This window comes from Nomascus leucogenys, chromosome 13 (genome assembly GCF_006542625.1).
Source record: "Nomascus leucogenys isolate Asia chromosome 13, Asia_NLE_v1, whole genome shotgun sequence".
NCBI classification, from domain to species: Eukaryota; Metazoa; Chordata; class Mammalia; order Primates; family Hylobatidae; genus Nomascus; species Nomascus leucogenys.
In genome coordinates this window covers 88,471,385-88,541,928 of record NC_044393.1, presented here as the reverse complement: position 1 = coordinate 88,541,928, position 70,544 = coordinate 88,471,385, and the positions used below count along the sequence as shown (strand labels likewise).

At 49.5% G+C, this 70,544-nt stretch overlaps 2 protein-coding genes and 1 pseudogene across 2 annotated transcripts in view; 1 reads left to right on the top strand and 2 right to left on the bottom strand.

Annotated features, from left to right (window-relative positions):
- The window catches only part of CLEC2L (C-type lectin domain family 2 member L), a 21,351-nt gene extending 16,468 nt beyond the window's left edge, over nt 1-4,883 (bottom strand). Inside the window, exon 1 of the mRNA XM_003261414.4 lies at nt 4,414-4,883. Coding sequence (XP_003261462.2) covers nt 4,414-4,606 — 193 coding nt within the window. The 5' untranslated portion in view covers nt 4,607-4,883. The remainder of the gene's footprint in view (nt 1-4,413) is intronic.
- Nucleotides 4,884-23,700: 18,817 nt separating this feature from the next.
- LOC100603400 lies at nt 23,701-25,055 on the bottom strand (annotated as a pseudogene).
- An 18,679-nt stretch (nt 25,056-43,734) lies between these two features.
- Nucleotides 43,735-67,905, top strand: KLRG2 (killer cell lectin like receptor G2). Its single transcript, XM_003261413.3, has 5 exons — nt 43,735-44,519; nt 47,191-47,292; nt 47,666-47,811; nt 66,383-66,486; nt 66,889-67,905. The coding sequence occupies exons 1-5, from the start codon at nt 43,763-43,765 to the stop codon at nt 67,007-67,009; spliced, it is 1,230 nt and encodes a 409-aa protein (XP_003261461.2). The 5' UTR covers nt 43,735-43,762; the 3' UTR covers nt 67,010-67,905.
- The last annotated feature ends 2,639 nt before the right edge of the window (nt 67,906-70,544 follow it).

Here is a 70,544-nt window from a genome sequence, read left to right as displayed (position 1 = left end):
TTGCCTGCCACCATGTAAGACGTGTCTTTGCTCCTCCTTCACCTTCCTTCATGATTGTGAGGCCTCCCCAGCCATGTGGAACTGTAAGTCCATTAAACCTCTTTCCTTTATAAATTACCCAGTCTTGGGTATGTCTTTATTAGCAGTGTGAGAACGGACTAATACAGTGCCCTTGTCTTCATGTGACCATCTTCTTATAAGGATGCCAGTTCATATGGGATTACGGCCCACCCTACTCCAGTCTGACCTCATCTTAACTACAAATAATCTGCCAGACTGTATTTCCATATGCGGTCACATTCAGAGGTACCAGAGATTAAGACTCCAATATCTCTTTTTTGGTGGGGACACAATTCAACTTCTAACAAATGTCTAACTCATTACTTGTTCCCCACTATGCCGTGGCCCATATTAGATGGCGTTTAAGGGTGTAGTTTATTTAGGTTTCTAAATGTGTGTGATTTCACCTAATATTAGAAGGAACAACTGAAAAAACCTGACTCCCAGGCCCAGACAAAGCTCCCATCATCCTCACACTCATATCCCAAAAAAGGCCCATGCTGCTGTCTCTAAGTCATCAGGGACACAGCCTGGCAAGCATAATCTTGGTAGTTAAAAACTACCAAATGTGAAGTTTGGTAATTTTTAAATTTTTAAGAGGCTAAAAGCATGTGTGTGGTTTTGATCAGGAAGTTGTGGGTTTATGCCTAATCAAGAAACTTTCAACATTAAAAATTTAGAATCGGTGAGCACTGAAAAATCTATAGGCTGAGGCATGCAGGCTCACTCTGTCCCCTCTCCCGTACCCCCAGGCCACTCTGCCCCACTGCCACTCTCAATGCCAGAAATATCCCCATCTTGAATCATCTCTCTTGTTCCCAGAACCCAGGCGGGCTCTCCGGGTCACCTTTTCTAGCCTTATACCCCAGGCTGGAAGGAAAGGTTCATATCTACAGTGAGAGAAAAGACTTGATTAAGGCAACTTCTGTTTGGCTTCCTGTTTATAAAGCTAGTTATTCATCTCAGAAAAGTCTTAAAGATCCGGGCTGTAATCCCAGCTTTCTGCTTTAAGAAGCGCTCTGACTCATTTAACCCATAAGGAGGGAAACGTCAATGCTGGAGGTGGCAGGGTTGTGTGGGGAGCAGAAGGAGGAGAACGTGTGTGTGGGAATTTGATGGTCCCCAGCTAGCCTCACCAAGGCTGATGTCCTTGGCCATGCAGGAAGGGGTCAGAGCCTTCACAACAGGGCTTTCATGTGTTAGCAACCAAGGATGTCCTTGGGCAAGACACTTAGGCTATCAGTCTCAGTCTTGGCTCCCTCATCTATGAAACAGAACACTCACCAGCCCCCTGCAAGGGGAGAGGTGAGGACTGAGATGATGACTATGAAAGCCCCAGCACGGCTCCAGCACGGCTCCAGCACGGCTCCAGCACGGCTCCAGCACGTAGCGGGTGCTTGATGTGCGTTGGGCACATGGTGATAAAGGAGCAGAGACTTCTTGGAGGGTTCAGCTCAGTCAAGTCAGAAAATGTCCCATTTCTCTCAAGACAAGTGCTTGGCTAAGCAGGGGCAGCATAACCCTGGGTCCCCAAAGGATAGATCCCTCCTCTCGTTGACAGTGTTTCATTACCTGAACTCTGGACTCAGGTTTGGGGTGGGAAGCAGAATCAAGGGAGGCTGACCAGAAGTCCAAGTGCTGCAGTTAGGCCTGGGCTCCCCCAGCAGGGGCTGCAGGAGGCCAAGCCAGACAGCTGGGAAGAGGAGTCACTGTACACACAGCCCACACTCCAGGGCCTCTGTCTACCTGAGAGGTAGAAATCCTGACCTGACTTAGCAGATGAGGAAGCAAATGGTCCAGGAAGTTGGAAAGCCCGCCAGCCTGTGGCAATGGAAGGCTCTGCCCCAGCTTTACCAGATGCTCTGCTCCCCGCACCTCCCCACACTGCCTCAGTCCCTGTCCTGGAACCTCTGAGAGAACACAAATGTGCCCAGGACCCAGAATGGTACCCGGATGTTGCAGAAAGAATGAATGTATGATGGAGACCAGTACGAAAGCCAGCACTGGGCCAGTGCAGCAGCACCCTGGAGAGGAGCAGCCGTGCTCCATGAGCTCCTTTCTTCTAGGTCCTCCAGAAGAGGACCTCTCCTTCCGTCTGGGTCCTCCAGACCTGTCTCTCTCTACCCTGCCCCACCCCAGTACTCCAGGGCTCAGTTCCTACATGGGACAGACTAGCTCTGGCCACCTGGCCCGGAACAGGTCGTGCTCTGGGTCTGGGACACCTTTCCCTCTGTCTCCTCTCAGGCTCCTTTCCCAGGCTCCTCTCAGAAGAGAGGAGCTTGGGGGCACCCAAGTAGACCTTCAGAGAACTGGCAGAAGGGAGACCCCTGGCCAGACTCAGACTCCAGATCCTAAAACTCCTACGGGAAAAGTCCGTAGGCCCGAGATGCTGAGCGCCCAAGGACCACAGGCCATCAGGAGTGGGACTGCTCCTGGGGAGACCAGGGGAAGGAGGGGGAGGGGACTGCAGGTGGCATGAGTCAGAGAGCAAGGCAAGGCAGGGGGCCATGGTGAGGCAAGGCTGGACCACACGAAGATGCTAAGCATGGGAGCCGGCTTGACTCAGGGCCCCAGGCAGCCTCTGGGTGACCTTCCAGCTTGGTGTGTGGTCTCTTCTGCAGCCTGACTGGCAGGTGGGTAGCCCAGCCACAGTGGGGAGGAGGAAGCACAAGGGGGTGGAAGTCAGGGCAGGAGGTGGACAGGAACAGCAAGCAGGAGGCATTAAAGGGCCACAGCAGCCCAGAAGCAGCCCTACCATGGGGGCTGGGGTTAAGGTTAGGGCAGACCCTTCAGAAATGCTGACGAATAAATGAATGAAGAAACACAGGCAAGAGGAGGGAACAACTTCAAGAAATAGCTTTGGCAGGAGTGAAGCGTGGGAACACAGGGCCACTCCAACAGTAAAGCCGGAGACAGCGTCACAGGGGGGTGTCTGACCACCTCCATCCATTCCACACAACTCTTCACAACCCACAGCTCTGCTACAGCTCTTCCCCTCGGTGACGCAACATCTTCGCCTCCTCTGTCCCTGCCACTGCCTGGTGGTCCAGCTTCAGAGTCTGCACAGCCCTTCCTCGGACAGTGCACGTCCCCTGCCCCACAGCCTTTGTGCAGAAGGCTGGCATTACCATCCCCACGTCGCCATCCTCAGCAGCCCCATGACCTGTCTTGGCCCAGGTGCTGGTCATGTCCCTCCTGGTCCACTGCCCCACCCCCTCCCTGACCTTGAGCCTCGGTCCCACCCCTCTGGGCCACCATCAGTCTTCCAAGGGCAAACCCACCGTCTCCACCCCTCAGTGGCCCCTTCAGAGCGAAGTCCAAGCTCCTGGGCAAGGCCTGGCTGACCCTTCACCGTCTGGGTCCTTCAGGCCCGTCTCTCTCCACCCTGCCCCATCCCAGTACTCCAGGGCTCAGTTCCCACATGGGACAGAGTAGCTCTGACCACCTGGCCCGGAATACGTCATGCGCTGGGTCTGGAACACCTTCCCCTCTGTCTCCATGCCCGCTAAGAGGTCACCTACTCCTGGGAAGCCCTCCTTTTCTGACACTGCCTCCCTAAGGATGGGTGATCCAGGCTCCGGGCTTCCCTAGATAATGCTGCCCAGGTCCTCCTTGTCCTTGGATTCAGGGTGCCAGGAGCACCCTGAGAAGCACCCAAAGGGCCAGCCACCCTCTCACCAACTCCTGCATCTTCCACACCATACGCCGCCGGCGGCAGCTAATACAAGTTTCCTAAAAGAGCTCATGAACTTGAAATCAATTCTCTACTTGGGTTACTGCCCCCGAGGCAGGCCAGGGGTCCCTCCATGAGGCAGTCTGATGGAGGAGTAGGTGTGACCCCTGATCTTGCAAGGAAGAGCCTCTCATGGATTCTCCACCCCTGCCCTGCCCTCCCCACATGCCCCACCACCACGGGGTCCCCGCGGCTCTCACAGGGGCGGGCACCACCTCTGGGGTCTCCAGCTTTCTTACTTTACTCGAAGCGTGTTCACGGCCACAGATTCTGCCACCCTCTCAACACGCCTGTCAGGTGGGTGTCAGGCAGTGGCTGTCCCCTTCATGCGTGAGGAGACGAAGGCTCAGAGCGTGAAGCCCGCTCCAAGGTCAGACAGGGAGTCGCAGCAGAGGCGGGGTCGAGGCTGTGACTCGCGGTGGCCCCCGGTTCCCTCCCACCCCACCCCACGAACCGGCGTCTGGCCACCCTGAAATGAATGACTCCGCCGCGTCCCGGCGCCGCGCTCCTAGCGCTCCCCTCCGGGACAGCGGCCAAGGTGACTCTGACCGCCTCCGGGTCCCGGGTCGGGCCTGAGCAGGGGTCCCTGGGCCAGGAGAGGGAGGCCGCTCCGCGCTTACCCTCCAAGGCCGCCTTCCAGCTGGTGCTGCCCTCGTAGCCCGACCCGGATCGCCGCAGTAGCCCCTCAGGGCCGCGGGCCTCAGCCTCTGCGGGCGAACGCGGCCTGGGGGCGGCGGGGGCGGGCACCGGGCGCGCGGCGAGGGGCGGCGGCGGCGGCCGGGCCCGCGAGGGGGGCTCCCGGGCCGGCTCCATGCGGGGCGCTCCGCCGCGCCGCACCCGCGCTCCTGCACCGGGGTGCGGGGCCCAGCCCGACGCGCACTCGGCGCTCCGCGCGCCCTGCGGGCCCCCCAGGCCGGCCTCGGGTGGGCTAAGACCGGCGCTCGCAGGCCGGGGCTAAGCCCGGCTCCCCGCGCCGGAGCCTCTGCGCCGGGTGCCGCCGCCGTGCGCTCAGCCCCTACCCCGCCGAGCCGCAGCCTCCACGCACAGCCGGGCTGGGGAGGAGCGCGAGGCGGCGCGCGGGAGCCGTGAGCTGTGGACCCGGGCGGGGCGGGGCGGGGGCGGAGAGGGAGGAGGAGCGGGGACAGCCGGGTCCCCGACCCCGCCACCTGGGCTGGAGGCCGGTTGCTGCCGGGCTGGGAGCGCAGTCTTGGAGCCGGGAGACCTGGTTCTAACTCAGCTCCACCTCCCCAGCCGCCTGCTCATCATCTGTGAAAATGAGAATAAAGTTCACGGGGACAGTTCAGAGAGGCTCAGGGAAGATGAGCGCATTTCTTCCAGGCTGCCGTGGAGCCAGAGCAGAGTGGTAGGGACTGTGACTTTTCCCCCAAATTCTGGATAAAGGAGAGAAGCGTCCGAACGATGAGCACAGAGAGAGTGGAGTCTAAAGGAGCGAGCGAAGCGACGTTGCAGATTCAGTTAACATTTATTGAGCACCTACTAAGCGCCAGGGACTTTCACATATATTAGCTGACAATGCCCCCAGGTGAGGCTGAGAAGTGGAATTTTGAGGTCAAGGACATTTCCGAAGGCGGCGTCAGGCAGGTGTGTGCTTGGCAGGTGTCTGACTCCCCGGCCAGGGCTCCCACCGGAGCCTTCACTGGCCCCTTGCCTCAGCTGACCTCGCGTCGCCTGAGGACCCACGCCTCCAGCCCTGATCCTCTTTCCTCCCCCACCATTCTCAGTCCCCCCTATGGTTCCTGTCTCAGTCTACAGTTCCTCATCCCCAGCTCCTCCTGCTCCCTCCCCCAAATCCAATAGGCCACTGACTCCTGTGAATTCTCCCTTTAAAAATATTTTTATTTTTATTTTTTGAGACAGGGTCTCGTTCTGTAGCCCAGGCTGGAGTGCAGTGTCGAAATCACGGCTCACTGCAGCCTCGGCCTCCTGGGCTCAAGCGATCCTCCCACCTGGGTCTCCCAAAGTTCTAGGATTGCAGGCGTGAGCTGCGGTGCCTGGCCCCTTTTAAACTCTTAGTCTGCCCATTGCACTCCATCCCTCTAGCCACTGGTCAAGTACAAGCCAACGCCTTCTCTTGCCCGACCACAGCAGCAGCCTTCTAAGGGGTCTCACAGCCTCCACTCTTGCTCCTTCCTATCCAGCCCCTCCCCATCTGCACCCACAGCATCTCCCTAAAGTGCAAACTCACCACTCCTTCAGGGGTCCCTTTACCTGTGGATTAAGGCCATCTTTTTACACGGCCTCAAGGTCCCTCATGGTCGAAGTCCTGCTCCTACCTAAGGCTTCCTCTCCTCCCACCCCTTCTCCGCCAGCCCCAGACACACCCAACTATTCTGACTCTTTCCTCTGGGCCTTTGAACACTGTCTTCCTTCTGCCTGGAACACATCTCCTCCTTGGTCCTTCTAACCCCTCCTTGTAGCCCCCATGCACCCTAGTTTGCCTACCAAATTTCTGCTAATGCTTCTGATTGCAGTCTCTAGGATACTGCATTCATTCAGAGTAGGTTCAGCAGACTACAACAGAAAACCCCAGTAAGAGTTTAACTAGAAAGAAGGTTTTTGGTTTTTGGTTTTTTTTTTTTTTTTATCTGAAAGAAGTCTAGAGGTGATCAGCCCAGGGCTGGATTGAGAGCTTTAAGATCATCAAGGACCCTAGCTCTTTCTCTCATTCTGCTCGCCATCATCCTTAGTATATAGCCTACATCTTCAGGATTCCCTCATGGTCACATTATGGCCACTGTGGTTCCAGCCATCACACCTGCACACCAGATTACAGAAAGTAGGAAGAACCAGGGGGAAAAGAGCATGCCTCTTGTTGAATCAGACTCCTTTAAAGAGTTTTTCTGGAACCCCCAATGATTTCCACTTACCTTCTGCTGGACACATCTATCTCAAGTAAGTCTGTGGAGTATAGTGGCAATTAGCTAAAGCCATTGCCACACTCAATAACGCAGAGATTCTGTTAGGAAGAAGGGGAGAATGGAATACGTGCATGACCAGCAATCCCTGCCTCCTAAGGCTCCTGTGATCCCAGACTGTGGCACCTGTCCTTTGGGCCTTTGGAACACTCTCCACCTCTCTTCCCATAGCACTTGCCACATCCTACTGTCATTGTTTGATCCCCAACCAGATGGCCAGCTGTGGGGCGAGGGTAGAGGCACTGCTATATCCCCCGTTCCTAGAGCAGTGCCCCATTGGAACATCAGGCCCAAAGCTTCAGACTTCATGTAAGCACAAGGAAGCATCAAAGATGCTTGAGCAAAGAAAGGTCAGGATCACACCATGCTTTAGGAAAATTAACTTTGGTACCAGGTACAAAGCAGTTTGGGAGCAGATCAGCAAAGAAACTCTTGAAATAAACCGTTGAGATAAAAAAGGAGTAAGGCCGGGCGCGGTGGCTCACGCTTGTAATCCCAGCACTTTGGGAGGCCGAGGCAGGTGGATCACGAGGTCAGGAGATCGAGACCACGGTGAAACCCCGTCTCTACTAAAAATATAAAAAAAAATTAGCCGGGAGTGGTGGCGGGCGCCTGTAGTCCCAGCTACTTGGAGAGGCTGAGGCAGGAGAATGGCGTGAACCCGGGAGGCGGAGCTTGCAGTGAGCCGAGATTGCGCCACTGAACTCCAGCCTGGGCGACAGAGCGAGACTCCGTCTCAAAAAAAAAAAAAAAAAAAAAAGGAGTAACAACGGTGTAATACCAACGCATCGGCAGTGGAGCTGACCTTAGGAGCCTTCCGAAAGTCAATCACAATACTTCAGGACCTATCAGAGGTAGGATCTAAGCCTCCCAGAGTCCCTGCATGCCCTTGTCAGCTTCCCTGCTCCTCTCCTGATGCTTCCTGGGATCACTTCCCAAATAAATTACTTGCACTTAAATCCTTGTGTCAGGGTCTGTTTTGGGGGGAGCCCAAAAGGCAATGACCCTTAGGGCTCTGAAAGGGTCCGCTTCCTCAAGAAGGAGGTGCTCATGAAAATGGACACCACAATTGAGATAAAGCCCATCAAGACTCCCCACCCTAGGCCGGGCGCAGTGGCTCACGCCTATAATCCGAGCATTTTGGGAGGTCGAGGCAGGCAGATCGCTTGAAGTCAGGAGTTCAAGACCAGCCTGGCTAACATTGTGAAACCCCGTCTGTACTAAAAATATAAAAAATTAGCCAGGCATCATGGTGGGTGCCTGTAGTCCTAGCTACTCGGCAGGCTGAAGCAGGAGAAGGACATGAACCCGGGAGGCAGATCTTGCAGTGAGCAGAGATCGTGCCACTGCACTCCAGCTTGGGCGATAGAGCCAGACTCCGTCAAAACAAAACAAAACAAAACAAAAACAAAAACAAACAAACAAAAAACCTGCCCTCTATCCCTGAGCGACTGTAGAGTTTCTAAGACGGCCCTCCTTGAGGAGCTCGGGTGACTAAGGCTGCACCAGCTATACTCCCAGGAGCAAGCAGGGGATGTACTACTTACCTCTCAGGACGCAGTTTTGTCCCATGAGGGTGTAGCAAGTAGTAAACCCTCTGCTTTCAAACCCCCTCAGATTCATAGACTCTTACAGTGGACAGCTAAAATTCCCTAGGGAACCCCAGCATGTGCACCTCCATGTCACATGCTGTCAAGGAGGTCCAACAGGAAACTTGATCAGATTTAGAGTGAGCTTAAGTAGAGGTCTGCAAAGATTTCAAACGCAGCCTGGCCAGCACCTTGGTCTTCAGGGCAGGGTTATTTTGTGTGTGTTTTTTTGTTTTGTTTTGTTTTTTACTACTTTCTAACAAAGTGCATGTCCCCATCTCTGAATGGCTCTGTCCTGCCTTCCCCTGTGTCTCAGGATATTGACTCCGTTTCCTTTTCTTAGCGTTATGGAATAGGTGTGACTCCTGGCCCACAAATTCAGAGGTTGAAAAAATAATGACATGTTCTTTCCTTCTTTTAAGTCAACTAAATTGTAACTTCACGTCACCATGCCATTATGGGGGTAGAAAATTCCATCAGGCTGGGTGTGGTGGCTCATGCCTGTAATCCCAGCACTTTGGGAGGCTGAGGCAGGTGGATCACTTGAGTCCAGAAGTTTGATACCAGCCTGGCCAACATGGTAAAACCCCATGTCTACTGAAAATACAAAAATTAGTTGGGTGTGGTGGCACGCACCTGTAGTCCCAGCTACTCGGGAGACTGAGGCAGGAGAATTGCTTGAACCTGGGAGGCAGAAGTTGCAGTGAGCAGAGATCTTGCCACTGCACTCCAGCGTGGGCAACAGAGTGGATGAGACTCCGTGTCAAAAAAAAAAAAAAGAATTCCATCAAAGTTTTTAAAAACTTTTATTGAACTAAAATCTAAATAACATAAAATTCGCTATTTTAACCATTTTAAAGCCCACAATTCAGACTTTTGGTATATTCACAACCCTCACCACTGTCTAATTCCAGAACATGCTCACACCCCGTAAGGAAATCCTGTGCCCACCAATCAGCCACTCTCCATTTCCCCTCACCCCCAGCCCCTGGCAACCACTAGTCTACTTTCTTTCCTTTTTCTGTATTAACTATTTTTCATTTACTACTTATAAGTAACCACTAATCTACTTTCTGTCTCTATGAATCTGCCTATATTGGACATCTCATATAAATGGAATTGTACAATCCATGGTCTCCTGAAACTGGCTTCGTCACTAAGCATAATGTTTTCAAGGGTCACATGTCACAGCATGGGTCAGTCCTTTATTCCTTTTCTTCTCAGCCAGTTTTGAGGACTCCTCATTGTATTTTTTTTTTTTTTTTTGATGGAGTCTCACTCTGTCACCCAGGCTGGAGTGCAGTGGTGCAATCTCGGCTCACTGTGACCTCCACCTGCCAGGTTCAAGTGATTCTCCTGCATCAGCCTCCCAAGAAGCTGGGATTATAGATGCCTGCTGCCAGGCCCAGCTAATTTTTGTATGTTTAGTAGAAACGGGGTTTTGCCATATTGACCAGGCTGGTCTCGAACTCATGACCTCAAGTGATCCACCCACCTCAGCCTTCCACAAAGTGCTGGGATTACAGGCGTGAGCCACCGCACCTGGCAGAGGGTTCCTCATTCTTCCAAAGCTGTGTCAGAATCCCCAAGGCTTAGGAGGGAAGGTCTACCGTGACCATGGCTGACATCAAATCAGCATGTCCCTCGAAGCCCAGCAGGTCTTGCTTCCTGGCTTTCACAAGATATGGGGTCTTTGCTGGTGCTGGGGTTCCGGGGGCAGAGTCCTGCCTCTCTTGGCCATTCTGCCATGTGGTCCCTTTCAGGAGGCTATCATTAAGTGGTGGATGGCCTTGTGGCACTTGAGCGGCCTCAGACCTGCCCTTCTCAGGCAGGGTGAGCCCCCTCACTTCACCACCTCTCCAAGGCTCTGTCCCTTTTCCTCTCTTTTTCCAGGATACTCTATAATCTCCTAGTGGTCTTAGGTTTTCAGTACAGACCAGCCTCGTTCTCAGGCTGCTTTGCTCTCTGCCCCACTGAAATCCTATAGGGAAGGAGGTACAAAGCCTGCTAAATTGCTTACAGTTAGGAAATATGTAGAGAGACAAAAAACTTTTTTTTTTCTTTGAGACGGAGTCTTGCTCTGTTGCCCAGGCTGGAGTGCAGTGGCATGATCTTGGCTCACTGCAGCCTCCATTTCCCAGGTTAAAGTGATTCTCCTGACTCAGCCTCCCAAGTAGCTGGGACTATAGGCATGCACCACCATGCAGGGCTAGTTTTTGTATTTTTAGTAGAGACAGGCTTTCACCATGTTGGCCAGGCTGGTCTCGAACTCCTGGCCTCAAGTGATCCATCCACCTCAGCCTCCCCGCCCGCCTTGGTCTCCAAAAAATTTATATCAATAAATTATCCTGCCACCTGCCAGAATGTGATGCTTAGACCTGAATCCTTTGTCTTTTCCCAATGAGTCCTTGAGCATTTCTGGAATGTTGGTGTTTACTGGACTAGGGAGGGGACAGCGCTGCAAGCTGAAATCTCCCTAGACATTTTATGGGAGGGAGTAAGTCCCCCAACCTCTGCTCATGTCAGCAGGTCATTAAAAACACTGCCCCGGCCAGGTGCGGTGGCTCACGCCTGTAATCCCAGCACTTTGGGAGGCCGAGGGGGGCGGATCACAAGGTCAGGAGATCGAGACCATCCTGACTAACACGGTGAAACCCCGTCTCTACTAAAAATACAAAAAAATTAGCCGGGCGTGGTGGTAGGCGCCTGTAGTCCCAGCTACGCGGGAGGCTGAGGCAGGAGAACGGCGTGAACCCCAGGGGGCGGAGCCTGCAGTGAGCCGAGATCGCGCCACTGCACTCCAGCCTGGGTGAAAGAGCGAGACTCCGTCTCAAAAAAAAAAACCAAAAAAAAACACTGCCCCACTATTACCAGAAACTTTCCATTTTCCCAAAGGAGCTGGGAATCTGAGTTGTTACGTGAAACTTTGCAATTTTTAATGCCGGCAAATAATTCAGATTTTTAATATAAAACGTTGTTTTGAGCCTAAACAAAACAAAACACATCTGCAGGATGGATTCAGCTCCTGAGCTGCCAGGTCACAATCCCTGATTTAAGCAACGCATTCAATGGCAGGGTGTCAGTGACCCCATAGAGCACAAGATGCCACGAGCCTGAAGGAAAATGGTCACTGGATGGGACTCCTGAAGACAAATGACTCCGAATCAGGTAAAGGCCTTATTGGCTGGCCTGTTCCTCCCATGTGGAAGGAAACGTTCTCACCGCTCGTTAGGTGAGCATAGTGGGTGGGCCATTGGGATGATGAGGAGGCGCATAACGGGGAGGATGCTGGGGAAAGGTATTTGCATATGAATGAGAACTTAGCCATAGGTGGGTTATAGGTTTCTCAGTCTATTCCTTTGGACTGGGCTTGAGAAATCACATAGACTTCCCCCCAGTCTCCCACATGTCAGAAATTAATGAAGCCACCTAAGATCTGCAACCAGGCTGCCCTTGTCTTCACATCACTGTGGGACGCCAGGGAGGACTTAGTTCTTGGGAGAAAGGACTAGGAAGAAGTGACTTATAATAACAAATATATTGAACCCAGGAGGTGAAGGTTGCAGTGAGCCGAGATTGCGCCACTGCATCCCAACCCAGGCGACAGAGCGAGACTCTGTCTCAAAATAAATAAATAAATATTCACTACATTTTAATCAGTTAATCAAGTAAAACAAATTGTGAAACCAGGACAAAGAGCAGAAACGCTAAGTACTCGAAGGGGAAGATGTTTTATTGCATGATCGTATTTTGACACGTTCTCCTTCCTCAGTCTATTCTTGGCTGTTAACAATCCAGTCCATGGGGAGTGGGGGACATAGAGAGTTGCTGGTCAAAGGGCATGAAGTTTCCCTTAGGAGAAATAAGTTTTTTGAGATCTAGTGCACAGTGTAGTGACCATAGTTAATAATAACATACAGTATTGTATATTTCAAATGTTACCACAAAAAAATAAGTATTTGAGGTGATGGATGTGTTAATTAGTTTGAGTTAATTATTCTACATTGTATACATACAATATCATTTTGTATCCATAAATATAAACAATTATCGGCCAGGCCTGGTGGCTCACGTCTGTGATCCCAGCACATTAGTAGGCCAAGGCAGGAGGATCACTTGAGACCAGGAGTTCCAGACCAGCCTGGGCAACCTAGCAAGACCCCACCTCTAAAAAATTACCCAGGTGTGGTGGCATTGCCTGTGGTCCTAGCTGCTCGGGAGGCTGAGGTGGGAGGGTTGCTTGAGCCCAGGAGTCGAGGCTGCAGTGAGCTATGACTGTGCCACTGCAATCCAGCCTTGGCAAAGAGCAAGACCTTATTGCTAAAAAAAATTTTTTTAATTAAAAAAATTCCAGCCTGGCCAATATGGTGGAATCCCGTCTCTACCAAAAATACAAAAATTAGCCAGGTGTGGTGGCAGGTGCCTGTAGTCCCAGCTACTCAGGAGGCTGAGGTGATCATACCACTGCACTCCAGCCTGGGTGACAAAGTGAGACTCTGTCTCAAAAAAAAAAAAAAAAAAAAAAATATATATATATATATAATTTTCAGTTTACAATAAAACAATTTAAAAAGCAATCAAATTCCCATTGCCAAGACCATGCGAACATCACTATATGACCTACTGCTCTGCTCAGATCCATGGAAGCTTCAAGGCCCTTCTTCCTGGGGTTTAGGCGGAACTGTCCTTTCTATGGAGTAGCGGTGGGCACGGCTGTCTATTGAAGAAATGTCTCTCCACTGGCCCAAGCCCGTGCCTCCGTAAAGCCTACCTCTGCTTCCCTCTGGACCCTGGCTCTTCTTGCTAGGACAAGTCTCCCCGGCAGTTAAGGACCACACCTGGGTCCTGCCTTTGTCACGGGTTCCCAGTGATGTAACTCTTCCTTAACTCATTGCTGTCATCCTCCTCCCAGGCCAGGCGAAGACACAGAAGCCTTTCCACCCTCAGCCCAACCCCGATACACAGCCTCTATGTGCAAACCCAAGTAGGGGACACAGATAGATCGCTCAAAGCAGAAAGAGTGGGGATCGTCAGAAGACTTGAGCCAAGAGCTGTTCAGATCCCAGAGCCAACTGTGGGAAATGTCACCAGTGATATTACAGCCTAGGAAGTGAGCCTGGGCTGGGTGAGTTCTTGGTCCACGCACATCAAGTGCAGATAATTTCTCATGGTCAAATGTTTCCCTCAGCTACTCCAGTGATTTTTCTAGAGAAGGAAGAGTCTGGAGGATTTAAAGGGTGTGGGAATGAGGGAAAGATCTCCTGAGGATGGGCAAGATGACATGTCTTGTCTGCAGAGCCAGAGGCACAGGCTGCTCCTTGTTGGTGCCACAGGGCTTGGAGATTACTCTGTGAGGTTAGCAAACCCCAGCCTTTGTGAGCCAAACGCCAGTTCCTCTGACGGCACAATTCCCTTAGGATTTCAGGGCTACCCTGGCTATTTGCTTCCAGTCAATGCTGTGGAGCAGTCACAAAGCCAGAGATCTTGCCAAGGGGCAGTGTTTGATTCCAGGATCTGCCGTGGAAACTTCCATGTCTTGAATCAGGCCTCAGTGCTCTGTTCAATCGCTAAGTATCCCCATCTTGGTCTCTGCCTTGAGGTACTGGTAAGGAGGTGTTTAGAAGAAGCAGAAAGGGCTGGGCGCAGTGCCTCATGCCTATAATCCCAGCACTTTGGGAGGCCGAGGTGGGTGGATTACTTGAGGTCAGGAGTTCGAGACCAACCTGGCCAACATGGCAAATCACCATCTCTATTAAAAATACAAAAATTAGCCAGGTGCGGTGGTGGTGCACCTGTAGTTCTAGCTACTCTGGAGGCTGAGGGACGAGAATTGTTTGAACCAAGGAGGTGGAGTTCATAGTGAGCCAAGAGCCAAGATCTCACCACTGCACTCCAGCCTGGGCAACAGAGTAAGACTCCATCTCAAAAAAAAAAAAAGAAGAGGAAAAGAAAGAAGAAGAAGAAGAGCCCAGACGTTGAAGAAGAAGAAGGGCCCAGATGTTGCAGAACCCACGTGGTGCAAAGGTTAGAAGCTCAGGACTGACCCAGATTGATTGGGGCACAGCCTGGCTCTGTCACCTACTTCATCAGGATGGATTCATTTAACTTCCCATGCCTTTATTTTCCTCATCTGTAGAACAGTACCAACTTTGTGGGGTGTTATAAGAAATAGATGAGGTCATATACGTATTTTTTTTATTTTTGAGGCAGAGTCTCGCTCTGTTGCGCAGGCTGGAGTGCAGTGGTGTGATCTCGGCTCACTGCAACCTCTGCCTCCTGGGCTCAAGCGATTCTCCTGCCTCAGCCTCCTGAGTAGTTGGGACTACAGGCGCATGCCACCATGCCCGGCTAATTTTTTGTATTTTTAGTAGAGACAGGGTTTCACCGTGTTAGCCAGGATGGTCTCGATCTCCTGACCTCGTGATCCACCTGCCTCAGCCTCCCGAAGTGCTGGGATTACAGGTGTGAGCCACAGTTCCTGGCTGTAAAACATTTATAAGAGACACCAAAATGTTATCATCCTTATTCTCCTAAATTCCACCCTTCTCTCTTGCTGTGTTTTCTGCCTCCCAGGCTTTGCTCACAGTAGATTTAGTGCACTGCAGATAATTCCACTGTTCTAAGGCAGCATCACTAGACAGAAAGGGCCTTTCTTAACAAAGCTGCATTTTCTCCCTTCTGTGTATGTTGTTGGGTTTTTTTGTAAATTGTGATAAAATATACAGAACAAAAAATTTACCATCTGAATCATTTTCAGGCTTACATTTTAGTGGCATTCCTTCAGTATTTTCATATTGTTGTGCAACCAGTCACCATCTCCTAAACTCCTTTCATCTTATAAAACTGAAACTCTGTCCCTGTTAAACAACAATTCCCCATCTCCCCTTCCCTGGCTCCCTTGGCAACCACCCTTCTCTTTTCTGTCTCTATGAATTTGACTACTCTAGGGACCTTGCATAAGTGGAATCAAACAGTATTTGTCTTTTTGTGGCTGGCTGATTTCACTTAGGATAATGCCAAGATTCAACACAGTTGTAGCATGGGTCAGAATGTCCTTGAGGTTTGTTTCTTTCATGTAAGATCTTACCCAAAGTGGCAGAAAAAGCTCATTAACTTCATCTCTTCAGCCTCCTAGCTCTCCCGCATTGGTAAACACCTGGTTTGAGGGGCAACAATTTAATTTGTTGCTGCATTGTTACATAACAAGAATCACCAATATGCTAGCCAAGGATAGAAGGGTCTTCATCTTACCTTGACTCAGCCAGTTCTATACTTTAGGGTCACTGCAATCCCCCATTATTTTATTTTTTTCTTATTTGTTGGGGGGACACAGTCTTGCTCTGTCACCCAGGCTGGAGTGCAGCGGTGCAATCTCAGCTCACTGCAGCCTGCACCTCCCAGGTTCAAGCAAATTATCCTGCCTCAGCCACCCGAGTAGCTGGGATCACAGGCGCATGCCAGCGCGCCTGGTTAATTTTTGTATTTTTAGCAGAGAGTGGGTTTTGCCATGTTGGCCAGGCTGGTCTCAAACTCCTGGCCTCAAGTGATCCACCCGCCTCAGCCTCCCAAAGTGCTGGGATTACAGGCATGAGTCACTGTACCTAGTCAATAATCCTCCATTCTTTATGCCAGTTTCTATATCAGGACTCTTCCCAGGGTAAGCAACAGAAAGCCTAACCCACGTTGGTTTTGGCAAAAAAAAAAAAAAAAAAAAAGGAATTCATTGTCTTATGTAACTGAAAGTCCAGAGTGGAGAGGAAGGGTTCCGAGTACTGCCTGAACCAGGCATGTCAGCTGTGTCGTCAAGACAAGCACCAGGCCAGGCGCGGTGGCTCACACCTGTAATCCCAGCACTTTGGGAGGCCGAGGTGGGTGGATCACAAGGTCAGGAGTTAGAGACCAGTCTGGTCAACATGGTGAAACCCCATCGCTACTAAAAATACAAAAATTAGCCAGGTGTGTCGGCAGGCACCTGTAATTCCAGCTACTCGGGAAGCTGAGGGAGGAGAATTGCTTGAACTCAGGAGGTGGAGGTTGGAGTGAGCGGAGATTGTGCCATTGCACTCCAGCCTGGGCAACAAGAGCGAAACTCTGTCTCAAGAATAAAATAAAGTAAATAAAAATTAAAAATTAAAAAAATAAAAAAAATAAGACGAGCACCGTCTCTCTCCTTATGTTGGCTTTGTTCTTCACCATGCGAGCTTTACTCTCGGACTCCACGCCATGAGAAATTGGCTTCCAAGCACTCCAGGCCAGTATCTCCTCATGTGTGAAGCCAGCAGAAAAAAGAGCTTCTCTTCCTTTAATACTTCAAAGAAAGTCTTGGCCATGATTGGCACTGCCCCAGCATGGGTTCTGAACCAATCATGGTGGTAAGGCCTGGGTTATCTGCCCAACCCTGGGTCACCTCCACCTAAATCAAAGAACTGAAAATGGGGAAGACATGATTCCCCCCCAGAAATCAGGCTGCTATTATGAGAGGAAAGGGAAAGCTTCCTGGGGAAGAAAAAGCCACATATGCACTGGAATAGTAGTCATCTGTTTAAAAAGGATAATGCTGATGTGTATATCCTGATTTGGAACAATCTCCAAGATACATTAAGTTAGAAGAAAGCAAGGTGCAGAAGACATGTGGGTGTGGATGAGTGTATGTGTTTGTTTGTATAGATTTTTGGAAGGATACGCAAGAAACGGTTAATGGTGTTTATCTCTATAGCGCAGACCTGGCAGAGTAGGGTGGAATGAAGACTCTGTTTTTTGTTTTCTATCTTTCTGATGTTTAACTGCGTACATGTGCATTTTCAGTGAATATCAACTAACCAGGCCCAACTATTTCATTCCATTCAGAACATCTATATTAGAATTTTTACCCCTATAGAGAATGGAGAAGACCACTATGTGTGTGTAGGTGTAGGTGTGTGGAGTCTGTGAACTGGAAGAGATTTTGATAGCAAGGCCCAGGGGCCTAGAGCAGGAGCTCGGGCAAAGCAGAGGCCGCCATCACATTTTTTTGGTTGGGGGCAGAGGCTGGGGATACCTTCAGCTGAAAAGGGGAACTTGGGGCTCAGCTGTAAGAGCTCAAGGCTGGGGATAGGGAGGGCTAGTCTCTGTGCAGGCCTGGATTTGGGGTCCAGCGGGTCTTTGGAGGAGCTCAGAACAGCTGCAAGCCCACCCAGGCCCTTCCTTGGTACCCGGGCCCCAAAGCTGCCCCAGAAGTGCTTATTTTGCTTTGGCCATTAACACCACTCACCATTGCTTACGTGAGGTGATTAATGTTTATATGTGAGGTGGTTAATGTTTATGTCTAGCTATTGGGTTTTTAAAATAAAATTATTTTTGTTTTGTTTTGTTTTTTGAGATGGAGTCTCTCTCTGTCACCAGGCTAGAGTGCAGTGGTGCGATCTCGGCTCACTGCAACCTCCACCTCCCGGGTTCAGGCGATTCTCCTGCCTCGGCCTCCGGAGTAGCTGGGACTACAGGCACGCACCACCACACCCAGCTAATTTTTGTGTTTTTAGTAGAGATGGGGTTTCACCATGTTGGCCAGGATGGTCTTCATCTCTTGACCTCGTGATCTGCCCGCCTCCTGCTCCCAAAGTGCTGGGATTACAGGCATGAGCCACCATTCCCCGCCTATTTTCTTTAAAAAATAAAATAGAGACAGTGTCTCACTATGTTGCCTAGGCTGGTCTCAGACTCCTGGGCTCAAGCAATCTGTCTATCTCAGCCACCCAAAGTGTTGAGATTAGAGGCATGAGCCACTGCCCCAGGCCTATGTCTAGCTATCATGTAGCAGAAACATTCTGGAAATTGCTAAGAAATGTCAGATCAATTCCTGGGTATTGTTTCTGAGCTCAGGCCCAGGCATGGCGCCTGCTCCTGTGTGCTGATGTCATAAGGTGCTTCCCGGGTGGCAGGACCCTCTGAGCATAACCTTACAAAACAGGGACCCCTGGAGGCAAACCTGGACTCACCAGCCAGGAACTGCAAGCCATCTTCACTGACACCCCACTTCCCCAGACACATGAGAATCAAGCTGACAGGACTCAAAGGGTCCTTCTTCCTTCCACAAATTCATTCAACAATTAGCGTCAGCTATGCATGAAGCACTGTGCTAGGTACCGGAAACGCAGAGATGAATGACGTATTCAGCTCAGGCTCTCAGCTCAGCTGCCTGGTAGGCTCTTGTTCTCATTAGAAGTTCCTGTGGGAGAGACCCCATGCCTCACTCATCACAAAGGTAGCCTAGGAACCAGCTCTGTGAATCAGAGGGGAATATGTTTAGCATTTCCTGATGGAAACAAAATCTACAGTCAAGAAAAAGCTGGGCCTGGCTAAAACATTGACTTTTGGAGGAGAATGATGCCTTAGTAACCATCCTGCCCAAAACCACTGCCTCATGCATTAGCCTTCTCCCCGGAGGGTAACAAGACCCGCGAGGCACAGAAAACTCAACTCACACCAGCTAAGGAAAAAAAAAACAAATCTGATCCGATTTTTTGTTTCTATTATAAAACAACAAAAATAAGCATAGATTTTCTTATTGTAAAACTAACATGTAGGCTGTTTTCATGTAAACAACATATAAATGTTTAAAATAATTTTTCTTTAGAATTTGGCATACTATTTACATGCTTCTAAGTACTTTTTAAATGTATGCAAAATAAATCCTTATGAACTTTTTTTTCACACAAATGGGATGACTTAATATACTCTGCAAACTTGCTTCTTGTGTCATTTCATATAGCTCCATCACATTCTTAACCTAGAATTCCAGAGCAGGCAAGGAACAGTGGCTCACATCTGTAATCCCAGCACTTTGGAAGGCCAAGGTGGGAGGATTGCTTGAGCCCAGGAGTTCAAGACCAGTCTGGGCAACATAGTGAGACTCCTGTGCCTATTTTATTATTAAAAATAAATAAATAGAGGAGGGAGGGGGGAGGGGAGAGGGACAGCATTAGGAGATATACCTAATGTAAATGACGAGTTAATGGATGCAGCACACCAACATGGCACATGTATACACATGTAACAAACCTGCACGTTGTGCACATGTACCCTAGAACTTAAAGTATAATAAAAATAAATAAATAAACAAAAAATTGAATTCTAGAGTATGGAGCTACCACAATTATTTCATTATTCTATTTTGTTGTTGTTCTTGTTGTTGTTTATTTGTTTTCTGAGACAGGAGCTCACTCTGTCACCAAGATTGGAGTGCAGCGGAGCAATCATGGCTCACTGTAGCCTCGACCTCCTGGCCTTAAGCCATCTTCCTGCCTTAGCTTTCTGAGTAGCTGGGACTATGGGTGCACATCACCATTAGCCCCAGTGCTGACTTTTAAAAATTATTTTTTGTAGAGATGGTGTCCCACTATGTTGCCCAGGCTGGTCTCAAACTCCTGGGCTCAAGCAATCCTCCTGCTTCAGCCTCCCAAAGTGCTGGGATTACAGGTATGAGCCGCTGTGCCCGTCCTATTCTTCTATTGATGGATATTTAAATTGTTTCTTTTATTTATTTATTTATTTTTTTGAGAAAGGGTCACCCTCTGTCACCCCGGCAGTCTGGAGTGCAGTGGTGTGATCACAGCTCACTGCAGCCTTGACCTCCCAGGCTCAAGCAACCCTCCTGCCTCAGCCTCCCAAGTAGCTGGGGCTATAGGCAAGTGCCACCATGCCCAGCTCATTTTTGTATTTTTTGTAGTGGTGGGTGTCTCACTATATTGCCGAGGTTGGTCCCAAACTCCTGCCTCAGGAGATCCTCCTGCCTCAGCCTCCCAAACTAAATTTTTACTACAACGCTGCAATGAACATCCTAGCACATACACTTCTGTGCCCTTGTGGAAGTGTTTCTCCGGAAGAAATTTCCAGAAGTGGAATTACTGGGTCAGAAGCTGTCTGAAATGGTAGAATTTGATTTTGAGGTGAAGAATACCCTATGAGTGAACACTCTGCAGACCAGAGGGGCAGAAAATGATACACAGGATTAATTATTTATGGTGAACTGTGAAGTGTGCTGGAGGGGATGCCGCTGGCTGGCCTGCTCAGAAATGTTGCAGTCACTGCCTTCCTGCTAGGACAGGAAATCTGCAGAGAAGGATCCCGGCTCTGCGTGTCCCTGACCCCACTGCTAGACCTCGGGAAGGCGTTTTTTGGGGGGTTTTGTTGTTGTTGTTTTTGTTTTCAAGACAGAGTCTTGCTCTGTCACCCAGGCTGGAATGCAGTGGTACCATCTCGGCTCACTGCAGCCTCTGCCTCCCGGGTTCACACAATTCTCCTGCCTCAGCCTGCCGAGTAGGTGGGATTACGGGGGTGCACTACCACGCCCAGATAATTTTTGTATTTTTAGTAGAGACAGGGTTTCACCATGTTGGCCAGGCTGGTCTCAAACTCCTGATCTCAAGTGATCTGCCTGCCTCAGCCTCGCAAAGTGCTGGGATTACAGGTGCGAGCCACTGTGCCCGGCCTCGGGAAGGGTTTTGATGGCGGCCTCGGGAGTAGTCATGAAGTGAACATGCCACACACTGTGAGCACACAGCTGATGGAGAAGCCCTCGGACTCGCAGCAGGTGCTGCTCTGTAGAAAGAACAGCGCCCCCAGGTGTCGTGCAGATACCACCACCTGTCCTCACGCAACCGCGGCTGGTCTTTGCCTTTAGAGGAGAAGGCAGGGTTCAGTTTCTCTTCTTCTGAAACTCGCCAGCAAATGTTTGCTGTCTAAACTTCTTCTTAACTAATGTTAATACAACATGACACAGTAAGACTCCGGGTGAGTCTTAGTGAGTGAGTGTTCTCATTTTGGGAGTGACCGAAGGCCCACGGAATGGAATGGTATAGAAGGATATTCCCAGAGCTAGCAGGTGGGCCTCCCAGCTAGTCAGCGTCCACATCTCACCGCTGTTTCACTGTTGCACCTGCATTATTGAACTCTCCGTGCTGCTCCGAAACTGATAGGAACTGGCACAATGGCTTGAAAAATGGTCGAGCAATTGGAAAGTTTGTTGGAAATGGAAATGAAAGATTACCTACTGTGCAGTAGGAGAACAGGCAAAGGAACAACTCTAGACTGCATTTTTTTTTTTTTTTTGAGACTGAGTCCCCAGTCTGTCACCCAGGCTGGAGTGCAGTGGTGGAATCTCAGCTCACTGCATCCTTTACCTCTCGGGTTCAGGTGATTCTCCTGCCTCAGCCTCCTGAGTAGCTGGGATTACAGGCGCCTGCCAACCATGCCCGGCTAATTTTTGTATTTTGAGTACTGACTGGGTTTCACCATGTTGGCCAGGCTGGTCTTGAACTCCTCACCTCAGGTGATCCGCCCACCTCGGCCTCCCAAAGTGTTGGGATTACAGGTGCCAGCCACCATGCCTGGCCTGGACTGCGATTTTTAAAGGAGCCAAATAAACGTTCTCATATTTCAAGTTTCCTCGACTTCCACACTCTCCATATTTTGGACTAGAAACTTCCTCGTTTTAGGGGCTGTCCTGTGCCTAGTAGGATGTTTGGTGTCATCCCTGGTGTCTACCCACCAGCTGCCAGTAGCAACCCCTGGCTTCCAGTTGTGAAAACCAAAAATGTTTCCGGAACCACTTCCATATTTGAACGTTTGGTTCAGGAAGGTCTTGAGAAGTAGCTCTCTGGAAGACCAAGCAGCAGCTGTGTGTCCTACCCACAACCGTAGGAACCACTTTGGACTTTTGGTAACTATTTTTTTATGTGGAAATAATATGAAACATTTATTAGATACACTGGACAAGAACAGAACTAAGTACTCCAACTCTACTGCAGCATTACAAAATCCATCCCTTCACCACAGTGTAAGATTTAAGGGCAACCTGCCCAAGGATGCATGGTTTTTTGTTTTTTGTTTTTTGTTTTGAGACAGAGTTTCGCTCTTGTTGCCCAGGCTGGAGTGCAATGGCGCGATCTTGGCTCACCACAACTTCCGCCTCCCCGGTTCAAGCGATTCTCCTGCCTCAGCTTCCCAAGTAGCTGGGATTACAGGCATGCACCGCCACGCCTGGCTCATTTTGTATTTTTAGTACAGACGGGGTTTCTCCATGTTGGTCAGTCTGGTCTCGAACTCCCGACCTCAGGTGATCGCCTGCCTTGGCCTCCCAAAGTGCTAGGATTACTGGCGTGAGCCACCATACCCAGGCGGATACACGTTATATAAAACACAGCAAGATTGCTGCGGCCCTGCCAAGTACTTCCAGTCCCTACCCAGGTCCTACTGAAATACTGGTGGTCCTAATTAGTTTTATTGAAATAATTTTTTTTTTTTGAGACGGAATCTAGTTCTGTCTAGTGCAATGACGTGATCTCCGCTCACTGCAAGCTCCGCCTCCCGAGTTCAAGCGATTATCCTGCCTCAGCCTCCTGAGTAGATGGGATTACAGGCGTGTGCCACCATGCCTGGCTAATTTTTGTATTTTCAGTAGAGACGGAATTTAACCACGTTGGTCAGACTGGTCTCGAACTCCTGACCTCGTGATCCACCCACCTCGGCCTCCTAAAGTGCTGGGATTACAGGCGTAAGCCACCGCGCCTGGCCTGAAATAAACCTTTAAAGGAAAAGATAAAGCATTTCAAATACAAGTCAAAATGCTTCAGGAACCACATATCCAACATAAGCTTTATCCTCAAATGAGCTATGTTTGCCTTGCACTAATAAACTTTTATTTCACGCAAATTAGGGTGAAAATCTTCCATACATAAGTATCTTCCTTGACCAATAATGCAAAGAAAATAAATCCAAAATGATTAGTAAAGAAAAATATAAGAATTAACAGACCCTTTAAATTTGTTTTAAATATTTTTCAGGTTTAAAAAGTGTTGAAAGTTTGTAATTCCTAGCAGAAAAACATTATCTGAATGAATACCCTAATGGCAAACCACTGTAAAATGCTTCAGCTGCATTTGGAGGAGTGGGGTAGGGATTATCTTCAAAGCACCCCAGCTCTCTTGATGAGAAGGTCAGAGGTACACTGATTTGTATTATTGCGACATCCATAAGGTGATCTAGGTTGCTTTTCCTTCAGCAAGGGCTTTTTATTTTTTATTTATTTATTTTTGTTTTTGACAGAGTCTTGCTCTGTTGCCCAGGCTAGAGTGCAGTGGCGTGTGGTCTCGGCTCATTGTAACCTCTGCCTCTCGGGTTCAAGCGATTCTTCTGCCTCAGCCTCCCGAGTAGCTGGGATTACAGGTATGTGCCACCATGCCCGGCCAATTTTTGTATTTTTAGTGGGGATGGGGTTTCACCATGTTAGTCAGGCTGGTCTCAAACTCCTGACCTGGTGATCCGCCCACCTCAGCCTCCCAAAGTGCTGGGACTACAGGTGTGAGCCACCGCACCAGGCGTAAGGGCTTTCTTTATCAGAAGGGCATTACGCTTGACCTCCAAATTTGGCTGACAATTTACTGATAAGATTCATAATCTTTGGGTTGCTCTGGTATTTTGACATATTTGCTGGGTCCTCAGCCACATCCTGGAAGGCCACCATAACTTCTGGATCCTGCATGGCTGCAAGAACCTCTGGATCACTAAGAATTTCACTGAGTCCAGGGATTCCGGCCATTCCAGCCATGCCCCCTCCCATTCCAGACATTCTTCTGGAAAATTACCAGGCACTCCCCCAGGAAAGCCACCTGGAAAAGAGCCATACTGAGCCCCTGACTGTCATCTGGCTTCTTCCCCCCTCTGGCCTCTCTCATGCTCTTCTCGAGCCTTCTTAACTCTTTCTATTCTTTCTTTGATCTCTTGCTCTTCACATTTTCGCTCATACTTTCTCCGACGTTCTGCAATTTTCTGTGCCCCAGTTTGAACTTCCTTCAGCATTGCACTAGCATCTTCATCATAATCCAATTTAAGGGCAAGTCTGTGTGCTTTCCCTTGCCACTTGTAAGGCTGAGCTGAATCAGGATTTATTTCTTTTCTTTTCTTTTTTTTTTTTTTGAGATGGAGTCTTGCTCTGTCACCCAGGCTGGAGTGCTGTGGCGAGATCTCGGCTCACTGCAACCTCCGCCTCCCGGGTTCAAGCAATTCTCTGCCTCAGCCTCCCAAGTAGCTGGGATTACAGGTGCCCGCCACCACACCCAGCTAATTTTTGTATTTTTAGTAGAGACAGGGTTTCACCATCTTGGCCAGGCTGGTCTTGAACTCCTGACCTCGTGATCCACCTGCCTCGCCCTCCCAGTGCTGGGATTACAGGCGTGAGCCACCGGGCCTGGCACAGTCTCAGATGGCAGCATTTGGCTTCTATAATTTGACGAAGACACTAGCCCTCTTGGCATACAAAATGGCCAAGTGAGGATTCAGCTTGATGGCATCTGTGAACAAGTAAATGGCTTTCTGCAGTTCACCATCATTTAGGGCTTCAATAGCAGCCACTTTCTTATTTGCCTGATCCATCATCTCCTCTGTTATCTCTGCATTCTCATCTCCCATTTCTTGAGGGGCATCAGTGCCTGGTTCAATCACACCTTCATTATCAATTTCTAGATCACTTTCCTCACTTGATGGTTCATCTGCCTTTAAGTCTTCCTCCACCTTCTTACTGTCAGGTTTTTCTTCCTTGGTATTTTCTTCTGATTTAGCTTTCTGAGTAGCAGGTGGTACTTTACCCCCCATGCTCTCCACCCTCTCCCTCAGGAAATGCATTTCCTCGGCGTGCGGAACGCTCGGATCCTGCTTACACATTTTCACAAAGGCCCGAAGCTCGTTCACTTTGCAAGGGTCCATGGTCGGGAGGCAGTGGGCAAGGCTGAGGGGCTGCGGCCCAGTTCCAGGCCCAGGCGCTGGCTCGGCGTGACCGTGCAGAAGGCGACTTTTGGTAATTATTATTAGGCGTTTTCCCTCATCCAGACCTGAGACCTGAATTCAGCCCCCATGGGACAGAGTGAGGCACCATCGACTTCATGGAGATATTTCAGGGCCGACGTTAGACGATACACATGAACATCTATTGCGAATGAAGGTAAGACGTAAAGACTAGAGAAAGTTATCTCCAGATTGCTTTTCAAATATGCCCAGACCTTGATTCACATTTTAGGGGATAAAAGCAGGGTTCTATTTTCTTTTCCTCACATTCTATGATCCAATTAAATAGGTATCAAAAGTTGTATGAATAATCATTGTTTCCTGTAGTTTTAAAACTGTATTTTCATTTTGATTCTTTTATTTATTTATTTTTTGGAGACAAGGTCTCGCTCTTTCGCCCAGGCTGGAGTGCAGCGGTATGATCTCGGCTCCCTGCAACCTCTGCCCCCTGTGTTCAAGTGATTCTCCTGCCTCAGCCTCTCGAGTAGCTGGGATTACAAGCGCGGGCCACTAGGTCCAAATAATTTTTGTATTTTTAGTAGAGATGGGGTTTCACCATGTTGACCAGGCTGGTTTCGAACTCCTGGCCTCAAGCGATCCACCTGCCACGGCCTTCCCAAGGCTGGGATTACAGGTGTGAGCCATCGCGCCCGGCCCTGTATTTTCATTTTGATTAGGGCAAAAATGCAACCTTTAAATCTTTTTTTTTCCAACTTTTATTTTAGATTCAAGGGGTACGTGTGCAGGTGTGTAAGCTGGACATATCACGTGATGCCCAGGTTTGGAGTACAAATGGTTCCTTCCCCCAAGTGCTGAGCACAGTACCGAATAGTTTTTCAACCCTTGCCCTTCTCCCTCCCCCATCTAGGAGTCCCCAGTGTCTATTGTCCCCATCTTTATGTCCATAATTACCCAATGTCTAGCTCCCACTTATAAGTGAGAACATGCAACCGGCCAGGCGCGGTGGCTCACGCCTGTAATCCCAGCACTTTGGGAGGCCGAGGCGGGTGGATCTCCTGAGGTCGGGAGTTCGAGACCAGCCTGACCAACATGGAGAAACCCCGTCTCTATTAAAAATACAAAATTAGCCGGCCGTGGTGGCACGTGCCTGTGATCCCAGCTACTTAGGAGGCTGAGGCAGGAGAATCGCTTGAACCCGGGAGGCTGAGGTTGCCGTGACCCGAGATTGTGCCATTGCACTCCAGCCTGGGCAACAAGAGCAAAATTCCATCTCAAAAAAAAAAAAAAAAAGTGAAATAATGCATATTTGGTTTGTTTTCGGTTCCTGTGTTAATTCACTTAGGATAATGGCCTCCAGCTGCGTCCAGGTTGCTGCAAAGGACACGACACTTTTAAATCTTTATTTTCCCTGGTTTGGCTTTGGAAACAACAGGTTATGGCCTTTCTGAAGCCCCATCCCATTCTTCATTCTTTCCCAGTTTATTAACCCACAGGTGACACCAATGGCCTCTGAGAGCCTCGACCCTGGAACCCTGAGCAGACGCCCAGGAACCTGTGGCCGGCACATTCGCAGGGCAGAGCGAATTCACATCAAGCTCCCAAACACGCGTTGTTGTTGTTGTTGTTGTGTTATGTAATTTTAGTTATTATTTAATTTACAAGCTGTGAGCACACAGAGCCACTCTGGTTCTGCCCTTGGATCGCCGCTCGCGCGCTGCCGAGGCCCACCTGGGCATCCCAAAGTGCTGGGATTACAGGCATGAGTCTCGCTTTTTCGCCCAGGCTGGAGTGCAGTGGCGCGGTCTCGGCTCACTGCAAGCTCCGCCTCCCGGGTTCACGCCATTCTCCTGTCTCAGCCTCCTGAGTAGCTGGGACTACAGGCGCCCGCCACCACGCCCGGCTAATTTTTTGTATTTTTAGTAGAGACGGGGTTTCACTGTGTTAGCCAGGATGGTCTCGATCTCCTGACCTCGTGATCTACCCGCCTCGGCCTCCCAAAGTGCTGGGATTACAGGCGTAAGCCATCGCGCCCGGCCCGGAATTGCTCTTAAGAGTCACACCTCCTGAGTCTCCTGCTCTCTCCAGCCTTGCGTTGCCTTTCTGGCCTCAAGGCCCTCGCCTTGGAAAAAGTCCGCGTCCTCACGCTGCCTCTGCAAGCCTGTGTGCGAGCGAGGTCCCGCAGCTCTTTGCTTTCCTGTTACGCGCGGTCGCCCTCTAGTGACAACAAGGACGCACTGCTACGTTCAGACGCGAAGCCTTCCACCGCTGCGGCTCTGGGACTTTTGGTCTGCACAGGACAGCTCTGTGGCCCCGAAGTGCACCTCATCCGGGCCCTGGTGGGGAGCATCACTGGGGGCCCTTGGCTCTTCCGCAACACGCGGCCTGGGGCCGACTCCCCAGAGGAAGGCTGGTCTGATGCAAACACTGGATCATGTTGACTGAGCCACCAGCGGCTCCAGAGCAGACTTGTCTGGAAGTCCTGCGGGCTTAGGAAACCCCATCGTTTGTTGGCAGGTGGGAAAAGTGTTCAGAGATGGGGCTGGGTGCGGTGGCTCATGCCTGTAATCCCAGCACTTTGGGAAGCCGAGGCGGGCAGATCACTTAAGGCCAGGAGTTCGAGACCAGCCTGACAAACATGGCGAATCGTCGTCTCTATTAAAAATACAAAAATTAGCCCGGTGTAATGGTGCACGCCTGTAATACCAACTACTTGGGAGGCTGAGGCAGGAGAATCGTTTGAACCCAGAAGGTGGAGGTTGCAGTGAACCGAGATCACGCCACTGCACTCCAGCCTGGGCAACAGAGCCAGATTCCGTCTCAAAAACAAAAACAAAAGAAAACTGTTCAGGGACACAACAATATCAGAGGGGGCTCCACCAGTGACTAGAAAGCCTGCCCCCTGCCCTCCCTGAGGGCACCTCCATTACAGACCCTGAAGACAGGGAGAGCAGAACTCCTAGGTTCCAGAACAGTCTCCTCAGAGCTATTCAGAACTTCCTCGCCCCCCACCACCCTTCCCACAGGCGCAGCCACAAGGAGCAAGCACCTTCTGCACCCAGTAAGCATCCAGACGGGGAGAGACTCCCAAGGGGAAGGAGGTTTTGGTGGCCAAAACAGACCGTGAGTTAGCTTAGTGGCCAGAGAAACGGAGGTCTGCAGAAGGCCAGGTGGTCAGTGCACCTGATTCGTCACAGGCTTCACCCCTTCAACTTTTGAAATACATTTTCTCCATCATCATTGTGAAGATCTCAAAACTGACAATAGCTTCAAGGCCTGTTTTAGTTGATGTGTTTTGCTTGCAGAAATGTGAAAGTTTTCTGCCTGAATATCACAGTGTGCCATTCTCAAGTGCTATGATCAGACTAGCTCTCATGCTGGCTGAGTCAGGGTATTTAACTCTGGTATTAAATCTGGATAAAAGTCACCCATCATCTCAGTTTGGGGCTCTGAAGAATCAGGTGGAAAACAGCCCTCCCATGGCCTGTGAAAGTGTCCTGCGCAAAAATGCAGTAGAATCAATAAGCCAGCTGGTAGAGCTCCCGCCTGGAACCAGGGCTCCTTATATTGTTGTTCATGAGTGGGCTTCAGGTTGTGAACCCCTGAAACTGAAATGTATAGGTATTTACTAGGGAGAGGGTTCCTAACTTTTACTGGAGTTTCCAAGGAATCTATATACAAACCAATTTGGAACTACTTCCCTAGAAACTCCCATTACCCACAAGTGAAATAATAAACCGATTTTTCCTGAAGTGTAAAAGGTTCATCACGAAACTAGAATTGTTAGCAATGAAACAAAAGCTTTAAACTTGACAATGGTGGATCTCCCAAGCTGGGCCTTGAAATTCCCATCAAGGTTACATATGTGGATTTATAAAGTGCGGTCTGAGCCCCGGTGATCACAAAATGGCCAGTGATTTTGTCCTCAGGGGCCTGGTGTCTCTGATGGGTACTCAGTAGTAAGAGTGTCTATTCCCTTAGGGAGGAGGGTGGACCTTGGTGGATCCATGGACTTGGTCCCAAGATTGTTAGAGATGTTAGATTTGTCCCTTAGAAGGTCACCTCTATATATCGGAGGCAGTGACTCATGCCTGTAATCCCAGTACTTTGGGAGGCTGAGGTGGGTGGATCACTTGAGCTCAGGAGCTCGAGACCAGCCTGGGCAACTTGGCGAAATCTGTCTCTACTTAAAAAAAAAAAAAAATTAGCCTGGTGTGGTAGCACACACCTGTAATCGCAGCTGCTCAGGAGGCTGAGGCATGAGAACCATTTAAACCTGGGAGGCGGGGATTGTAGTGAGCAGAGATTGAGCCACTGCATTCCAGCCTGGGCAACAGAGTGAGACTCTGTCTCAAAAAAAAAAAAAAAAAGAGAGACGGTCACATCTATAGCAGGTTTTTGTTCACTTCAGCCAGAGCTAAGTGATGGCTGACAATTTCCACTTGGCTGACGCCCTCATGATTTTTTTTGTTTGTTTGTTTGTTTCTTGAGACGGGGTCTCGCTCTGTTGCCAAGGCTGGAGTGCAGTGGCACAATCTCGGCTCACTGCAACCTCCGCCTCCTGGGTTCAAGCGATTCTTCTCCCTCAGCCTCCTGAGTAGCTGGGATTACAGGTGCCTGCCATCACGCCCAGCTAATTGTTGTATTTTTAATAGAGGTGGGGTTCCATCGTGTTGCCCAGGCTGATCTCGAACTCCTGAGCTCAAGCGATCTGCCCACCTCAGCCTCCCAAAGTGCTGGGATTACAGACAAGAGCCACTGCGTCCGGCTTCAAGATGTTTATGATTAGGACCCAAACTGGTCCAACTTTCTTTCTCATTCTCCCATTCATCTGACCCTGATCCTCCTCTACTCTTCACCCTTAAAATATTTATATCTGCTTAGAATTCAGCAAAGCGAAACTCTGCATCCTGAAAACCTGAGCAGGCATTTTGGGCCACGTGTTCATGGCAACATAACCTGGATCATATTCACGGGGTCCGTGGTAGGGAACGTTCTCACTTTGCATTAAGAAAAGGACAACCAGATACCAACTTTTAGAGAATGAAATTAGGAAATTTTAGCAAAGCATTTAAACTGTTTTCTTTTTCCTTTTCTTTTTTTCTTTTTTTTTTTTTTTTGAGGTGGAGTCTCGCTCTGTCACCCAGACTGGAATGCAGTGGCACAATGTTGGCTCACTGCGACCTCCACCTCCCAGGTTCAAGCAATTCTCCTGCCTCAGCCTCTTGAGTAGCTGGGACTACAGGCATGTGCACCACGTCCAGCTAATTCTTTTCATATTTTTAGTAGATACGAGGTTTCACCATGTTGGTCAGGCTGGTCTCGAACTCCTGACCTCAAATGATCCACCTGCCTCGGCCTCCCAAAGTGCTGGGATTACAGGCATGAACCACCACGCCCGGCCTCAACTATTTTCTGAAGTAGATTTCCCCTGAAGCCAGAGGCTCCTCATCAGACATTTATTCTTCTCTGATGAATGCGGCTTTTACGCTGGGGAGAAAAGCCTCTTTGTGGGCTGTGACCATCTTCCTCCAGCCACCTGGCTCCTCGTGTTTGACAGGCTGGTGATCATGTTATGCTTGTACACAGAGGACTGTGCAGATATCTGACCAGATATTCTCGCTGCTTGAAAAGCGCATGTCTGATTCAACCCTGCATGGTGCCGTCATGAAACCCTCCTCCCCAGCCAAGCCATATGCATGGATGTTAGTGTTGATGTGTTGTAGTGTCATTGTGTGCCCCCAATCTCCCTTAAAGGCCATGGTTATTGCCCGAGTTTTTAACCTGGGCCAAGGAGGGTCTGTCCTCACAACTCCCACTTTCAGGGGAATGAGGGAATTTCAGGCTTTTTCTGGGCCACAGTTGATTTGCACCCTTGAGGGTGGTCCCAACAGGTACAGAAGAGCTTGGCACAAAATATCCATGGATAGCAAGTCCTGGCTGGGGTATTCCCCCTGCCATTGCCAGTTTTGGGTTAATAGGGGCACTGAGGGCTGGATGTGTGACGGGAGGTGGGGTGTGACCCTGAGCCCCTAGAGAAAAGGGACACGTGGTTTGGATTAAGGTCCAAAGGAAGATCTGGCCTTGCAGTGTGCTGGTTTTGGAGCCTGCAGGACGGAGTGACTGCGATTTGGGAGCAGGGTGTGGGGAATCCCTGGATTCTAGGGCTGCTCCCTTTTGGGGTGTGTGAGTGTCCCTGGAGAGGCACGGTGGTCATGTGAGACCCCTCCTCTGTTTCACACAGGCAAGTCCTGGAGTGTTCAGAATCCTCCCAATATCCGACAGCTCTCAGGAAGCAGCCCCTCCTGTCCTGAGGCAGGCAGAGGAGATGGAGAGAACAGGTGAAGGCAGGTAAGAGGGAGCCATCATAGAAGAAAGACAGGACTGAGACGCACCAGGGCCTGGCCAGGCAGTGGACCTCAGACTGAGGATAGGCAGAGGCAGCAGGGCAGTTCAGTCCCAACAGAGCCAACTCCAGGGCCCGAGAGACCATCAGGCAAATCTGACCCCCCAGAGGGCTGTGGCGCCCCTGAGGCTTTGCGTCTACCCTTTAATCCTGAGCAGCCCAGGCTGCTCGCTGCCTCCAGCCCTGCTATCTACCCTGACATCCAGCTTTACTGCAGTGGCCTGACTTCCCTGGGAGGACCAATCTCTTAGATCCAGGTGGAACCAGAATCTGGTGGGTTTGAAATGGATTCAATCTCTTTGTCCTCACTGAGCTTCACACAGTCAGGCCAAAGCGGGTAGTCAGGGTCTTGTGAGGAGACCCCCACATCTTCCTCTGCAGTCTAGCAACCCATTGGGGCCCGGGCACAGGATCTAGGAGAGGGGCTCTTCACCAGGGCTGCGCATTCAGCAGAGCAGGCTGTGGGCTGCTTAGCCCCAGAGGGTGCCATTCACCCAGTGCAGATGTGAATGACATCCCTAGAGTGGAGCAACTCATCATCCCTGCTCCTGACAGCAGTGACAAAAACACCCCACTGATGGGTAGAGAGAGTCTGATTTAAAATTAGCCCTTTCACTTTCCTATTGAGTCATTACCCAAAAAAAAAAAAGATTTTCTGCTTCCTCCTCTGAAGAGGGCAGTTGGACTTTTTATCCTGAAAATGGAAGTGTGCCTAGCCCCAGGGGAGAGTTGAGTGTTTTGTTTTTAAAAGCCTAGACTCATAAAATAATAATAATACAGGAGGTTTGGAATCAAGGAAGCCTCCATGGACTGAGAGCTAAGAATAGCCCAAGGATGGAGGAGGCTGATGGGACAGGTGTTCCCAGAGGGTCTGGGGAGGTGGCAGGCCCCCAGACTGGGGAGGGTGTGAGTGAAGGCTGCCTGTACGGGGTGGCCCTGAAAGTGTGGGCAGGTGCAATGGCTGTCAATGCCACATAAAGGGCAAGGGGATCTACATCCTAAACAGTGAAAGACCAGTGGCCGGAGGCTACATCTACATCAGGCAGAAGAAGCAGCAAAATTCTGACCCACAGTCCCCAAGAGTGAGCATCCTTTTTCAGGACATTAATAAGCCCTGGGGTCCTTGTTTACTCTCTTGGGAGGAGAGGGCCCCAGAATGCACACATAGTGAAGTTCTCCTGTATCTTTACAAATGAGGGCTGGAGCTGGATACAGTGTAACTTGGGTAAATAAGGAAGGTGACATTTCTCATACCTGAGAGTTGAGAAGCACATTACTACTCATCACTGACTTTTAGGAGCCCTGTCCACCTAAGGGACAACAGTAATGCAGAAATAGGAGAGGAAGTTGATAGGATTCAACCAACAAATAGTTCATCTCCACAGCTGTTTCCTAAGGTTCAGTGGGGTTGGACTTTAAAGAAAATGAGATCAGGAGCCAGGCGTGGTGGCTCACGCCTGTCATCCCAGCCCTTGGGAGGCTGAGACAGGCAGATCACTGGAGGTCAGGAGTTCGAGACCAGTCTGGCCAACATGATGAAATCCTGTCTCTACTAAAAATACAAAAATTAGCCGGGCATGGTGGCACACGCCTGTACTCCCAGCTACTCGGGAGGGTGAGGCAGAAGAATCGCTTGAACCCAGGAGGTGGAGGTTGCAGTGAGCTGAGATCGCGCCACTGTACTCCAGCCTGGGCAACAAGAGCGACTCCACCTCAAAAAGAAAGTGAGATCAGGGACATCAGGGATAGCATGCTGCAGACACAATGGTTGAGCTAGGAGATCTCCCTTTAAAAACTCTGCGCTGGCTGGGCAGGTTGGACAATACCTGTAATCCCAGCATTTTGGGAGGTCAAGGTGGGAGGTTCGTTTGGAGGCCAGGAATTTGAGAGCAGCCTGGGCAACATGACCCAGACCCTGTCTCTGAAATTTTTTTTAAAAAAATTAGCCAAGCATTGTGCTATGTCCCTGCAGTCCCAGCTACTCAGGAGACTGAGGCAAAAGGATTTCTTGAACTCAGGAGATAAAGGCTGCAGTTATTATTATTGCACCACTGAGCTATGATCACACCACTGCACTCTAGCCAAAGTGACAGAGCAAGACCCTGTCTCTTAGATATAAATTTAAAAATAAATTTTAAAACTTCCTTAAAAATCTCTTGCTTAAAAAACTAAGCACATGGGCTGGGCACAGTGGCTCACGCCTATAATCCCAGCACTTTGAGAGTCCGACGCAGGTGGATCACCTGAGGTCAGGAGTTCAAGACCAGCCTGGCCAACATAGTGAAACCCCTCTCTACTAAAATTACAAAAATTAGTTGGAAGTGGTGGCACACACCTGTAACCCCAGCTACTCAGGAGGCTGAGGTGGGAGAATCACTTGAACCTGGGAGGCAGAGGTTGCAGTGGGCTGAGATCACACCACTGCACTCCAGCCTGGGTGATACAGCGAGACTCTGTCTCAAAAAAAAAAAACAAGGCCAGGCGCTGTGGCTCACGCCTGTAATCACAGCACTTTGAGAGGCCAAGGCGGGCAGATCACTTGAGGTCAGGAGTTCAAGACCAGCCTGGCCAACATGGTAAAACCCCGTCTCTACTAAAAATACAAAAATTAGCCAGGCATGGTGTCACGTGCCTGTAGTCCCAGCTACTTGGGAGGCTGAGGCAGGAGAATCGCTTGAACCCAGGAGGTGGAGGTTGCAGTGTGCTGAGATCACACCACTGCACTCCAGCCTGTGTGACAGAGTGAGACTCCATTTCAAAAACAACAAAACAAAACCAAACAAAAAAGCCGAAGCAGATGGTCACCAAATGACACATATATCCAAATACAAGATCATTCATATAAGGTGGGGGAGATACTGCAGCACGGCCTCTCCTTCTACCTGCAGGGAGTTTTCTGAAGGGAAGAAAGAGCCATGATTAGGCAGAACAGGAACTGGAGACATCACAGTAGATGAGGAAACCCTAGTGGTGAGGCAGTAGCACTAAGACTACAGGAGAATAGTAAACTCTAGACCAAGCAGGCAGGATCTGGTCTAAGGGGCAAGGTGGAGTAGACGGTTTTAAATGGCAGGTTTTCACAACAGGCTAATGGATTCAGCTTTAAATGAGAGCGAAAAAGGGAAGGGAATGGCTAGGAACCATGTTGGGACAGACAACTGGGCCAAGCTTCAGGTGAGACTGACCTAAGGAGAGTCTGGCAGGAAATGGAGTCCAGGGCCTGGGCAGACTGACCCTATGCTCAGGGGTTACACAGGGAAGCTGCTGTGTGTTGAGTGTATTCACCAGAATTCATGTGTTGGAAATTTGGTCCCCAGTGTGGCAGTGTTGGGAAGTGAGGTTAGTAAGAGGTGACTAGATCATTGAGCGAAATCAATGCCTGTCTGGAGAGCATAAATGGGTAAATTATCACACTCACTTGCCCTTCCCCTTTGCTGCCATGTTATGGTGCAACATGAAAGCCCTTACCAGAAGCTGCTGCCATGCCCTTGGACTTCCCAGTCTTTAGAACTATAAGAAATAACTTTCTTTTCTTTTTTCTTTTCCTTTTTTTCATTTTTTATCTTTTTGAGACCGAGTCTCATTCTACTGCCCAGGCTTGAGTGCAGTGGTGTGATCTCAGCTCACTGCAACCTCTTACCTCCTGGGTTCAAGTGATTCTCCTGCCTCAGCCCCCTGAGTAGCTGGGATTACAGGCATGTGCCACAACACCAGCTAATTTTTGAATTTTTAGTAGAGATGGGGTTTCACCATATTGGCCAGGCTGGTCTCGAACTCCTGACCTCAAGTGATCTGTCTGCCTTGGCCTCCCAAATTGCTGGGATTATAGGCATGAACCACTGCACCTGGCCTTTTCTTTCTTTATGAATTACTCAGTCTCAGAATACCTGGCAGGTATTCTGTTATAGCAACAGAAAATGGACTAAGACAGAAACTAAGGAGACTCCCAGCCACCTGCACATTAGTGGTGAAGGACCCCTGATACTTCTCCCTCCCATATTGGTTTAGGGCTTCAGTGTTAGGAGGCTGGCTGGCAGTGGGTGGCATGGGGCAGGCATGAGTCCCCTGCATCTCAGGGAATCAGAATATCTGTGTCTCTCTATCTTGGGCAGTGCTAGAGAAACTTGCCAAATTCTTGTATTTGGGAGACCTTACATTCTACTCTTTTCTCCACTCCTCCCCACTTTTCCCTGAAAATGATTGCTTCATGGCTTTTTTTCCTGATTATAGAAGTAATTACCACCTTTGTCTTAAAACACACATGAACACATAGCTGTTAATATATTTGATTAGACTACAATTTTCTACATTTAGTCATGACTTTCTGGTGGTGTATTCTAGGCCCTTTAATTAGATTTTTGCAAGGCCTGTTTGATTTGGGGGATACCTAGGCCTCAAGACTCTTGGACCAGCAAATCTCATTCATAATGAGCTGATTTAGTTCAGAGGGGAAGAGGATACTATTATCCTTAAATCTGGGACCTCTTCACCAAGGTGCTCCTGGGCACTTGTGTCTGCTCCCTTTGCTACCCTCAGTCTCTGGTGACAGGAGTCCCACACAGCCTGGCAGGAAAAGTCTGTTACACACCTGTGATGCAAGGAAGTGCTTTTCCTGGTCTCGTATATCCAAGCCCAGCCCTACTCCATTGCTCCCCCAGGTCTCCTGGTCCTTCTACCTGCTCCCATCTAGGTCTTTCCAAGTGTTGAGCCCCAGACTCAACAAAGTCAGCTAATGCTGGGGACACTAATCCAGAGGAGAGCTAGGTCTGCCCCCCATATCCCTGAGTCACAGCTGTCTATCCACACCATTACAATCCCACAAGTGCTGCACTGGACAGGAAAGGATTCTGGGGATGGAGCTCCTAAAAGGGAGAGTTTTGTTTTGCTTTGTTTTTTCTTTTGAGACGGAGTCTCACTCTGTCACCCAGGCTGGAGTGCAGTGCTGCAATCTCGGCTCACTGCAACCTCCACCTCCCGGGTTCAAGTGATTCTCCTGCCTCAGCTTCCTGAGTAGCTGAGATTACAGGCGCCTGCCACCACACCCAGCCAATTTTTGTATTTTTAGTAGAGACGGGGTTTCACCATGTTGGTCAGGCTGGTCTCAAACTCCTGACCTCATGATCCGGTTTTTTTGTTTGTTTGTTTGTTTGTTTTTGAGACGGAGTTTCGCTCTTGTTGCCCAGTCTGAAGTGCAATGGCACAATCTCAGCTCACTTCAACCTCCGCCTCCCGGGTTCAAGTGATTCTCCTGCCCCAGCCTCCCGAGTAGCTGAGATTACAGGTGCGTGCCACCACACCTGGCTAATTTTTGTATTTTTAGTGGAGACAGGGTGTCACCATGTCGGTCAGGCTGGTCTCGAACTCCTGGCCTCATGTTCCTTTTTTTTTTTTTTTTTTGAGATGGAGTTTCCCTCTTGTTGCCCAGGCTGGGGTGCAGTGGCATGATCTCGGCTCACTGCAATCTCCACCTCAAGGGGTGGGTCTTTGTTTCGACACGCAGATGTCTCAGGGAGCTGTTTTCCTGCTGGGGCATGGCTCTTCTCCAATTTTCCCAGGATAAGCTTGCGTGTATTCAGGTGGAATGTTTTCTCAGTCCCTGCCTTACCCACACTCTTGACCTAAAGCTACCTTTTGTTCCTCCACTAGAGCTGCCTAGCTCTCTCTCTTCTGCCTCGCCCAGCTGCAGGTGGATCCTCCACTAAAATGAGGTTGCCTCGTCACTCCCAATGGATGGCTGATGTCTCAGAAAGTTACAGGGGATGGGGGTCAGGGCTGTGGTGTGGCTGAAGGAACTGGAAAGCGAAGCTAAGTCTGCTAGTAACAGGAGCAACATCTATCTATACCTCTGCCCCAGCCCATGACCTGCATGGACTCAATCAGCGGGAGACTGGGGATGAAACGTTCGGGGAACCAGGAGGACTAGGGGAGCATAAGCCAGCAAAAGGGGAGAAAAGACGTGTTTTGGGAGCCAGAGCTGCCCAATGACATGCTGGCTTTCCCACCGAGGAGCCATGCAACCCTGCACGAGCTCCTCAACCTCTCTGAATCTCCGTTTCCTCACCTGTGAAGTAGGGATTTTAGTTATTATAAAGAGTAAATGGACCTAACAGCCAAATGTCATGCGTGAACCCTGATGAGAACCTGGTTGGAAAAAAAATTAGAAAAATTTAAATTTGGTCTCCAAAATATCACCTAGCTTGGCGTTATTGTTCATTTCTTTGGTGTGAGAATGGCATTGTACTTATGGAAAACACGTGTATTCTTAGCAGATGCACGCTGAAATATTGAAGGGTGAGGTTTTGTGAGGTCGGCAGCTCACACTCAGATGGCTCCATAACAACAGAGAGAATGTTTGCACAGAGATGGAGGGAAGGACAAGAACGATGTGTGAAATGCTAACTGTTGAATCAAGGTGGAGGGTGTTCACGTGATCACCATTTATTCTTTCCATGTTTCTTAATGTTTAAAAATATGTCAACTAAAGACTGGGGTGGGGTGGCGGGGAGAAAGAGAGACCAGGTATGTGAAGCACTCTGCACAATGCCCCATTCAGCATAATTTATTTAATAAATATTCACTAAGCTCCTGGCGGAGACGTCAGTCAAGAACCAGGGATGGCGTGCCAGATACTGATCTGGGGATGCAGTGAGGATTTCTAGGAGGCCAGAGACAAGCATTAAAGGAAGAACAACCATGTGCACGTGTTGACCACAGACAGTGGAGAGTGCTAGGAAGACAGCTGACAGGTGAGAGACCAAGGTGGGGGCTTAGGCGGGGTGGGGGGATGTCACACTGGCTTGGGTGCCCTCTAGCCTCTGAGCAGGTGGAATGTGAGCTGGGGATGGGCTGTGTCAGGGAGCTGGCTGTGCGGAAACCCCCCTCCTTCCTCATCTGTGTCTCCAGGGCCCCTAGAGGGGCCCAAGATGCCACGGGGATGACATCAGCCAAGAATCAGGAGTGGGAATGTTTGCCTCCTCTCTGGGGAATTAAGCTGCAATTTAATTTATGCTTGTAGAACTCGGTCTGTTCGGACAGACCAGATACCATCAGCCACCCTTGACCAGTGAACTTCATGGTGTAGGGCAGGGAAAATGACGAGGATTCCTGCAGGGCCACCTCCTGGAACCAGCCCGTGATTTGGAACTGGCATTAGAGGAAATGTTAGTGGTGTTTTACCCAGGCCCTGACAGCGTCCAAGACACTTCTCAGTAGCACAATTAACAAATGAAAAGATGTTCAGCTTCATTCATAAAGAAATGCAAGCTGGAATTCAATATTTTTGCCCATCAGATTGGTAAGGACTAAGAAGACTGATGATACGGAGCGATGGGGCAGCCACGGGAACAGCCCTCTCATCCTTTGTTTGTTGAGCCTCTTGCGGGTAATTTAGCAGTATCCATCACGTCCAAAATTCTGACCACCGTTTGGCTCAGCAATTTCATTTTAATGATTCTATTCTGAAGATATTTCAGAGATGTGATTTTTAAAAACAGTATATACAAGGATGCTCACTGAATTATATCTATATCACGTTCAGCATTACAGTAATTATGTCACCCAAATGGAAACAACTCAAACGTCCATCAATAGGAGACTTCTTAAATAAATTACATATAGGAAAACATTTAATATGAGTGAAGTTTCGGAAATAAAGATATTTATATATATATAATAACAGTACAGGTTAGTGTATACATTTGTTTAAAAATCTTGAAGACTGCATACCAAAATGTTAGTAACAGAAATTTCTGGGGCATAGAAAACAGGGGACCTTTATTTTCTACATTTTGTATTGCAGGCATGCATTGCTGTCGCAAGCAGAAAACAGGATTTTAAAGTGAGGGAAAGTGAGAAAAGGATGAAAGGAAGGATCACGGTAGATATTTGTTCTTTTTTGCCAGCCAATATCTGAACCCCCTTGAAACATTTGGGTAATTCACCTATCTTAGGATGTCCCAATTTAGAAGTTATAAATGGCCTTCTGGTGCCAGGCTGCTGTGCTGTGTCACAGGAGGTACAGAGAGACTCCATCGAAGTCTGGCCCTCACCTCAAGAGAGACGTGGAGCCCAGTGGGACTTGGGTTTTCGGCCACTTGCAATCAGATTCCTCCTTCCTTCCTTTTATCCACCTTCCCTCCCCCTTCCCCTCCCCTTCCCTTCCCCCTCCCCTTACACTTACCCTTCCCCTCCCCTTCCCTTCCCCCTTCCCCTTCCCCTCACCCTTCCTTTCCCCTTCCCCTTTCCCTTCCCTTCCCTCCTCTCCCCTTTACTCTTTTTCTCTCCTTCCTTCCTTGCCTTCCTTTCTTTTTTTGAGACAGGATCTCACTCTATTGCCTAGGCTGGAGTGCAATGGCACAATCACAGCTCACTGCAGCCTCAAACTCTCAGGCTCAAGCAATCCTCCTGCCTCAGCCTCCCTAGTAGCTGAGACCACAGATGCATGCCACTGCACTCAGCTAACATTTTGCTTTTTTAGTGGAGACAAAGTCTCCCTATGCTGCCCAGATTCAAACTCCCGGGCTCAAGTGATCCTCCTGCCTTGGCCTCCCAAAGTGCTGGGATTACAGGTGTGAGTCACCATGCCTAACCCAGAGTCTTAAATGATAAGGCAAAAAGTGGAGGAGGTATGAGAAGGATACTCAGGGTCTCATGAAATCCACAGAATTGAACAAACAAGCTTTAGGAAGGGCTGAGATCAGACAAACTCTGGGGCCCAGAGCAGGAGTTTCTGGGCTTTCTCTCTAGGGAGCTGCCCTACTAGGAACTCTGACAACACTCAGCTCTGGGTCTCTCATATCTAGTGTCAAATTCCTGCAAAGAAGAACCTAAGCTCAGGAGAAAGATCTGGGCTTGAAGGTCACCGACATATGGTGGGTGAGAAGCTCTGCAGCAACTTTCAAAGGAACAGCCAAGGAGGCAGAAGGAGAGCTGGTAGAGGTGGTGTCAGAAGGCCACAGGCCACAGATGAGTGGGTTTTTGAGAGGAGGAAGAAATGATCATAATGTCAAAACCTGAGAGATAAAACGAGCACTGAAGAGCATCTGCAAGCCGGGCACAGTAACTCACACCTATAAGCCCAGCACTTTGGGAGGCTGAGGCAAGAAGATGGCTTAAGGCCAGGAGTTCAAGACCAGCCTGGGCAACATAGCAAGACTCCTCCATCCTTATAATATATATAAAATATAACATATATTTTTTTTTCCAAAAATGGAAAAAAAGCATTTGCTGGGTTTGGTGACTGGTACCCTTGCCAAGGAAAATTTTTTTGGCAGACAAATGGGGGCAATTACCTTGTTAAAGAAGGTTGGTCATGGCCCGGTGTGGTGGCTCACGCCTGTAATCCCAGCACTTTGGGAGGTTAAAGCTTGCAGATCACCTGAGGTCAGGAGTTCAAGACCCTGTCTCTACTAAAAATACAAAAATTAAGTGGTTGTGATGGTACACACCTATAATCCCAGCTACTTGGGAGGCTGAGGCACGAGAATTGCTTGAACCCGGGAGGCCGTGGTTGTAGTGAGCCGAGATCATGCCACTGCACTCCAGCCTAGGCAACAGAACAAGACTCTCTTTCAAAAAAAAAAAAAAAAAAAAGGCTGGCCACGACAAGGCAAATACAGAGGGTGTTAGCAGGAGGAAGGTACTGGGCCCAAAGAGGCATTTAAAGCTTTAGCATATTGAGTGATGCCCTTGACTGATGAGGAATGAACAGAAGCCTCGTGGTGGTGGAGAAGGACCCTTTGGTGAAGCTTTCCCAGGTGGTTTTCTGCTAAAGTTTTGGCTTTCTCAAAACACTCTCATAATAAGCAGATGTTATTGCTCTTTGGCCCTCTAGAAAGCCAACACGCAAAATGCCTTGAGCATCCCAAAAAACTGTTGCTGTGACTTCTGCTCTTGACCTGTCCACTTTTGCTGTGACTGGGCCACTTCCACCTCTTGGGAGCCATTGCTTTGTGCTTTGTCTTCAGGATCCTACTGGTAAAGCCACGTTCCATCTCCTGTTACAACTCTTCAGAGAAATGCTTCAGGATCTTGATCCTACTTGTTTTAAATTTCCATTGAAAGTTCTGCTCTTGGCTGCAGCTGATCTGGACGCAATTGTTTTCCATAGAGTGGAAACTTTGCTCAACTTTAATTTTTCAGTCAGAAAAGTGTAAGCTGAACCAATTGAGACGTCTTTGGTGTTGGCTGTTGTTTGTGCTGTTAATCATTGGTCCTCTTCATGAGGGCACAAACAAGATTAATTATTTTACTCAAAAATTGATGTGGATGGTCTGCCACTGAGGGCTTTATCCTCAACATTGTCTCATCCCTTCTCTTTTTTTTTTTTTTTTTTGAGATGGAGTCTCCTTCTGTCACCCAGGCTGGAGTACAATGGCACAATCTCGGCTCACTGCAACCTCTGCCTCCTGCGTTCAAGCAATTCTCCTGCCTCAGCCTCCCCAGTAGCTAGGATTACAGGCACCCACTACCACGCCCGGCTAACTTTTTGTATTTTCAGGCACCTGAGTAGCTGGGACTACAGGCACACACCGCCATGCCCAGCTAATTTTTTGTATTTTAGTAGAGACGGGGTTTCACCATGTTGCCCAGGCTGGTCTCGAACTCTTGAGCTCAGGCAATCTGCCCACCTCGGCCTCCCAAAGTGCTGGGATTACAGGTGTGAGCTGCCGCGCCCGGCCTAATTTTTGCTTTTTTAATAGAGACATGATTTCACCATGTTGGCCAGGCTGGTCTCGAACTCCTTACCTCAAGTGATCCACCCGCCTCGGCCTCCCAAAGTGCTGGGATTACCGGCTGAGCCACCGCACCTGGCCTCATCCCTTCTTAAAATGAGTTAGCCATTTGCAAACTGCTGGTTTCTTTGGGGCATTGTCCCCATGAGCTTTTCATAAAAACATCAATGATGTCACCATAAATGTGATGATTATTCTTGCTTCAAATTTAGCAGAATCCTTGTTGCTCTGACAGGAGCTCTTTTCAAACTGATGTCTTATCCTTCTTAGTGCCTCAAACTAGATCTTGTTGAGACGTGTGATAACAAGTTAGTACAAATTTATTTTGGTGCCAAAAAATTTTGAAATCCATGCATAGTTTTTTTCATAATATGAATTTTCCATGAAAATTCGTTTGAAGACCGCTTGTATAGAAAAAAACAGTATATATAGGGTTTGGTGCTATCCAAAGTTTCAGGCATTCACTGGGAAGTCTTGGAACTATCCCAGTGGATAAGGGAGGACTACTGTGCTAAAAACTATCCCTTGTTTAACTGAAATTCAAATTAAACTGAGTGGCCTGCATTTTATCTGCCAACCCTACCCTGGGGGCACTTAAAAATACCAGAGGCCAGGCCGGGCGCAGTGGCTCACGCCTGTAACCCCAGCACTTTCGGAGGCCGAAGCAGGAGGATCACAAGGTCAGGAGATCGAGATCATCCTGGCCAGCATGGTGAAACCCCGTCTCTACTAAAAATACAAAAATATAGGCGGGTGTGGTGGCGCGTGCCTATAGTCCCAGCTACTCGGGAGGCTGAGGCAGGAGAACCGCTTGAACCTGGGAGGCGGAGGTTGCAGTGAGCCGAGATCGGGCCACTGCACTCCAGCCTGGTGACAGAGCAAGACTCCGTCTCAAAAAAAAAAAAAGAAGAAGAATTGCTTATCCATGCCCTGTTTCTTTTCTCTTAGCGTTACTCAGTGGGGGAGTCCTCCCAAGTGTGATGGAGAGTCCTTTCGAAACCCTACTGGACTGTCAGGACAACCAACTGGGCTACTTTTCCACAGGTCGCCCCAATTCCTTTGGGTTCTGATTTCTCTGAGGTCCCAGGATCCAGACAGGCTTGGCCAATCCTTCCCCGCCCAAACTGTAACTCTCAAAACCAACACCCTGGCATAGGGCTGGAGGGGAAAATGGGTGAGGTCAGAGACAAAGAAGAGGGAAGGGTCAGGCGGGGCCCCGGGTTCCCTGCCACATGCCTCCGCTCGTGTTCTGCTTTTCTCCCGAGAGCTCCCGCCCACCCTGCAACCCTCGCCTGGCCCCGCTGCCCTTCCCAGCTCCCTCCCGTTCCTTGTGGAGGCCGAGGCGGTGTCCCGAAGGGGGGCGGGGCAGCAGAACGGCAGCCACAGCCAATCACAGCGGGGTCCTTCGAGGAGGGGCGTGGCCTGACAACTTCGGCGACGCGGCTGGACCAATCCGGACGCAGGAGACCGAAGCTCCTCTGCACTGGGCCCAGGTGCGCTCCGCAGTGTCTCCTGGTGGCGGGGCGCGCGGGATGGAGCGGGCTTGGGAGGCTGCGCCCGGAGGCCAAGTCGGGGCCGAGCTCCCAATGGAGCCCGTAGGAAGCTTGGTCCCCGGGCTGGAGCAGCCGCAGGTGCCCGCGAAGGCGCCACAACCTGAAGGTCCCGAAAGCAGCCGGAGTCCGGCTGGGGCCGTGGAGAAGGCGGCGGGCGCAGGCCTGGAGCCCTCGAGCAAGAAAAAGTTGCCTTCGCCTCGCCCAGGGTCCCCGCGCGTGCCGCCGCTCAGCCTGGGCTACGGGGTCTGCCCCGAGCCGCCGTCGCCGGTCCCCGCCTTGGTCAAGCTGCCCCGGAATGGCGAGGCGCCCGGGGCTGAGCCTGCGCCCGGCGCCTGGGCGCCCATGGAGCTGCAGGTAGATGTGCGCGTGAAGCCCGTGGGCGCGGCCGGTGGCAGCCGCACGCCGTCGCCCAGGCCCTCCACGCGCTTCCTCACGGTGCCGGTACCCGAGTCCCCTGCCTTCTCCCGCCACGCGGACCCGGCGCACCAGCTCCTGCGGCGCGCACAGTCCCTGGGCGGCACGTGGGGCCGCGGCTCGCCGCTGGCTGCAGCCCGGACGGAGAGCGGCTGCGACGCCGAGGGCCGGGCCAGCCCCGCCGAAGGAAGCGCCGGCTCCCCGGGCTCCCCCACGTGCTGCCGCTGCAAGGAGCTGGGGCTGGAGAAGGAGGATGCGGCGCTACTGCCCTGCGCGGGGTTGGACGGCGACAAGAAGCTACCCCGGGCCGTAACGCTTACGGGTGAGTGCTCACCTGCGCCGGCAGCCGACGCCGCCAGGTCGGGTGGACGTAGCCGAAACCCCCACACCCGCCCAGCCCTGGACCGCTAGGCAGCTGACCGACTAAGGGACCCAGCTGGCCATCCCGATCTCCCACCCGATCTGGCCTCTCGGGCTTACAATCAATAACATTCCTGTCTACGTAACTGTAATTCACATTGTTGCAGTGGCTCACGCCTGTAATCCCAGCACTTTGGGAAGCCGAGGCGGGCGGATCACCTGAGGTCAGGAGTTCGAGACCAACCTGACCCACATAGTGAAACCCCGTCTCTACTAAAAATACAAAAATTAGCCTGGCATGGTGGCATGCACCTGTAATCCCAGCTACTCGGGAGGCTGAGACAGGAGAGTCGCTTGAACCCGAGAAGCGGAGGTTGCAGTGGGCCAAGATCATGCCATTGCACTCCAGCCTGGGCAACAAGAGCGACACTCCGTCTCAAAAAAAAAAAAAAAAAAAAAAAGAATAAAGCCACTCCCCTTCTCATCCTCCCCTACCCGCACTCCCGAACTTTCGAATTCCCTCTTAGCATGCTCAGCACCTTTGAGAAGTAGCAGTGGAAGGAACTCCAGATGAAGGGAAGTCATTCAGGATCAGGTGGCAGGGGTGGCAGCCCAGACCCCCCCCATCCTTGCACTGCCAAGGACCTTCTGGAAGGTCCAGGCTGCTGCTTTCTTTCCACCACATTGAGGAGCATTTAGCCCCAAACACTCACCCATTCAGTAGATACTGAGTGGGACCACAGGGTAGATGTGCCAGTAGTGTGTGTGGCTGGTTTTTTATTTTGTGGTGCGGGGGAGGGGGAGCTTGACACAGAAGAAAGAGCCCACAAAAGATACAAACAGTCCTGGACAAGGAGACTGGAGGGAGTAGTTGGTGAATTTGGGGGCATGGGAAAGCCAATTTTTTTTTCTTTTTTCTTTTAAGACATAAGTTTTGCTCTTGTCGCCCAGGCTGGAATGCAATGGCACAATCTCGGCTCACTGCAACCTTCGCCTCCTGGGTTCAAGCGATTCTCCCGCCTCAGCCTCCCGAGTAGCTGGGATTACAGGCGCCCGCCACCATGCCCGGCAAGTTTTTGTATTTTTAGTAGAGACGGAGTTTCACCATGTTGGCCAGGCTGGTCTGGAACTCCTGACCTCAGGTGATCCACCTGCCTCAGCCTCCCAAAGTGCTGGGATTACAGGTGTGAGCCACCGGGCCAGCCAGAAAGCCACATCTTGAAAGATGAGTAGGAGTAGGGGGTGCCAGGGATCCCTGCTAGGTAGAGAGACTGGAAGGAGAAGCGGCCAGGAGGGGTCAGAGCCCTGCCCAGCAGGCAAACGCAAAAGCTTGGCTGATTGAGAGGCAGGCCAAGCCCACTGACAGGCACCAAATTCCCAGGGCCTCTAGTTGAGAGGTTCTTAGACAGGGCTAGGGTTCAGGGGCTTGGATCACTCAGGAACTTTTGCAGAGTTTGATGTGAGCACATTTTCTGTGTGATGGAATATTAGTTTTCTATTGCTGTTACAACAAATTACCACAGACTTAGTGTCTTTAAGTGACACAAATGTATTATCTTACAATTCCATAAGTCAGAAGTCTATAATGCCGGCTCACTGGTTCTAAAATCGAGTTTTCAGTGGGGCTGCATTCCTTTCTGGGGGTCTAGGGGAGACTCCCTTTTCTTGCCTTTGCTAGCTTCTGGGCACCACTGCTTTTCTTAGGTCAAGCCCTTCTCTATATTAAAATCCAGCGTTGCTGGTAGAGTCCTGCTGCCACCTCTGACACTCACCACCTGTCTTCCTCTTCCATGTATAAGGATCCTGAAGCTGGGCACGGTGGCTCACGCCTGTAATCCCAGCACTTTGGGAGGCCAAGGAGGGCGGATCACTTAGGGTCAGGAGTTCAAGACCAGCCTGACCAACATCGTCAAACCCCATCTCTACTAAAGATACAAAAATTAGCCAGGCATGGTGGCAGGCACCTGTAATCCCAGCTACTTGGGAGGCTAAGGCACGAGAATTGCTTGAACCCGGGAGGTGGAGGTTGCAGTGAGCTGAGATCATGCCACTGCACTCCAGCCTCCGCAATAGAGTAAGACTCAGTCTCAAAAAAAAAAAAAAAAAAAAAGGGCCAGACGCGTTGGCTCATGCCTGTAATCCCAGCACTTTGGGAGGCCGAGGCGGGCAGATCACAAGGTCAGGAGTTCGAGACCAACCTGGCCAACGTGGTGAAACCCCATCTCTACTAAAAATACAAAAAAATTAGCTGGGCATGGTGGCATGTACCTGTAACCACAGCTACTCAGGAGGCTGAGGCAGGAGAATTGCTTGAACCTGGGAGGCGGAGGTTGCAGTAAGCCGAGATCACACCACTGCACTCCAACCTGGGCAACAAAGCAAGACTCTATCTCGAAAAAAAAAAAAAGAATATCTGGCTTCTTTCTCCAGAATATAAAGTTGGAACTTAAAGGTTGTGGTTTATGTTGGCATCCCAGGCTGAGGGGGTGGGTGCTGGGGTGAGCGGGGTGCTGGGGTGAGGTGGGTGCTGGGGTGAGGTGGGTGCGATGCTGGTGTGCTGTGTCTGTGGTTCTGAGTTGGGTTGGTTGGGATGGTCTCCGCTAATCTGATTGTCCTGTTTGCCCCCGTCCCAGGGCTACCCATGTACGTGAAGTCCCTGTACTGGGCCCTGGCGTTCATGGCTGTGCTCCTGGCAGTCTCTGGGGTTGTCATTGTGGTCCTGGCCTCAAGAGCAGGTATGGTGTCCCTGCAGTCCCCATCCCCTCTCCCTGCTGCTCCACTACTGGGGCTGTGTTTCCAGCCCTTAAAATACCTTAGAATTAGAAAGAGACACTGGGAGATGCAATGTGAAGACATGGTGCTTGATGAGCAAAGTTAAGGAAAATTGGTGCCTTCCTCCCACTGGACACAGCTTGTGCCCTGATAAGCAATCAGATGCCAGCTGCCACCCCGGGGACTTTGTGCACTGCACAGACTATAAAAGCTCCCTAGGGCCCTGCCCACCCTGAGGTTTGCCAGTTCCATGCCCCTTCATTTGAGGCAGCAGCCAGGCTTTGTTTATTTAATGCAGCTTACCCTGCAGCTCACCAGCGGTCTCTGTGCTTGCAGGAGCCAGATGCCAGCAATGCCCCCCAGGCTGGGTGTTGTCCGAGGAGCACTGTTACTACTTCTCTGCAGAAGCACAGGCCTGGGAAGCCAGCCAGGCTTTCTGCTCAGCCTACCACGCTACCCTCCCCCTGCTAAGCCACACCCAGGTGAGAAGGGGGTGGCCAATCTAGGGGGGTACAGATCCTTCTAGACCACAGAATCCTAGCACTGGAAAGAAGCTTAATGACTGAGTCCAGCTCTTCATTATAGAAGTCACCAAGGTGTAGAGGAGTAGCATGACCATAACTTCATGCAGCCTCTAACTCCTGTGCTTAGGCAATCCTCCTGCCTCAGCCTTCTGGGTAGCTACAGGCATGTGCCACCATGCCCAGCTTTAAAAAAAAATTTTTTTTGGCCAGGCACAGTGGCTCACACCTATAATCCCAGCACTCTGGGAGGCCAAGACAGGCGAATCACAAGGTCAGGAGTTCTAGACCAGTCTGACCAACATAGTGAAACCCCGTCTCTACCAAAAATACAAAAATTAGCCGGACATGGTGGCAGGCGCCTGTAATCCCAGCTATTTAGGAGGCTGAGGCAGGAGAATTGCTTGAACCCGGGAGGCGGAGGTTGCAGTGAGCCGAGATCACTCCACTGCACTCCAGCCTGGGCAACAGAGCAAGGCTCCGTCTCAAAAAAAAAAAATAAATAAAAATAAAAATAATTTTTTTTAAGAGACAGGGTCTCACTATGTTGGCCAGGCTGGTTCAAACTTCTGGCCTCAAGTGATCCTCCTTCCTTAGCCTCCCAAAGGGCTGGAATTACAGGCATGAGCCACTGCGCACAGCCAAGCACTTATGTTTTAATTGTTGGTCTCTGGGTCATCTTTTGATAGGCTGGGCTTGGCTGGACAGCTCAGCTTTAGAATGCAGATTGCCAGGGCTTGGTTTGAAGCTGCAGGTTGGGTTTGTATAGAATATTCCATCCCCATGGAGAGGGAGAGGAGTGGATGTTTGCTGAATAGTAATGCAGTCAGTGGGTTTGAGAGCATCTACAAAAAGGGACCAATAGACAGGATCCAGCCCTTGGCATAATTTTTGTTTTCCTTATTTATTTATTTATTTATTGAGTCTCACTCTGTCACCCAGGCTGGAGTGCAGTGGCATGATCTCGGCTCACTACAACCTCCGCCTCCCAGGTTCAAGGGATTCTCTTGCCTCAGCCTCCCAAGTAGCTGGGATTACAGGCATGCGCCAACGCACCTGGCTAATTTTTGTATTTTTAGTAGAGACAGGGTTTCTCCATGTTGGTCAGGCTGGTCTCGAAATCCCCACCTCAGGTAATCCGCCTGCCTCAGCCTCCCAAAGTGCTGGGATTACAGGCATGAGCCACTGCGTCCAGTGTTGTCCTTTTTTTTTTTTTTTTTTTTTGGAACAGGTCCTCACTCTGTTGCCCAGGCTGAGTGCAGTAGTGCAGTCATGGCTTACTGCAGCCTTGAACTCCCAGGCTCAAGCAATCCTCCCATCTCAGCCTCCTGAATAGCAAGGACTATAGGCATGTGCCACCACAACTGGCTAATTTATTTTTTGTAGAGACACAAGTCTTGCTATGTTGCCCAGGCTGGTCTCAAACTCCTGGACTCAAGCGATCCTCCCACTTCGGCCTCTTAAAGTGCTGGGATTACAGGTGTGAGCCACTGTGCCTGGCTTTTTTTGTCCCCCATTTAAAAAATTGTGTTAAAATACACATAACATAAAATTTACCATCCTAGCCATTTTAAGTGTACAGTTGAGTGATATTAAATACATTCATAATGTTGAGCATCTATCACCACCATCCATCTCCTGAACTCTTTTCGTCTTGTACAACTGAAACGCTAACCCCTCTAAACACTAATTCCCCATTTCCCCCGCCCCCAGTCCTTGGCAGCCACCAAGCTGCGTTCTCTCTCTCTCTTTGGTTTGGACTATTCTAAGAACCTCATACAAGTGGAATCGCACAGTATTTGTCTTGTTGTGACTGGCTTATTTCACTTAGCATCATGTCCTCAAGGCTCATCCATATCGTAGCCTGTATGAGAATTCCATTCCTTTTTAAGGCTGAATAATATTCCATTGTATGTATGCACCACATTTTGCTTATTTGTTCACTGGTCAGTGGACAGACCCTTGGGTTGCTTCCATGTTTGGGTTGTTGTGAATAATGCAGCTATGAATTTGGGTGGACAAATATCTCTTCGAGACCCTGTTTTCAGTTCTTAGAGTATATACCCAGAAATGAGAATTGCTGGATCATATGGTAATCCTATTTTTAATTTTTTGAGGAATTGCCATACTGTTTTCCACAGGAGCTGTGCAATTTTACATTCCCAGCAATCCTTGGCTTAATTTTACCTGGGGGCAGGTGCCAGGAATTTATATTAGCTGTTCTGGTATGTACAAAAACGCAGCATTCCTTCTGTCAGTGCTTCAGTGAGTGTGTATTAAGCACTTACTCCATGTTTGGCAAGGGGGATTCAATAATGAGCCAGAATAGCACAGCCCCCACCTTGACAAAGCTAAGAGAGCAGTGAGTGAGGCAGACATCAACCAGGAAATCATAGAAATAGATGTTTAATGACCACACTGATCAGTGTTGTGAAGGGACGGTGCACAGCGCTATGAGAGTAAATGACAGGAGGATGTGACCTGAAGGTCAAGGTAAGCAAGGCAGCATGTGCCTTTCAAAAAATATTCAAGAAAAGATAGTGAGGCCAGGTGCAGTGGATCATACCTGTAATCCCAGCACTTTGGGAGCCTGAGGAGGCAGGCGGATCACCTGAAGTTGGGAGTTAAAGACCTGCCTGGCCAACCTGGTTAAACCCTGTCTCTACTAAAAATACAAAAATTAGCCAGGCATGGTGGCGGGCACCTGTAGTCCCCACTACTTGGGAGGCTGAGGCATGGGAGTTGCTTGAACCCAGAAGACAGGATGCAGTGAGCCAAGATCGCGCCACTGCGCTCCAGCCTGGGTAACAGAGTGAGACTCTGTCTCAAAAAAAAAAAAGATAGTGACACTGGGCCAGACAGCCTCCTGGAATCCTCTCTTCTCTGTTCCAGTCTGGACCTGTTGCTCACCAGGCCTGCTGCACAGCTGTTTACCTGCATCCTCAGTATGCCTTTTGCCTCCCTCCTCCGTGGGATTCCCTGTTTCCTAAATCGCATGTCTTTTCATTGGTTTCACCTCAGTCTCCTCAGTGCAGTCAGAGTTTTGCCACTTGCCCAGACTGGTCCCGAACTCCTGGGCTCAGGGGATCCACCTGCCTCAGCCTCCCTAAGTGCTGGGATTACAGACATGAGCCACCGCGCCCGGCCTCAATTTCTTGAGACCTTTTGTGCTTAAAGAACTTTTATTCTAACCTCCAAGCCAATCGCTTGGCTAGTGTGTAGGAAAAACACTCAAACTGTCTTTCCTCTGCTCTCACACAACAACAGCAATCAACCCAGAAGGCTTCTGTGACCAAATGTGTTTTTTTTTTCTCTTACGCACGAAGCGGTGGGTACTAGCTGGGTGTCCTGTAATTTAATTCAGTTCTGATGCTGTTTTCCTGGAGATAGCTTCAGATCCCACAGTTTGAGGGCTCAGTCCCTAAGGCTGCCCAGCTTCAGACACCAGTCACAAGTCCAGGCCTCTGGAACTTCCTACTGCCTGGCTTCAAGTTTGGGCTCCCATGTTCCCTCTTTGGGTTTGATTAATTTGCTAGAGCAGCTCACAGAACTTAGGGAAACACATTTACTGGTTTGTTACAAAGGGTATTTTAAATGATACAAACACACAGCCAGAGGAGATGCACAGGGTGAGGTCTGGAAGAGTCCCAAGTGCAGGAGATTCTGTCCTTATAGAGCTGCGTGGGGTGTGCCACCCCCCAGCATGGGGACGAGTTCTTTTTTGAGATAGAGTCTTGCGCTGTCGCCAAGGCTGGAGTGCAGTGGCATGATCTCGGCTCACTGCAACCTCCGCCTGCCGGGTTCACGCCATTCTCCTGCCTCAGCCTCCCAAGTAGCTGGGACTACAAGGCGCCCACCACCACGCCCGGCTAATTTTTTGTATTTTTAGTAGAGACGAGGTTTCACTGTGTTAGCCAGGATGGTCTCGATCTCCTGACCTCGTGATCCGCCCGCCTCAGCCTCCCAAAGTGCTGGGATTACAGGCATGAGCCACCGCGCCCAGCCTGGGACGAGTTCTTACTCACCCTCCTGTTAGCCTTTATGTGTTCAGCCTATCCGGAAGCCCCCAAACCCTGTCCCGTTGGGCCTTTTGTGGAGACTTCGTTGGACAGGCATGACTAAAGCAGGGACAACTGTGTCAAGATTTGATTGGGCAGAAACGATTTGATCTCATACTAATAGACTGGGCAGGAAACCCAGCGAGGCCTGTCTGCTCCAATTCTTCTTGGCCTGTCTCTGCAGCATTCCTCCCTTCAGAGATGGGCCAGGACGTTCCCTGGAATAGGGTCTTATGATCCACAGCAGATTAGAGTCCTGCCTTGGGCAGAAGGTCAGAGAGCAAGATTCTATTTCCTAGGTCTGGGCCTGCATCTGAGGCCTGGAGCACCACAGCATTACAACAAATCCTGTGGCAAGGGCTATGGGAGTTATGTGCCAGGAACTGTGGACAAGAACTTTATTTTATTTGATTCTATTTATTTATTTTTTTTTTGAGACGAAGTTTCACTCTGTCGCCCAGGCTGGAGTGCAGTGGCGTGATCGCGGCTCACTGCAACCTCCGCCTCCTGGATTCAAGCAATTCTCCTGCCTCAGCTTCCCAAGTAGCTGGAATTACAGGCGTGTGCCACCATACCCAGCTAATTTTTTTGTATTTTTAGTAAAGACGGGGTTTCACCATGTTGGCCAGGCTGGTCTCGAACTCCTGACCTCAAATGATCCACCTGCCTCGGCCTCCCAAAGTTCTAGGATTACAAGTGTGAGCCACCATGCCCAGGCAAAAACATTATTTTAGATAGAGATATGGAAATAGAGACATAGATATCATAATATCACATCTGGGTATAGAATTCTATGTAGAAAATCGCTTTCCCCCAGAATTCTCCGTGACTGTCAGCTCTTAGTCTTGCCATTAAGAAGTCTGAGCCAACGCGGGGCACAGTGGCTCATGCCTGTAATCCCAGCACATTGGGAGGCCAAGGCAGATGGATCACTTGAGGTCAGGAGTTCGAGATCAGCCTACGCAACATGGTGATACCCTATCTCTACTAAAAATCCAAAAAAAAAAAAAAAATTAGCTAGGCATGGTGGCACACACCTGTAGTCCCAGCTACTCGGGAGGCTGAGGTACTAGAATTGCTTGAACCCAGGAGGTGGAGGTGGCAGTGAGCCAAGATTGTGTCACTTGCACTCCAGCCTGGGCGACAGAGTGAGACTAGGTCTCCAAAAAAAAAAAAAAAAAAAGAAGTCTGAGCCACTCTGATTCCCAGTTCTTTGTATGTCACTCATTTTTATTTCTTCTCTGGAAAATTTCAGTGTCTTCTTTGTTCTCAGTGTTCTGAAATTTAATAATATGCCCTGTGGGTCTTTTTCTTCTTCATTTACATTTTTGCTGCCTTGTTTCTAATTTTTAGAACTGTTTTGACCTTTCAAATGTTCCTTTTTTGTGGTGTCCTGTTCCTGTTTCACGGATGTCATCTTTTCGGTCTTGAACTCCTAACCTCAGGTGATCTGCCCACCTCGGCCTCCCAAAGTGCTGGGAGCCACTGTACCTGGCTGATGCCATCTTTTCTTATCTCATTGTGGATGCTGGTGTTTTTGAAATTTTCCTCTTCTCCCTGCATTAGCTCTGATTTTTCGTGTGTACTTTCTATTCTGTTTGTTGTCTGTCTTTTTCATGTTAGAAAATTTCCTCAAATGTTGTGATCCTCAGCCGCTGTCATTGAGAGTAAAGTACTAAATTACAGATTAAGTGTTCTATGTCAGGTGGGAGGGTGGGGGTGAGGCTGAGCTTTTTTAGAGGCAGGCTTTACCATATGGGAATCAGGCAGGGACTCAGTCATTTTCTTAGTGAGTGCTGAGCTGTCATCATTCTGGGGATAGGAGGGGGTGGTTTCACCTCTAAGTGTGTAGCACTCAAATATCCTTCCCTTTTTATTTATTTATCTTTATTTTATTTTATTTTATTTTTGAGACAGAGTCTCGGTCTATCACCCAGGCTGGAGTGCACTGGAGCAATCTCAGCTCACTGCAACCTCTGCCTTGCAGGTTCAAGTGATTCTCCTGCCTCAGCCTCCCGAGTAGCTGGGATTATAGGGTCAAACCACCACACCCAGCTAATTTTTGTATTTTTGTAGAGACAGTGTTTTGCTGTGTTGGCCAGGCTGGTCTCAAACTCCTGGCCTCAAGCGATGCACCCACCTCGGCCTCCCAAAGTACTGGGATTACAGGCGCGGGCCACTGCATCCCCTTCCCTTTTTAGTATAAACACCTTCACCCTTAGCTGAACCTAGTATCCTGGATTCTAAAAGCCTCTGTGGTTCATCTTTCCAAATAGCTCTGCCAGTTAGTTACCTCGCTGCATGGGGAAGATGAGTGGATCTTTGGGCTGGGGGTGGAGGGTCCTAACTGCTTCTTTTACAGACTTTCAACCAGTCCTTTTTCCCATACATTGGCCTTAAGAAGGACCTGTTGTCTCTAATACTTAAGCTTTGGGGGCTTCTCAATTCAAATTGGGGTATTTCTTGGCTTTCTCCCAGCTGTCTATCTGTCCTTTCCTTGAAAACCACTGAGCTTTCTCAGCTCTATGAGGCTGTTACAGTTGTCCAGCTTCCAAAATGTTGATGTTTCTCATGTGATGTTGCCTCTTCCCATTCTTTTTTTTTTTTAATAGACACAGGGTCTTACTATGTTTCCCAGGCTGGTCTTGAACTCCTGAGCTCAAGTGATCTTCCTTCCCTGGCCTCCCAAAGTGCTGGGATTACAGACATGAGCCACCGCATTCAACCTCTCTTCCAATTTTTTTAAGAGTTTTAAATATGAATGAGTTTAAATCATTGAATGCTTTTTATGCATCCAGTGGGATGATAGTATCTTTTTTGTTTCTCCTTTTAATCTCTTGTGGTGGTTTATTTGTTTGTTTTATTCGTGGCTTCTTGTGGTCAAGTCTACTTAGTCATGATTTTTTTTCCCCAAATATTTCTGGACTTGACTTGTTAATATTTCACTGAAGACTTTTGCATGCATGACGTTTTGTTGGACTGTCCCTACCTGGAATCAAAGTTATTCTGCCCCACACGATAGGGAGGGGAGGGAGTTCCTAGCTTTTTTTTTTCCTCTGGGATTGTCCCTGGAAGTGGCTGCCATGCGTTACAGAAGGATTAGGTGTGCAGGCTCTGCCCTAGGATTAGGGGTCAGGAACTGCCACACGTCAAGTGACAGCTCTGGAACAGTCTGTGGCCTGGTATCCCCACCTTCTATATTGTGCTTCCCAGCCCTTTATCCCACCCACTTTGGCTGTCATATCCACACCTCTCTGAGACACACACCTCCTCTGAGACTCACCTCTGTTCGTGCTACCTCGCCTGGGGACACACAATGAGAGTGAGAGTGGAGGGACAGCCCTGAAGAACTGGCCACTGGGCCTGCCCTGCCAGCTGCCTGCAGTGCCTGACGTCTCTTGCCCTGGATGAGCCAAGAGAAGCCCTCCTGAGAACCCCTAGGGACCCTTGCAAGAGCAGGACAGGAAGTGAATTCTTTTTTTTTTTTTTTTTTTTTTTGAGACAGGGTCTTGCTCAGCCATCCAGGCTGGAGTGCAGTGGCACTGCAACCACCGTCTCCCAGGTTCAAGTGATCCTCCCATCTCAGCCTTCCGAGTAGCTGGGATTACAGGCACCTGCCATCATGCCCAGCTAATTTTTGTATTTTAGTAGAGACAGGGTTTCACCATGTTGGCCAGGCTGTTCTTAAACTCTTGACCTCAGGTGATCTGCCCACCTTGGGCTCCCAAAGTGCTAGGATTATAGGCGTGAACCACCACTCCCAGCCAAGAAGTGAATTCTTGAACACACATGCCAGTATCTCTTATTGCTGTATATTTTTCTCATTATTAAGTAATACGTTCACTGCAAAAAGTTTGGAAAACATAAACATTTAGAAAGAAAATAAATTTTACTCATTATCTCGTACCTAAAGATAAGCACTTACAAAATATTTTGGAATATCTACTTCCAGGCTTTTTTCTGTGATATGTAATTTTTTCTTTAAAACAAAAATGGAAGGCCGGGCCCGGTGGCTCACGCCTGTAATCCCAGCACTTTGGGAGGCCGAAGCAGGTGGATCACCTGAGGCCAGGAGCTCAGGACCAGCGTGGCCAACATGGTGAAACCCTATCTCTACTAAAAAAAAAAACAAAAATTAGCCAGGTGTGGTGACAGGTGCCTGTAATCCCAGCTACTCGGAGGCTGAGGGAAGAGAATTGCTTTAACCTGGGAGACAGGGGTTGCAGTGAGCCGAGATCGTGCCATTGCACTCCAGCCTGGGCAATAGAGTGAGACTCTGTCTCAAAAAAAAAAAAAAAAGTATGTACTGTTTCATAATCTGGTTTTATTTATTTATTTATTTATTTATTTATTTTAGAGACAGGTCTCTGTTGCCCAGGCTGGAGTGCAGTGGTGCCATCATAGCTCACTGCAGCCTCGAACTCTCCTGGGCTTAAGCAATCCTCCTGCCTCAGCTTCCCGAGTAGCTGGGACCACAGGCATGTACCACCACACCCAGCTAATTTTTTATTTTTTGTAGAGATGAAATCTTACTATGTTGCCCAGGCTGATCTCAAAATCCTGGCCTCAAGCGATCCTCCCACCTCAGGCTCCCAAAGTCCTGGGATTGTTGGCATGAGCCACTGCACCTGGCTTTTTCTGTTTTTCTAACTTTTGTTTAAATCTTTGTCAGTTTGACAGGGGAAAAAGAAGACTGGCTTTGCATTTCTTGTATTTCCACATAAGGCCAGACCGTGGCTCATACTGGTTTGGCTGTCTGGAAATAGAATTGCTTATCCATAGCCGGGCACGGTGGCTCATGCCTGTAATCCCAGCAATTTGGGAGGCTGAGGTGGGCAGATCACGAGGTCAGGAGATCGAGACCATCCTGGCCAACATGGTGAACTCTCGTCTCTATTCAAAATACAAAAAAATTAGCTGGGCATGGTGGCACGCACATGTAGTCCCAGCTATTGGGAGGCTGGGGCAGGAGAATCGCTTGAACCTGGGAGGCGGAGGTTGCAGTGAGCCAAAATCACACCACTGCATTTAAGCCTGGCAACAGAGCGAGACTGTCCAAAAAAAAAAAAAAAAAAGAATTGCTTACCCATGCCCTGTTTCTTTTCTCTTAGCATTACTCAGTCTTTTTCTTGTTGATGTGTAGGAGCTCTTTCCTTTGGTTGTCCTCCTGTTACGTAGGGAATATCCTTATGCCCTTAGGCACACTTGTGCCATAAGGAATCTCTACTCCTTACGCCCCACAGTGTCCTGATCTTGTGCTGGAGACTGGGCATGCAGGGGTGCAGAAGGCATGGCTGGGCCTCAGGGTCCAGCGGGAGGCCTCAGATCTTCCTTCTAGTCCTGTAGTCTTCCATTTATTAAAGAAGTGAAACCTGTTTTCAAATCTTATTGTATTAGCTGGGCGTAGTGGCTCACGCCTGTAATCCCAGCACTTTGGGAGGCCCAGGCGGGTGGATCATCTGAGGTCAGGAGTTTGAGACCATTCTGGGCAACATGACGAAACCCCATCTCTACTAAAAATATAAAATTAGCAGTACATGGTGATGCACACCTGTGATCCCAGCTACTTAAGAGTCTGAAGCAGAAGAACACTTGAACCCGGGAGGCGGAGGTTGCAGTAAGCCGAGATCACGCTACTGGGTGACAGAGCGAAACTCTGTCTCAAAAAATAAATAAGTAGGCTGGGTGTGGTGGCTCACACCTGTAATCACAGCACTTTGGGAGGCCGAGGCAGACAGATCACTTGAGGTCAGGAGTTCAAGACCAGCCTGGGTAACATGGTGAAACCCCGTCTCTACTAAAAATACAAAACTTAGTTGAGCGTGGTGGCACACACCTGTAGTCCCAGCTACTTGGGAGGCTGAGGCAGGAGACTCGCATGAACCCAGGAGGCAGAGGCTGCAGTGAGCCAAGATCGCACCACCGCACTCCAGCCTGGGTGACAGAGCGAGACCCTATCTCAAAAAAATAAGTAAATAAACAAATCTTACTGTATTAGTTTACTGGGGCTGCTATAGCAAAATATTGCAGACTGGGTAGCTTCAACAAGCTGACTTTCTCACAGTCCTGAAGGCTGGAAGTCTAAGATCAAGGTGTCAGCAGGTTCTGGGTTTCCAGAGGCCTCTCCTTGGCTTTCAGGTAGTGGCCCTTCTCCCTGTGTCCTCACGTGGCAATCCTGTGCCCTCCCATCTCTAGGTCTCTCGGTATGTCTAAATTTACTCCTCTTGTAACAACCCCAGTCACATTGGATTAGGGGCCACCCGAACAGCTTTATGTGCATTTAATATTTAATCACTCTTTAAAGGCGTGACTCCAAGTACAGTCACATTCTGAGGTACTGGGGTTTAGGGCACCCACATATGAACTTTAGGGTGACAGAATTCATCCCGTCACACTTATGGAATCCCAACACTTAAAGACTGACGCATGTGACATTTTGATTTGTATCAAATTGTTTTATAAGTGCAAAAGAGAACACTATCCTTTTCACTGGCGTCCATGTGAACAAGGTGAAATAAACAAGGCTGTTTATTTCACCTGGGTGCAAGGCGGGCTGGGTCCAAAAAAAGAGTCAGCGAAGGGAGATAAGGGTGGGGCCGTTTTATAGGATTTGGGTAGGTAGTGGAAAATTACAGTCAAAGGGGGTTGTTCTCTGGCAGGCGGGGGCGGGGGTCACAAGGTGCTCAGTAGGGGAGCTTTTGAGCCAGGATGAGCCAGGAGAAGGAATTTCACAAAGTAATGTCATCAGTTAAGGCAGGAATAGGCCATTTTCACTTCTTTTGTGATTCTTCGGTTACTTCAGGCCATCTGGATGTATATATATGTGCAGGTCACAGGGGATATGATGGCTTAGCTTGGGCTCAGAGGCCTGACATTCCTGGCTTCTTATAGTAATAAGAAAAATAAAACGAAATCGTGGTAAAGTATTGGGGCGGCGAAAATTTTGGGGGGTGATATGGAGAGATAACGGGCAATGTTTCTCATGGCTGCTTCGAGCGGGATTTGGAGCGACGTGGGAACCTAGAGTGGAAGAGATTAAGCTGAAGGAAGATTTTGTGGTAAGGGGCGATATTGTGGGGTTGTTAAAAGGAGTATTTGTCATATAGAATGTTTGGTGATGGCCTGGATGCAGTTTTGTATGAATTGAGAGCCTAAACAGAAGACACAAGGTCCGAATAAGAGAAGGAGAAAAACAGATATTAAAGGACTAAGAATTAGGAGGGCCCAAGACATCCAATTAGAGAGTGCCTAAGGGGGTTCAGCCTAATTACTTGATTGGTTGATTGGTTGGCAAGTTTTTAGGCTCTGTCTTTGAGGTTTTTTTTTTTTTTTTTTTTTGATGTTGTCATATACCAGGCCAGATTGATTTAGGTAAAAACAGCACTGCTCATTTAAAAATATACGGAGTACCCCCCCTTTTTTTTTTTTTAGCAGTGAGTAAGTCGAGGTGATTTTGGAGGAAAGAGAAATGCAAAGGTAGCAATTGTTTGTTAAAGAAGGATTAGAAACAGCTAGGAGAGAGTGACTGAGATTGATAGTGTGGTGGAGATAGCTGGAGAGAGGTAGAGGGTGGCATAAGAACGGGAATGAGAATAAGAGTAAGTATAAAAGTAAAGAATAGGACTTCATCAGGGTGAAAGTATTGGAGTGTACTTTGTCACTGAAGATCTTCTATCCACTTAAAGAGAGACTTAAGGGTGGTGATTTGAGGTAAAACCAGGAGCCACTAAGTACCAAGAGCCTGAGAAACTGCTTGGGTGATTTGACTAATAAAGGCCGGTCCGTTATCAGACAGTATAGAGGTGGGAAGGCCAAACCAAGGAATTATGTCTGACAGAAGGGAAGAAATGACTGCGGTGGCCTTCTCAGACCCTGTGGGAAAGGCCTCTACCCATCCAGTGAAAGTGTCTACCCAGACCAAGAGGTATTTTAGTTTCCTGACCCGGGTTTGCCAGTCCTGGGCAGGGGCAAATCCCTGAGCTTGATGTGTAGGGAAGGGAGGGGGCCTGAATAATCCCTGAGAAGTAGGAGAATAGCGGATGGAACACTGAGACTTTTTTGAGGATAGATTTTTTTTTGTTTTGAGACAGAGTCTCGCTCTGTCGCCCAGGCTGGAGTGCAGTGGCGCAATCTCAGCTCACTGCAAGCTCCGCCTCCCGGGTTCACGCCATTCTCCTGCCTCAGCCTCTCCGAGTAGCTGGGACTACAGGCGCCCGCCACCACGCCCGGCTAATATTTTGTATTTTTAGTAGAGACGGGGTTTCACCGTGGTCTCGATCTCCTGACCTCGTGATCCGCCCGCCTCGGCCTCCCAAAGTGCTGGGATTACAAGCATGAGCCACCGCGCCCGGCCCCAAGGATAGATTTTTACAATGGAAAGGAAATGAGAGGTTCTAAGAGGCAGGCTAGTGGCTTGTAACCTTTATGGAAGAGGTTATGAAATGATGAATAGAATGGGCCTATGAGGCTGGAAGGAGGTATTTTCCTTGGTCCAAGAACCATTTGCCTTGTGTGGGAAGAGATTGACAGGTGGAAGTTTGCGTAGGGGAGTAGGTGGGAGTGGCCAGATGAGAAGGAGAAAAACTGCCGTGAGGGATAGAAGTTGGAACGCTAGTGGCTTTTTTAGCTACCTTATCAGCATATGCATTGCTCTGAGCGATGAGATCTGATGCCTTTTGATGGCTGCTTGCAGTGAATGACTCTAGCTTCCTTCCTTTCTTTTTTTTTTTTTTTGAGATGGAGTCTTGCACTCTCGCCTAGGCTGGAGTGCAGTGGTGCCATCTCGGCTCACTGCAAGCTCTGCCTCCCGGGTTCACCCCATTCTCCTGCCTCAGCCTCCTGAGTAGCTGGGACTACAGGTGCTGAGGCAGGGTGGGGAGGACAGGACACACACATAGAAGCAGCGCGCACAAACCCCAGGAATGCACCAGGGCCAGGGCGCCCAGAGGTACAGGATAGACGCAGCTCATCTTCCCCAGAAGCCTGTTTCGCTCGGGATTAGTGAAAAGTGGGAAGTTGTAAGTGCTCACCATTAGTTTAATAACAGCTTTGCTTTGCAGAGTGGAGGAAGGAGGAAGCTACCTTAACAGCACACACTGAACTTGAGCGTGATCCTAATTTCAACAAGATTAAACCATGAATACATATACACCCTAGGATTCAGAAAAGTAATTTGAAACATTTTAATATTAAAACAGACATGGATGAAGATAGAGAGTAGAATGGTGGTTGCCAGGGCAGCGGGGGATAGGGAGTTGTTTAATGAGGACAGCTTCAGTTTGGGAAGGTGAAAAAGTTCAGGAGATGGATGGTGATGATGGTTTCACAACAATGTGGATATACTTCCTGCCCTTGAACTGTACACTTATCATGGTTAAAATGGTAAGTTTTATGTCATTAAATTTTCTTTTTCTTTTTTTTTTTTGAGACAGGATCTTGCTTTGTCACCCAGGCTGGAGTGCAGTAGTGCGATCATGGCTTACTGCAGCCTCGACCTCCCAGGGTCAAGCCATCCTTCAGCCTCAGCCTCCTGAGTAGCTGGGACTACAGGAGTGTGCCACCACACCTGGTTAATATTTGTATTTTTTTAGAGACAGGGTCTCTTTCATGCGCGTCCGTGTGAAGAGACCACCAAACAGGCTTTGTGTGAGCAACATGGCTGTTTATTTCACCTGGGTGCAGGCGGGCTGAGTCCGAAAAGAGAGTCAGCAAAGGGTGGTGGATTATCATTAGTTCTTACAGGTTTTGGGATAGGCGGTGGAGTTAGGAGCAGTGTTTTGGGGGCAGGGGGTGGATCTCTGAAAGTACATTCTTAAGGGTAGGGAGAATTACAAAGAACCTTCTTAAGGGTGGGGGAGATTACAAAGTACATTGATCAGTTAGGGTGGGGCAGGAACAAATCACAGTGGTGGAATGTCATCAGTTAAGGCTATTTTTACTTCTTTTGTGGATCTTCAGTTACTTCAGGCCATCTGGATGTATACGTGCAAGTCACAGGGGATGCGATGGCTTGGCTTGGGCTCAGAGGCCTGACAGTCTTACTATGTTACCCAGGCTGGTCTCAAACTCCTGAGCTTGAGTGATCTGCCCTCCTCAGCCTCCCAAAGTGCTAAGACCACAGCTGTGAGCAGCCATGCCTGCCCATGAATCTTTTATCACAATTTTTTAAAAAGAAATGTATGAAGGCATAGGAAATATTTTCTATAATTTTAAGATGTAAAATATGAGCTTTTCAGTCCATTCTGCTCAAGATTGCATTCTCTCTCCCCATATTAGTGGAAAAGTTGGAGAATCCTCAGTTTAAAGAGGCCTCAGGATCTTTTGCACAGAGCAGTCCTTTTAGCCATAAATTACTTAGTAGTTCCCGGAGTTTATTTATAACTCTGAACAATGCCTTCCGTACACCACCATTTTTGCTAACAATGAGATCAGGAATCTCAAATGTAAGGAAAAGAAGAATGGAATGGAGTGGGTGGGTCTAGGCGGGGTTGGGGCTGGGAGGAGGCCTTCAGCTCCTGTCACCAGGAGGCCCAGAGGGGAAGGGAGAGAGAGGCAGATGGCTTGGGGCTCTGACAGAAGGGCAGGGTCCTCTTGAGGTTGCTGTAAGCATCAAAGGGGCTCATGTGTGTAGGAGGCAGGTCACAAGCTTTGCCCACCACACATCAGACGCGAGAGGACTTGGGATGAGTGTGTACTAGGTGGCCCTGGCTTTATATGTTAGTATCTCAAGCTTCATCACAAGCACCCTCATTTTACAGAGGACCACACAGCAGCTCTGAAAGGTTGGGTAACTTGTCTGAGGTCGCATGGCTCACAAGTCATGGAGCCAGAATTTGCATATGGGGTAGCCCGACCCCATCTCAGCCCTGGGAGAGGCACTTAGCCCTGGTGTGCATACAGCATCAATCATTTGAAACATAAGTAAATCCGCAGAAAACATATCATAGTCAGGGTAAACCCCTTCCCTGCAAAAAGACTGATGCTAAGATTCAAGATGCAGGCAGTTAAAATCTGGAATATAATGATTGTGGAACTCTGGAATTTTCCTGAGTTCTGGACAAGGACCGGAAGCTCCTGCAGGTCCTGAGGCAGGGTGGGGAGGACAGGACGCACACACAGAAGCAGCGCACACAAACCCCAGGAATGCACCAGGGCCAGGGCGCCCAGAGATACTGGATAGACGCAGCTCATCTTCCCCAGAAGCCTGTTTTGCTTGGGATTAGTGAAAAGTGGGAAGTTGTCAGTGCTCTAATAACAGCTTTGCTTTGCAGAGTGGAGGAGGGAGGAAGCTATCTTAACAGCACACGCTGAACTTGAGCCCGATCCTAATTTCAAAAAGATTAAACCTTGGTGTGCCTTCCCAAACAGGCAGCTGAGTGCTCCCAGGAAGACGGTGTTGGGCCACTCAGCCCTCTGACTCACACCTCAGAGCAGCCTGGGGCCCTCCCATCCTCTCCAAGTTTCCCCGCCCAGCCCCACCCTGGGCCCCAGTGTGTCCCCAAAGCAGCAGCCAAGGAACAGCTGCCCAGTGTACTTTGTTCCACCCACTCACCACTCTCCATTTTCCTATGCACTCTGTTCTTTAGGATTCAAGAAGGGTAAGATTAGCAAACATCAGCCTGGAAGTTGCCCCTGGCTTCTCTCTGGGCTGTTAACTGACTGGTGCTAACCTTGAGGGGCAGAAGATGGGTTTTCCTTGACACTTCTGGGATACACAGTGGCCTGATGGCCTGGTCTCACTGTGGCTCTTGCTGATTTTTGGCAGTGAGCGCGGAGAGGCAGTTTCACTGAGCTGACCAGTTACTGTGCGCTGGGTTATCATAGTGCGATGTTGAGTAAGACAAGCTCCTGGTTCACTATCAAATACAAGAAAGGGACAAGGAGGCAAGCCATTAGAAGGCAGCATATGAGTGATGGCACGCACCAGCAGTCCCAGCTACTTCGGAGGCTGAGATGGGAGCATCACTTGAGCCCAGAGGTTCAAGGCCAGCCTGGACAACATAGTGAGATCCTGTCTCTTAAAAAATAAAAAAGAGAGGCTGGGTGTGGTGGTTTATGCCTGTAATCCTAGCACTTTGGGAGGCTGAGGTGGGTGGATCACCTGAGGTCAGGAGTTCAAGACCAGCCTGGCCAACATGGTGAAACCCCATCTCTACTAAAATGGGCATCATGGCAGGTGCCTGTAATCCCAGCTACTTGGGAGGCTGAGATGGGAGAATTCCTTGAACCCAGGAGACGGTGGTTGCAGTAAGCCGAGATTGTGCCACTGCACTCCAGCCTAGGCGGCTGAGCAAGACTCCGTCTGAAAAATAAAAATTAAAAAAATAAAAATAAAAAAGAGGCAGCTCTATTCTGTGAAAGTTATGGAAACCAAGGGGAGGGAGGAACACCTATTTCACCTTGGAGAGGGTCAGCCCAGCGTCCGTTAAAAAAGCAACCTTTAGATCAGATCTGAAGGATAGAGGAGGTGGCAGCAACGGGACAATCTTCACTCTAATTCCCAGGGCTTGTCTTTGTTGACTTAAACCATTTTCTTAGGGAAGAAGAACTGAGCATATGTGAAATTCATTTATACCGCTCTGCTCCTAACCTGCCTCGTGTGAATATGTGCTTCTTGACATTGTTGTGAGTGATATGTACTTGCTAGTGTAGTCTTTTTTTTTTTTACATGGCATGATTTCATATTTACGTTTTCCTGCATAATGACATTTTCTATACACTTGTCATTTTTAATAGCACTATAATTTTCCATCATGTTGACATCCTATAATTTACCCTGTTATTTCTCGATTGCCAAGCGTTTGGGGAGTTTCCAGTTTTTCTTCACAAATAGCACCGTGTTATCTTCAGATAAGTTCATTTTTTTCCCTTTATATTCTTGGATTTATTTCTCAGTGAAATCACCCATTTGAACAGGAGTGGTGGTGCTGCTCTTGTCATATAGCGCCAAACAACATTTCAGAAAGAACAAGCTGATGCGGGCTGCGCTGGCATCACTGCCCCCTCCACCATGCCCCCACCCTGGGACTTAAAAGATTTAAACTTTTTTTTCCAAGTTAAAAAATCTTGGCCGGGCGCAGTGGCTCACGCCTGTAATCCCAGCACTTTGAGAGGCTGAGGCAGGCGGATCATGAGGTCAGGAGATCGAGACCATCCTGGCTAACACGGTGAAACCCCATCTCTACTAAAAATACAAAAAATTAGCCAGGCATGGTGGCAGGCGCCTGTAGTCCCAGCTACTCGGGAGGCTGAGGCAGGAGAATGGCGTGAACCTGGGAGACGGAGCTTGCAGTGAGCCGAGACCGCGCCATTGCACTCCAGCCTGGGCAACAGAGCAAGACTGTCTCAAAAAAAAAAAAAAAAATCTTGGCCAGGTACAGTGGCTCACACCACTAATTCTACACTTGGGAGGCTAAAGTGGACAGATCACTTGAGGCCAGGAGCTCAAGACCAGCCTAGGCCAACATGGCGAAACACTTCCCTACTAAAAATACGAAAATTATGTGGGTGTGGTGGTGCATGCCTGTAGTTCCAGCTTCTCAGGAGGCTGAGGCAGAAGAATTGGTTGAACCTGAGAGGCGGAGGCTACAGCGAGCCAGGATCGTGCCACTGCACTCCAGCCTGGGTGACAGAGCAAGGCTCCATCTCAAAAAAAAAAAAAAAAAAAAAAAATCTTAAATATATACTTTAAAACATTGTCTTTTTTGCTTTAATTCATTGTTTAAAATAATGTGACATTGAGGGCAAATATTTAAAAGAAAAAAGTCTCCTCTAGTACCTCTCCAACATACTTACTTTGGTTTTTGTTGTTCCTGCACATCTGCATGTATTATTATTATTATTATTATTATTATTATTATTATTATTTTGAGACAGAGTTTCCCTCTTGTCAGCCCAGGCTGGAATGCAGTGGCGCAATCTTGGCTTACTTCAACCTCTGCCTCCTGGGTTCAATCGATTCTCCTGTTTCAGCCTCCCAAGTAGCTGGGATTACAGGCGCCCGCCACCATGCCCAGCTAATTTTTTTTTCTTTTTTAGTAGAAACGGCGTTTCACTATGTTGGACAGGCTGGTCTCGAACTCCTGGTCTCAGGTAATCTGCCAGGCTCAGCCTCCCAATGTGCTGGAATTACAGGCATGAGCCACCGTGCCTGACCACCTCCCTCGCTTTCTGAGCTTCCTTGTTTCTTTGCCCACTCAACGCCCACTGAGCATCGCTTAGTGGTGTTTGGCGTTCACATCCCTTTGGCTGAGATGGGGTCACCCTCATTTTGGCCCCAAGCCCTGAGCACAGCGCCTGGAACCCAGCAGGCATCCAATCCAGCTTTCAAGGTTGTTTTGTTCTGTAAGCGCTGGCTTGAGCGGGTCCTTCTGGATTGGCCAGCTGGGATCCTGTGGAAGCCCCGGGGAACCCGTACGCCCCAGGTGAGCCACGCCAGTGTCCAGGAGAGTGACCAGCTTACTTTTCTCCCTCAGGACTTCCTGGGCAGATACCCAGTCTCCAGGCACTCCTGGGTGGGGGCCTGGCGAGGCCCCCAGGGCTGGCACTGGATCAACGAGGCCCCCCTCCTGCCCCAGCTGTGAGTGACGGTGGCTTTTCTCCCTCCTCTGCTGTTCTGGATCCTCCATTTGTCCCCAGGCTCCACCTCCTTGCTGCTCCCCTAGCCTGGAATGCCACTCGGAAAGCAACCCATGCCCATGCTCGCGGCCTGGTGCCTGATTAGTCCCTGTCACTTCACTCTTTATTTGGGTTCCCAGCACGTTCACCCAAGCAGGGTTGTCACCCCCATTTTACAGATGCGGGGTCAGCTGCCCAGGGAGGTTTGGGGATTCATCCAGTGCCACGTGGCTGACCAGTGCAGTGACTCACTCAGTGCGCAGGCCGGTAGAGGTGACAGGCACACAGGCTGGAGGGTCTGGCTGGGAAGCGAGGCCCCGGCACCCTAAACACCTCTACTCTTTCCCCTCCCACCCTTCCCCAGACTCCCTGAGGACGGCGAGGACAATCTGGATATCAACTGCGGGGCCCTGGAGGAAGGCATGCTGGTGGCTGCAAACTGCAGCACTCTAAGACCCTGGGTCTGTGCCAAGGGGACCCAGTGATCTGGGCTCTGCCTGTCCTCAGCCTGCCAGGCAGATGCAGCACCCCCTACAGGGGAGGCCAGTTGAGAGCTTGGGCAGCCTCTTCCTGGACCCAGGCATCCAGGTCTCCCTGCTGTGCCCAAGGGGGCCACATGAGCGAGCCTATGAGCTGGACTTCAACCCAGGAAGATGCATCCGAGGGAAAGATTTTCTATGGCCTCAGGCCTGAATGCCAATATTAGTCTCCAGCTTCTGTGGGTGATTGGTTTGATGACATTGGGATGGTTGTTTAGCATTTCTGTGCCTTGGTTTCATTAAAATGACAATTTCTCCCTAGAGGAAAAAGACAGGGTTAATAACCACAGCTGATTCCAATCTGGGTTCTCATTCCGGCTCATGGAAACGAGTCTGCCGTTGTTCGGTGGCAGTGGGACTTGGCAGGGATAGCGTCATTGTTGTGAATTCTATTTCAGGCTGCTGGGTGTACATCGGACACAGCCTACCGGCAGCCTCTGTGGAAAATTAACCAAGCAAAAGGAGCGGTCAGCCCTGGGAGGAGGGAAGAGCGAGGTTTTCCTTCCCCGCCCTGAGAGTTGGCAAACGGTTGGCAGACAGGAAGGTTCTGGGTGGAGGTACCCACATGTGGGCTGGCCAGCCCCTGGCACGCTGATGCCCAAGGGTGAGACAAGGCAGAGAGGACAGGGCCACCTGGCAGGAGAAGCCAGGAGAGCACCCCAGCTTGGTAGGTGGAAGCTGAGGAGTCTGAGTGAGAAAGGAAATCAGAGAAATGCGGGCAGGTTCCAGGCAGCTCTTCTACCCACAGCTGCAGAGATGACCAGCCTGAAGATGTCTGCATGCTGGGGTGCAGTGAAGACCTTCAGGCTGGAGGAAGTGGCTGACAGAGTTGCGTAGTCCCTTGAGTCCAGCTAGACCTCCAAACAGCAGGAACCTGGGCCTGCATGTTAGCTGAGCATGAGTGCTGAGCACGCACTCAACTGGCCCTTGCAAGCCAGCCTTCCCTCTAAAGTCAGACCACGCACCCAGATCCCTCCGAAACAGAAATCCTTATTGGTGCGTTTGAACCAGTAATGGGCCATCTGGGAGAATGGGATGGAGAGTCCTAGACGCGAGAAGTTTCTCACACCCCGGTTTTCATTAGTATTATTATACTTTAAGTTCTGGGGTACATGTGCAGAACGTGCAGGTTTGTTACACAGGTATACACATGCCATGGTGGTTTGCTGCACCCATCAACTTGTCATCCACATTAGAAATTTCTCCTAATGCTATCCCTCCCTTCTCACACTCCTGAAACGTAACAACAAAAAGGGAAATGGAGGCCGGGCACGGTGGCTCATGCCTGTAATCCCAGCACTTTGGGAGGCCAAGGTGGGCAAATCACAAGGTCAGGAGTTCGAGACCAGCCTGCCAGCCTGGCCGACATGGTGAAACCCTGTCTCTACTAAAAACAAAAAAAATTAGCTGGGCGTGGTGGTGGGTGCCTGTAATTCTAGCTACTCGGGAGGCTGGGGCAGGAGAATTGCTTGAACCCAGGAGGCAGAGGTTGCAGTGAGCCAAGATTGCACCCCTGCACTCCAGCCCAGGTGACAGTGCAAGACTCTGTCTCAAAAAGAAAAAAAGGAAATGGAAATTCCCTGGCTGGACGTGAAATTGGTGGCTCGGGTGGGGCAAGCACCAATCAAAACACATCCTATGTGGGCAGGAAGCTGTGCATGTTACCGCCCCCATCCCCTGCCATGTGTTCCCAGGGTCTGTGCCTGGAGAAATGACACATCTGTAGGTTATGAATATACAGAACCTTATCTAGCCTTCTCAGTACCTTTTAGAGAAGGGAAGTGTTGTACTCAGTGTCACCCAGCTAGAAAGTGGAAGGTCTAGAATGAAACCCACTTGCTGTCTGACTCCAAAGGCTACACTGTTTCCATCCCAGCACGCAGTAGAGGAATCTAGAACAGGTATTAGTGACAGCTGAGTGGGAAGCCATCAGGTGGAGTGAGGGAGAAAGGAGTACCAAGTTGTTTCACACTTGTGATAATCCACTCCCTCGGTTATCTGTTGCTTTATAACCAAAAAAAATTTTGTTTTTGAGGCGGAGTCTCGCTCTGTCGCCAGGCTGGAGTGCAGTGTCACTATCTTGGCTCACCGCAACCTCCGCCTCCCAGGTTCAAGTGATTCTCATGCCTCAGCCTCCCAAGTAGCTGGGACTATAGGCGTCCACCACTATGCCCAGCTAATTTTTGTATTTTTAGTAGAGATGGGGTTTCACCATCTTGGCCAGGCCAGTCTCAAACTCCTGACCTCAGATGATCCACCTGCCTCAGCCTCCCAAAGTGCTGGGATTACAGGCTTGAGCCACGGTGCACGGCCTGCTTTATAACAAATTGTCCCCAAACTTAGCAACAACTATTTGCCCCAGACAACTGTTTATCCCCCTTCATTCTATGGATTGACCAGGCAGTTCTGCTTTAGATGGTATTGGATGGAGCCCTGGAACGGCTGGAAAGTCCAAAATGGCCTGACTTGCTCAGCCAGCAATGTGGTGCAGGCTCCTAGCTGGGACCTTAGTTCTCCTGCACGTGCGGCTCTCCATATGGCTGCTTGGGCTTCCTCATAGCATGGCAGATGGATTACAAGAAGGAGCATTCCCAAATAAAGGACCGCATAAGCTAGATCTCTGGAGGGCTAGCCTCAGAAGTCACCCAGTGTCACATGGGCCACATTTTATTGGTTACAGGGCCAGCCAGTTTGAAGGGGAAGAGAAATATGTCTCTGTTTATGCTGTGTCCAGTGCTAGCTTGCTACCTGCTCTCCCAGTTCCAGCACTCAGGGCAGCACTGGCAGAACAGAAGTACTTACTGAGTTAAAAACAGCAACATCCAAGACAATTGTTAACTTTTTTTTTTTTTTTTTTTTTTTTTTTTGAGACGGAGTCTCTCGCTCTTTCACCCAGGCTGGAGTGCAGTGGCGCGATCTCGGCTCACTGCAGGCTCCGCCCCCAGGGGTTCACGCCATTCTCCTGCCTCAGCCTCCCGCGTAGCTGGGACTACAGGCGCCCGCCACCTCGCCCGGCTAATTTTTTGTGTTTTTAGTGGAGATGGGGTTTCACCGTGTTAGCCAGGATGGTCTCGATCTCCTGACCTCGTGATCCATCCGCCTCGGCCTCCCAAAGTGCTGGGATTACAGGCGTGAGCCACCGCGCCCGGCCGACAATTGTTAACTTTTAAAACTGTCTCCCATCCTAGAAGGTATAACTAAAAAAGTAATAATAAAATAATAATAATAAATCATAAAAATAAAACTAATTGTGTCTGAAATATTAAACAAAAAATAGCTTTGTAAGTCCCTGTGGGACTTCTGAATTCATCAAGATAATTGTTAATATGGTCGGGCGCAGTGGCTCACCCCTGTAATCCCAGCACTTTGGGAGGCCAAGGTGGGCAGATCACGAGGTCAAGAGTTTGAGACCAGCCTGGCTAACACAGTGAAACCCCATCTCTACTAAAAATACAAAAAATTAGCCGGGAGTGGTGGCGGG

Coding starts and splice junctions, on each gene's coding strand:
- KLRG2 (XM_003261413.3), top strand. CDS start 43,763: ATGGAGCGGGCTTGGGAGGCTGCGCCCGGAGGCCAAGTCGGGGCCGAG. Junction 44,520..47,190: donor CCGGGCCGTAACGCTTACGG/GTGAGTGCTCAC, acceptor CCCCCGTCCCAG/GGCTACCCATGTACGTGAAG. Junction 47,812..66,382: donor CCCTGCTAAGCCACACCCAG/GTGAGAAGGGGG, acceptor TTTCTCCCTCAG/GACTTCCTGGGCAGATACCC.